General features: G+C 41.4%; 1 protein-coding gene across 1 annotated transcript; it reads left to right on the top strand.

The window, feature by feature from the left end:
* Nucleotides 1-23,448: 23,448 nt before the first annotated feature.
* Nucleotides 23,449-45,031, top strand: KLHL31 (kelch like family member 31). The gene is made up of 3 exons (XM_001499245.7): nucleotides 23,449-25,303; nucleotides 37,125-38,329; nucleotides 40,066-45,031. The coding sequence occupies exons 2-3, from the start codon at nucleotides 37,158-37,160 to the stop codon at nucleotides 40,796-40,798; spliced, it is 1,905 nt and encodes a 634-aa protein (XP_001499295.2). The 5' UTR covers nucleotides 23,449-25,303; nucleotides 37,125-37,157; the 3' UTR covers nucleotides 40,799-45,031.
* Nucleotides 45,032-72,089: the final 27,058 nt, after the last annotated feature.

Genomic DNA, 72,089 nt, shown 5'->3' with positions numbered 1-72,089 from the left:
ATTAGACTTGACTTGGGCTGGAATTCAAGTCCCATTATTCACTAGCCATGCAAGCTTGACTCAGTCTTGAAAATCAGTTTTTTATCCTGTGAAAATAGGGAAAATGCATCTTATCCTGCACTATTCTTGGGACTAAATGAAATGACAAATGAATAATGGTCTGTGGCAATGCTGGGACGTTATGGGCTCTCAGTGATCTTAGCCCTTTTTTTTTCTTTTCATAGCTGCCTGCATGATTTTCTAGACCAGAGGTCAGCAAACTATTTCTGTGACAGACCAGAGAATAAATATTTTAGGCTTTGGTGGCCTGTTCAGACTCTGTCGTAACTACTCACTCATGCCAGTAAAGCTATGTAAATTTGGGCCAGGGTTGTAGAAGAGTATTGCATTCCACAATCAAATTGCAGCCCAATACTGGAATTACTATAATTCAGTTATAAGAAGGTCTCTAACTCTTTATGTCTCTCCTGTAAGTCTTACGTACAAATGTAAATTAAACGGTTCCTTAGTACCTCATTCTGCTTTTCATTTAAAGGAAAATCTACAGTGGATCTGGGATGGCATCAACCTTCCTCAAATCTGTCCAGCTTCACAGTCTTAGTGAGTTGCTGACATATAATAGTTTTCTACTCCTCACAGGATGACTCCCATTTGTTGCAACAAGGAAAAAAGCTACTCTAGGTATATTTTAGCTATGAATTCAAACTGGCCAGGAAAATAATCAAAGAAAGGAAAGCCTCTCTAAATGCCTTATATAATATATACAAGCTTTTACAAAGAAAGCAATCACAAAGGTGTATAACTCGACTTTTTGTCTTTAAAAGCTTGCGCATATGAAATTCTGGTTGCACAATGCCTCCCCAAGGTTTAGCAAAACCCTAGATAATCTGAATTCAACAGCAACCAACGCAGTGTTTCTCTTTCTTCTTGGCTACACAGGTCATCGTGGCTGGTGAATGGTCCTGGAGCTATCACTATGGCAAAGAAAAAGGCGATGTCCTAGGTTTAAATAATGATAAATAAGAAACAGTGCTATCAATTTCTTATGGAAACTCTACGAAGCATCTGCTAAGTGCCATTTAACCTCTAAAGAATCCTCCAAGGTAGATTTTCCCCATTTTATGTTTAAAGTTATCAAGGCTCAGAGAATTTAGACACCTGCCAAGTTCATCTAAACAGCAGTTAATCAAGCTGGATCTAAAATCCTGGACTTCCCCAGCTCTGGATGACCATTCTGCTTGTACCACACCAAGATGTACCTTTCAAAGACTAGGAAAATAATTATACAACAAAGTACCTTGGAAAATCCAGCTCTCTCTTTACCTATTTGTTTTCTAATTAAAACTGCTTGTCCTTGACCACTACCCTTTGAGAAAATAAACTATGTCTTTCAGTTTGGTTGTGCCTAACAAACTTCTGTTTAAATAAATATTTCAGCTACAGTGTGGGTTATTCAGGCTTCCCTGAACTAGCCTGAAAATCTATCCACCCTTTCCATTTCTTTTCCCCATAATAAGTCTGCCAAATTCCTGAGGAAACTGACTTATACTTTTAGAATAATGTTCAATTACATATTATGGATGTCCAATGTCAATGAGTAAACACTGCCAGAGTGTTACATAAAGTATTAAAAGTTCTGCATTATATTTACCTGCGCTCATTTTATTAGATTGTTTGCTGTTCCGAATAGCTATAGTTTATGATTAGGAGAGATGGGACGGGGAATTAAGATCAATGTAAATCTCAACCTTGGATGTACCTTGGAATCATCTGGGGAACTTTAAAATACATGATGTCTAGGTCTCATGCCTAGAGATTCTGATATAAGGATTCTGATATAATTGGTTTGGTTTGAAACATTGGTATCAGGTATGCCAGGTCATGCCTAGGTAATTCTAAAGAGCAGCCAAGGTTGGGAAGGAATAAAAAAGAAACAACAAAAATAACCCATACAATGCACAACACCAAGAGTTAACTCTAAAGTAAACTATGGACTTTGGGCGATTATGATGTGGCAATATAGGTTCATCAATTGTAACAAATGTACCACTCGGATGGGGGATGTTGCTAATGGAAAAGGTATACACGTGTGGGGGCAAGGGGCATATGGCACATCTCTGTGCCTTCCTCTTAATTTTGCTGTGAACCTAAAACTGCTCTAAAAAAATAAAGTCTTTAGTACTAAAAAAAATGCACATAAAATAAATAAATAAATAAAAATCACGGGAAGAAAAGAATTTCTTCTTTAATTTGGTGATAAATAAATAAACATGGAAATATCACTAGGAAAATGTTCAGTCAAGATAAGACAATGTTACTTTAGGAAGCTTAATTTGAAAGACTTGTTATGTGATATGTGAAAGCACACTTTAAAAAGGGGGCGCCTGCTGTGCGCCAGGACTTTTCTAAGTGCTTCATGGTTGCCGTCTCATGTAGCCAAAATCCTGCTTGAAGTGCAACGTACAGCTTTAACTGTATATATCACAACTGGAAAATAAGGAAGACAAAATAAATGAATCCAGCACAAAACTCGGAAACTAAAAGATAACAACAAAGAAAATCAAAGAAAGAAAATAATGAAGGAAGGGAAAAAAAGGCATAAATCAACCAAATGGGAAATCTAAAGAAAAAATGAAGACCACTTAAAAATCAAATGTTGAAAAGAGAAATAAAATAGGCAAGTCTAATCTGGCAAACAAAACAAAAAAGAGAGAGAATGTGCAAGGAAGATTAGGGATAAAAGAGTCTATAGCGACAAATAGAGGGGGGAATAAAACAATTATAAGAGCATATTACAGTCAATAAACTTAAAGATCTGTATAATTTTTAAGACAGTTTTCTAGAAAAACATAAAGTAAGTTAGTTCAAAAAGACTTGGAATACCTGACTAGAGAAATGTAGTATTCAGCAGAGAAAACAAAGCCATAGCTCATTTACCTCCAGTACAGACATCCTCCTAAAAATGAAGGACGTGTTCTTTCCCTCTTCCCCTCCCAGGACGGGGAATTCCTGGAAATTCCACATCAAACTTCCCCTGCCAGCTCATTGGCCAGAGCTTAGTTGACTGCCCACATGACCAAGGATATTTGGAAAAGGTAAGCTTTCAGCTGGAAAGGGAAAAGGAAGGTAGAAAGGAAGAAACAGGAGGTGACTAGAAATATCTACTACAACCAGCAACAATCAACTGGATAGGGTAATGGAAGAAAGATATGACAGTTTTTTTAAAAGGCCACAAAAATAATACCCCTAGGAAATGTGTATCACTGTACCAAAAAGAAAAAATGTCAAGATCCTTTCCTGAAGGACAAAAAGGAGACCTAAATGAAGGCATTGGTTGACTCAGAATTCAAAGATGTCAGTACTTCCCAAATTAACCCATAAAGTAAATACAATGCCAATCAAACTTATGAGTTTGATAAAAATTCTTACAGAATTTTTCAAACTTGTTAAAAAACTCATATGGAAGATCAAATTTGCAAGAATAGACAAAGGAACTTGTAACAAAACAGTGAGGGAGCAATTGCCACCACAAATATGAAAACATGCTCTAAAGCCATTACGGTTAACAGTGTGATATTTGGCTTAGGAATAGATAAATAGATCAATAGAGTATTGTATTTATGAGAATCAATTTACATTCATTTAATATTTATTAATAAGGAAGCATTTCTAATATATGGGGAAAGCTTGGGCTTTTCAGCAAATGTATTGGAACAATTGGAAAATAATCAGACTAGACCTGTATGTTGTCTCATTTAGCTCTCACAACAACTTCACAGTTACATGTTACATAGAGACAGGACATTTAACTAAGGCTGACAGAGATGGGCAGCTAGGGGACAGTGCAGAGTCCCGTCTGCTGCTCTATGCAATTGTATTGTTCTCTGCCACCTCACAAAAAGAAGTAAATTTTCAGACATCATATGATTGATGTGTGAGCCCCTCCACTAATGCTGTGTATGTTATTCAAAATAGTTCAACCTTTATTCATTCGTTCTACGAATACTGATTAAGCACCTGCCTACTTTGGGGCACTTCTAGGTGCTGGAAATAAAGCAGAGAGCAAAAATTAAGTTCCTTCCTCATAGAGCTGACTATAATAAGAGAGATAAATAACTAAAAATATAAGCTATCAGAGAGGGATAAGTACAATGGAAAAATATTCCACAGAATAAGGGAGATAGGGAGTGCCAAGGGGCACAACGACCCTTAGGCTCAGCAAGAGACACCCATGGCCCCGACTTTAAAGGGCTCCCTGGCTTCCTTCAGCCACACCATTTCCCAAGAGGTTGGGAGTCTGGAGACCAAGGGGTCATGCCTACCTGGAGCCCACGGCACTCCCCCACCATGATACTCCAGGTTGCCCAGGATCCTGGAATTCCTTGCTGGAAGGCAGGGCCCACGTGGGCCTCAGTCTTCCATAAATGGAGCATGCCACCCATGTGTGTACCTCTAGGCCCAAGCAGAGGTCAAAGGTGGCTTTTGGGGAGGAGCAGGGAGGGAGCTGGGACAGGCTGACTGGGGTGTTCACGGTGTACGCATGAAGCCCTGCTAGGCCTTTAAAATCCTTGGACCTATTTAGGCAGGGGGATAAGGGTGGGGATTCCTATTTTATGTAAGTAGGCCAAAAAAATCCTCTTTGTTAAGGTGACTGAGTAGAAAGCTGAAGGAACGAAAGAGCAATCCACATAGGTGACCGAATGAACGAGTGAGGGAATCAGATTTAGAGTAACAGAAGAAAAAGCAAAAGCAAGTCCACCCATCCAAACCCAAACCATACACACCTTTCTATAAATGGGAGCCCTGTGAGAAATGGTTTTTGAAAACATTCTTTGGAAATCTCTGTTCTGTCATGAAGTAGTCAGCCTTTTCGATGGAGGTCTAACCCCTAGCAACCTCCACGTCACCTGCGCTGTCAGAGGAATGCCGCCAAGGCCTGAAACGGACCAGCTGAGTGTGCTGTGACTTCGGCAGCTATGTGTGGTACGAGGGGAGACGGCTTCGTTCCGCTGAACTATGATTGGGTGGTACGACGCCAGCGGCCAGGCTGGCAGCAGCACAAGGGACGGCACAGAAGTCAGGAATCTCAGCAACACAAGTTACATTAGCATCTCTGCCCGTTAGAGAGGAGCACATGGTTCCTTAAAAACAAATAAACCTCCAGCCAAACGGTTTTGCCATATTGAATGCATTTATTCTTTTAAAAAGTATACCCAGGTAATTACGCTGCGTGATTACAGTTATGTAGAAGAAGCGATGCAAATATAAAAAGAATGAAAAGGATACAAGTAAAATGATAATAATAGTTGTCCTTGGTTGTCGGGGTAAATTTTCCCTACATTTCTAATTTTCTCTATTGCATACTTATTAGTTTCATAGTTTAAAAGGGAAACTTTAATAAGTGAATTTTGTAAAAGTCAAAGCTCCATAGCTCCAAAGACAAACAATTAAATTTTTAGGCCTTATGAGTCTGGTAAGCTGGTTAAGTAGAAGATAAATATATTTAAATCATACATTTAATCATCTATTAAATATATGACCGTGGCTGTCATACTTTCATCAATAACCAATTAGAATGATTTGGAAAGACATGTCAAAATATATATATATATACACATATATAATAGATAATGTAATAAATTATATAAGGGAAAACGAATCAACTCATCCAAACCCAAACTAACCAGGAATAAACAAGAAATGTGCAAGCTTTATGTTTGTGAAGAAAATTTTTAAAATATATATATATGTGAGTAAATGGAGAGACATACTTTGTTTCTGCATGGAACACTAAATACTATAAAAATATCGATTCTCCCCACATTAGTGGACCATTAAAATAATTTCAGTAAAAATTCCATTGAGATTTTGCTTAAGAACCTGACATGGGAATTTTAATCCATCTGGAAAAGAGTAGAGAAGAAATGTGTTTAAAAAAGAAAGGAAAATGAAAGAATAATGAGGGAAGACTTTCTTTCCAAAAGTTCTATAACACTGCAGAAATTATAACAGCTTTGAAAAAAGTCACAGAAAAAAGAAAAGAGATGAAAGAGGACATCGGACTGTAGGTGCAGGACTGATTCGGTGATAAAGGAGGCATTCCCAATCCTGGAGTAACGCCTGCCTATCAGATGAATCATGCCGAGAATGGTATTGAAAGTAAAGAAAACAAAGTGAGAGCTGTACTTCAGGTCATAAGTAATATATAACTGTGCATGTGGATTAATGAATGACGAATCAATGCAAGTAGTAAATGGAAAAACCAGGGATAACCTTGGGATGAGGAAATCTTTCCTAAATGAGAAGTAAAACTCAGAAATCATAAAAGAAAATGACAGTCTTCACTATACAAACTGGAACACTCCTGTAAAACATTGTAAAACAACTTGAAAAATGAACAATAGGCTGGGAGGAGAATCTTAGTAGCATATATAATAGACAAAAGATTAATATAAAAAGGTAAGCAACCAAATAGCTAAAAGGGCAAAAGATATAGATGGGCAACCCAGAAAAGAAGAAACGCTTAAGTCTAATAGATATATTAGAAGACATTCAAACTCATGCATTCATCAAATTAAAACATTCACGCGAGCCATTTTTCATCTCTTGGGTTGGTTAATATCGAAAAGATTGATAATGGGGGCTGGCCCGTGGCCGAGTGGTTAAGTTCGCGCGCTCCGCTGCAGCTGGCCCAGTGTTTCGTTGGTTCGAATCCTGGCGCGGACATGGCACTGCTCATCAAACCACGCTGAGGCAGCGTCCCACATGCCACAACTAGAAGGACTCACAACGAAGAATATACAACTATGTATCTGGGGGCTTTGGGGAGAAAAAGGAAAAAAACAAAATCTTTAAAAAAAACCGTTTATAAAAAAAAGATTGAAAATGCTTAATAGTTACAAGGTGGTGAGGAAAGGAGGCATTTTTATATATGCTAGTAGGAGTCTCATTAATTTAGTGAGCCTTTGGAGGACGATTTGAGAGTAACTATTTAAATACGCCAGCAATTCCGCATTTGGAAGTCTAGTCTACAGACCAACTTGTACACATACCCATGGATATGTGCATCATCTGTAGAACTGAAAAATTAGCATCAACTGAGTGTCCACCCGTAAGGGATTGGCGAGATGAATTATGGTTTAACCGTGCTGTGGAATACAACGCAGTGTCAATAAGGACGAAATAGAGCTGCGTGTACTGACGACCAACGAAGTTCACGGCCCGTCACCGAGTTGGGAAATTGTTGCATATGTGTGCAGGGATAGCTTGATTTGATATTTTAAAACTTCTTCATACTATGTGAAGAATGAAGGATTTTTCTCTTCTATTGTATAAACTTTTATATTATTTCAAATTTTATTACTCTTTTCTTTTTAAAACGTTTGTTTTAGCTGAAGTATTCAAAACGAAGTATCTCTGTATCACTTCATCTCTCCAACTTTCCTGCCCTCGCTGGGGTCCAGGCTACCCATCATCTCCACTCTGTTTATAAAAGATCCCTAGAGCTTTTAGAAAGGAGCGATGCTGCCCTCCATCTCAGAACAGGCAAGTCGAATCTCAGGGGTGGAACTGAGTCCTTCCAAAGCATGGTCTGCACACCAGCAGCATCAGCAGCCTCTGAGAGCTTCTTAGAAATGCGGACTCTCAGGCCCCACCCCAGACCTGCTCCATGCAAATATGCATTAGATTATCCCCCCAGGGGATTCTTCTGCACATTAGGGATTGGGAAGCACTGACTATTCCTAGAGTAAATTACCTAATCTCTGTAAAATCCATTTTCTCAACTGTAAAATGGGGGAGAATAATATCTGTGAAAGTTAAGTGAGCTTATGTGCGTTAAGTGCCCAGTGTCCCGCCTGGCACATGGTAGGGGCTCAGTAAATGGTGGCTTTTTTATGCTGCCTACTTCAAACTTTGCACCTCAGAAGTGGAGGCTCACTCGGTCGGCCTCCGTTTACCAACTCACCAGAGAGCCCTGTGCTCTCCGTTCTCCCTGTGAGGTACACAGAGCGATGCTCAGGATGCTTGAAGGCTCCTGAGAGTGGCTACTCTCCAGTACACCCACTGCTTCTGCTCCCCCAAGTTCAACTGTGTGTCTACCAAGAGGCAGCAGGGTCGGTTCCCAAACCCGTTCATGCTAGCAGTACTTGTTGTTGAATTACATCACGGAGTTAAATATTAGGTAAACCAATGAAATATGAGTACAAAAAGAAAGTTGTTTTGATGAGATGCTAAATTGAATGCTTTCAAAGGAGTCAATACATGCAAGATTCTAAACATGGGTGTGGGTGAGACAACTGTAAAAGACAGGAGGAAAGAAATCACAGACATTTATAGCTACGTTCAGGTTGCTTTACAAGTTTCATAAAATTTTCAGTGCAATGTAAAGGAACCAAAGTCGGATCTCATGGTTGATATTTTGTGGGTGAGTTTTAAAAAAATTCGTTCACATAGAAGGCTTGGCTCTACATCAAAAGATTGGGGATGAGTATACATTTATATGTTTAAAGTTAAAATAAAAAGTTTCAGGTATGGATAGGCATCTTTGAAAGATTTACCGTGCGACCTGGTCACCAAAAGCTTCACGCTCAATAATGTACAAAGAGAAACTGTACTGTCCCCACCCCAGCCTCTCCTCCTTGCACCCACTGAGTGGGCTGACTCTTTCCTTGTCCTTATAGGAAGTCTCAGCAGCTCTCCCGATCACTCTGAGGTGTTAAAAGGCCTGAGGTCACCTTTGGTCTTAAGGAAGTCCTGTTTAATAATTAAAATGTTCACTTTAGTGTAATAATCAAATTCTAAACTTTTTCCTCTCCTTGAGCTGAAGCCTGATTTAGGCCAAGAAGCCTGGGGTGGGGTCTTGGGAGTCAGGGGCACAGGGCCATTAGGGCAAGTCGGCGTCTTTCCTCTTCCAACACCTTCCCTCACTGGCTGCCTTGCCAGCCCCTCCAGGGTTGGGCCCAGGGAGGGGCGTTAGGACAAAGGACAGGGTCCTCCATGGATGGTGCCTGTGTGATCTGGTGTTGCTGCTTATTGGACTTGGGTGTTCAGGGTTGAAAAGTCCCTCCTGAGGTACTTTTCCCCATCAAGAATCCCCACTGAAGACTCCATGATGAGGGTGATAACTCCTCTACCTGCCCACTTTCATCACCCCTGCTCAACCCTCTGGCTTAGAGGAACCCTCTAAAAGTCTTTTTTGGGCAGTCCTTCTTAAGAAGGCTCCAGCCAGCTCCCTCACATGAACCCATACAACCAACAGGAAAAACTCTCACCTCTATGTCTCACTGTTGGTGAAAATACATCTTGCTCCCAGTGCTATTACATAGCTGCAGCTCTGGCCACATTAGCTTGCTTGTTGGAGAGTCAGACACCCAGGGTCTCCAAGCTCGGTTGTACAGGTTGGAAGCATTTTTATCTATGTGAATGGCACCCTCGGGAGTTGCACAGTGTACAACCTGAACAGCCATTCTCAGAGTTCAGACACTAGTCCACTGAATTCCAGAGGACACAGATCAAACTCCTCAAGTGACCCCCTCAAAGCCTTTCTCACTTAGACTGAGAAGGGAGGAAGTATACCTCTCCCCCAACTTACAAAAAAGGGAGGAAATGCACAGCTCTCCCAGAACTTTCTCCATAAGAACCTCTCTCTTTGATCTCTTTAGGTTTCTTCTCAACCTCCTGCTCCATCTTAAATTACTTCTAAGGCTCACAAAAACAGCTTTTTGGCCACCTCATTTATGTAAGACACTTTGAAATATGAGTTTATTTTTTGTTCTTATACCTCCCTCCAAAGGGGGCAGAGACTGCTCTTGTTACACCTTTAAGTGACTTGTAAGATTCACTGACCAACTGTGGACCCGGTTGCTGCTGTGCACGGAAACGCTATATGCAGGAGGGGAGCCAACAGCAGAAAGTGAGGCATGCAGAGATCTTTGACAGAAATGCTGTCTTCCATGAACACGAGTTAGATTATCCTTGAGGCATCTGTCAGAACAAGTCCGATGGACGGGTAAGGGAGCCAGGGTGGGGGGTCCTGTTGGTGTAGAGACTGCCTTTGAATGTCCAGTTTCACTCAGATTATGTGGTTGTGTCTGTTAAAACTTGGTCTAGCAAACATTGAGGACAGAAGAATGGAATAGTCTTGGCTTCTCTTACTGCTCTAAATTTAGAACGATTGTTTAAGAGGTGTCAGGCCAAATATTTACTGACTTGTGTCATGCAATAGCTTTGAACTCTGTCAAAAGGTCATGGCCCTAAACCACCTAGAATTTGGCAAGAGCCATTCTCCAATCTCACGAATTCTGTCTGTTTTCTTGTTCTAGTCATCTCTTTGCTAATTGAAACCTTGTCTCTGTAACTTCTAAGCCTACCTCTTCAGGGGATTCTGTGCCATAATTTAGAAAATGCTTTTGATTAGGTATAAAACAAATAGTAACTTTCTTTGTTCAGAGAATGAGAAAAAGGAGGACATATTACCTGCTCAACTATTATTTGTGCAAATTCCATCTTGGAGGAGATTTTGCCTCTGTTGTTCAGCTGCTCTCGTTTGGGGATTACCTTGTTAATTTGCTTGGAGATTTTATGCTGATTGTTGATTTTTAAATATAAGTAGATAACAGTTATTGGCACCATTGAATGTTTTAAAAATTGGTTTTTCTCTGCCCTCTAATGACACTGAGTCACACAGCTCCACGTAGCTGCAAAAGAAGCGGGGAAATAGAGGCCTTATTCTAGGTGGCCGTGTGCCCAGCTAAGGGCTGGAGAGTGTTGATGCTGAGGGAAAGAGGGAAGACAGATGCTAATGGAGATGAGGGGCAGCCTCAGCCACAATCCAGTCTCTCCCTCTTTAGCCCTCTCTTCATCCGAACTCCCAAATTTTCCAGATCAAACAGGTTTCCTCACTCAAAAAAGCATGAGTCCTACAAGCTGGCAGAGAAAACTAGAAACTCCAAAGTCTCCATTACTATCGTTGCTTTGGCCATGGCACGTGTCATAGTTGAGCACATCCTGCCAACCCACTGCCCCAGAATGCCCTGGCTTGAGCGGTGAGGAGACTGCTCTCCAGGTGCACCCTCACGGGCTCAGCCATGTTTCCCAAGGCAGAGCGCCATGCTAGCATGGCCAGGTCCTGATGGGCATTACCCCCATTCCCACGCTGCTCCGGAGCCGGCCTCCTCTTGTGCGGGCCAGTGGCCAGACCTCCTCTTCCCTCCTGCTGGGTTCGTCTCTGGGCCCTTGTCCTGTTCAGTCAGCTTTACCTGTTACAAGTTTTCAAGGTCAGCATTGCAAGAAGCAAATTTCCATCAAGCCCTTCAAACTGCAGTGAAACCGTGTGGCCATTAGGTGGACAACGATGCCTTCTTAATGATCCCGCTGTCTAAAGACGCTCCAGAGTAGGAGTCGCAAACCTGGGGCCTGTGGTTTAGTTTTGTTACCATGGAGAGGCTAAAAAAACTTAGTTTTAAACATTTAGACAGTAGGATGTTTCACATGAAAAACGGAATTTTCTACTTGTCTTGCAATTAGCATCTGTACTGGGCCTGAATTTCTGGCATGGCAACAGATAATTAAAACAGTGTTTCTTAGGACCTGGGGATAATAAACACATTTGAAAATGCAGGCCCTGAAATTGTCGAGCAGTGTCCAGGGAGAGGTGGGTCACACATGTAATCCAGGTGTGCTCAACTAACTGTAAAAGATCATCCTAAAAGTAAAAGCCAAACTTAAAATTCTCCCTGAGGACTCATGGACTCCCCAGAATGCATTGCAATCTCCTCCCACCTCCCCCTGGAGAAACACACCCGACTGGAGTCCTGACCTGGTTCACCTGGCCGACTCCTCCCAATTCTTCAGGACCTTCCCAAACACGATCTCCTGGGCCGAAACATCACCAGCTGCCTCAGGCCACGTCCCTGTGTCTCTCTTACACTCGATATCAGTTAGTCTCTCTCTGATTAGGTGATCATCATTCATTGGTCTCCACAATTGGACTGAGAGCAATTTCAGGGGGAAAGATAATAATTTATAGTATATTCCTAGCATCTGAGCCATAATAGCTGATTAATGCTTATTTAATAGCATATCATCCTTCAGGTGTCATATTAGATACCCTTCCTATAAAGAAACCTTTCCAGACTCAACCAAGTTTACCAGAACCCCTGTTATGTCTCTCAAAATATGGTGGGCTTCTCACTCGCAGCACCCGTTACAGCGGTAGTGGGTTGTCTGGGGAGATTTATTCGTTTGCCATCGCCTTCCCCACCAGATCCATGTGGCTGGACCCAGATCATCCTGTTCCTCTATGACTTCACCCCTCTGCCTAGTACGGTGCCGGCAGCTCCTCTCATGTGGTTGGACGGCTCATTCAGAACTGTTGGGGTCACGCGTATCTAGCATAACGGCTCTGCAGCTGGCCCTGTGCTCCTGTTCACTGTCACCTATCTGTGTCTCTAAGTTCCATGAGGAAGTGCCCAGGCCTCCTTTGCCTACCATTGTGGGTCCAGTCCAGCGCCTCATTCAGTACCTGTGTGTATGGGATACTACCTGTGCCCCACTTGACACCCTCTCAGCCCACCTCCTACTCTGGCCACTACCACAGCAGCAGGTCTGTGCAAACTTCTCCCCATCTTATGCAGGTGTAATCTGTGGATACCTTACCTGGGCCCAAGCACAGACCTCTCCCTTCCTGCCCGGTGCTCCTCTGGCCCAGGGTGTGGATCCTGGGAATACCCACTTGACTCACAAGCGTGCATAAGCCAGAGAGCGGGGTTAATGCCTGCAGGGCCACCCTTGGCCAATGTGGACAGTCATGAGGTCCACTTCAGAAAGCTTCTCAGGAGGTCCAGGGGCTTGGGGCACAGTGGCCCATGGTGCTAAGCAACTCCTAATGCATCCTGTTCTGTCGTTCCCTCTTTCCTTTTTCAGTCCCCTGGTCTTTCATTCCTGCTCCCTGGGGTCACTTCCCAGACAAAACACCTATCCTAGACTTGGCCTTCAGGGAAATCCAGGCGAAGACATGATGCCACGAATTTTTGTTGAATGAATGAACAAGTGAATAAATAAAACTTTCATCATTTTAAATACATTAGCATAACCGAGTCTCCAAAAATTAATGATTATTTGTACTTGGTATGGCTCCTGAGAGCAGAACTACCTCCAACAGGTAAAAGACTTTATCCCAAAGAACATCTCTAAAGGAATTCACTTATTAAAGAGCAAGAAGGGAATGGTGATTGCCAGGGGCCGGGGGAGGGGGAGTGGGGGATTAATTTTTAATGGGTCAGAGTTTCAGTTTGGTAAGACGAAAAAGTTCTAGAGATGGATGGTAGGGATGGTTGCACAACAATGTGAAGATACTTAACGCCACTGAACTGTACATGTTAAAATGCTAAATTTTATTTTATGTATATTTTACCATAATAAAAAATTATAAGTATGATATGATTGTAATGATAAAAAACCACAATGGACATGAACAAATACTAGCAGGAAATAAATACAAATGTTGATAATGTCGTGATCTAAGGGTGGGATTTTGAAATATATACTTGCTAGCTTCCAAACTTTCTCTGCCATTGTTGCACCGCATTTCTAACCTAATAGTGGTGATGACTAATGCTCTTGTTCTGGAGATGACCCCAAAAGATTAATATACATATTTTAGCTGACATGAAATTCTGAGTACCAGAGGAGACTTATTAACTAGACTGCCAGTCTTTAATAATGCTGATTTAATGACGACCTTGGGGAATTTTGTTTTGTTCTGTTCAATTTCTCATTAGTCAGGACTTAATTTTGACAGGTGATAGAAATTAGACCATAACCATTGTATGGCTTGCTTTTATAATGGATATGCTGACAACATTTATTATCCTCTTATATAAAATGTGAACATTAAAGGTAGTTGTACTTTCACTTTTTATGAAAATAAGGCTAAACTATTAGTTATCTCCTTAAGCTCCTTATTGCCTCCCATTTTTATGATTATTATAGATTTTGTTCTGATGGATTCTACGTTCACATCGGTGCTCCTTGTTTAAGGTGACCACACTTTGCTCCTCCATGATTGCGGACTTAACTTAGTCTATTTATCCTTGAATATGGCCCAAAATTTAGTGATCAGTGCACGATACTCTATGAAACACTCCACATGCATCCAGCTACTTCTAGAACACAGAATTCTGGGATTCCAACCCAATTTCATCACAGCCACAATTTCTGTGTTCTTGGGCAAGTTACTTTGTTTATGAAGTTATGTTCATTATTTTGTTTACTTTATTTTGTTTATGACTGACTTTTTGAAATAATGAGTTAGAAATCCCTAAGAATTACTATATGCATTTTTCCAAAGTTATTCTGTAGAACACCTGTGCCACAGGATAGTCCCATGAAAACAAATTTTGGGGTCAAATACAGATGAGAAAACAACTACATATTTATCTTCCTCTTAGAGATCAACAATGCGCAATAGCGTTTTAAAAACTCTGAGAAGTCCTTCACTAAAAAAAGCAACAGTAATTTATCTTTGCTGATAAAAGTATATATAACTGACTACTGAAATTTTCTTTTATGTAACATCAGTTTTAACATCCCTTGGAACAAAGGTTGTACAGAACATAGTTTGGGAGATATTTGGTTTTACATAAATAAAAGTTGCTAATTCTAGAAAAAGGGAAAAAAGACAAGAGGATCTTGGTGCAGCAGAGAATCACCTGTCATTGCAAAACCAGAAGTGGTTAGGTGACTGCTTGCTGAGGATGTTCTAGTCTAATCTCCCACCCTAAGAAGTCACTTTTATAAAGTTGCTTCTAATTTCAAAATGGTACGACAAGAAAATGGACCCTGATGTAAAGCTCTTCATGGCAAACTCAGTTGCCTCCAGTGACTGGCAGAAATGAGCAAAACCATCGAGGGGTAGGTAAGCGTGTGACAAACCAGGTGGGAGCAGTGGGAACTGAAAAGTAGGGGACACAGGCCCTATCTAAAGGGTGCAGTCACCACTCAGCTCCAGCCGCTGTTCCCACATAGTCACACAAGCCCAGTATTGCTAGATTATGTGGTTATTCAGGAAAAGCCAAAAACATAGACTTCTTTGGAAACCCCCTTATTTTAAAATATTAGCTCAGTAAAATAAAAAATAAAAACCACAGAAAGACCAAAAAAAACCCATTGGCAGGCCACATTTGGGCCAGGACAATAGTTTTGGGTCCTCTGGTGTTCAGAAAGGAGCACTCCTCCCCTACCTGGTCTAAGACTGAGAGGACTTTGGAATTCCTGCACCACGTTTTCATCAGTTTGCCTGCATCCTGACTCATCGGGCCCCCTTGCTGTGCCTGTCTTCTTGACTGCTTAGGAGCCAGCTTCACTGGAGAGTGTGAAAATGCATCCATGGAGTGAGGCCAGGAAGGGACCACCTATGTAGAAAGAGCATGGAGTTCACGATAAGGAACCGATGATATCTTTTTTTGCTCATCATGTTCTTTCCAGCTCTTTTCCACATAGCAAGGAGTGTCACTGTCGCCTGAGAGAACTCGGAGACAGCCATCACGCTTTCAGAACATAATTTTAATAAATTCTTCTATTTAGAAGTAACTTTTGCAATTTAAAGCTATTTTAAGACAACATATAATTGATCCCAACTTGCCTAAACACAAGCCACTATGGTTTCAAGATTTGATGATTGCAGGCCTTCTTAAAAAGAAAAGAAAAAGGAGCAGGAGTAAAAAATGATTGCTAAACCTTTACCAAAAAGCACCATATCTTTCCTTTCAGCGTCTATAAATTCTCCATAATGATATAGCTCTTGACCACGGTGAGGCAAAGGAGAAATATTTTAACTGAGTCCAAGCTCAGACAAATAGCTGGATGGATGAAAAGCAGCCCAGCATAGCACAGAACCATCATTTATCTAAGGAAATGAGGGAAGGGGACTTTTTAGTCTTTTCATTACCTTTTTAAGGTGGTTTAACAATGCAACCAATGAGAACGATGAGAAATGAATCTTAAGGGCCTTGTTTCAATCTTAATTCCAGAGTTAGTGGGTCATTCATGCAGGCAAATGAGCCACCCCTAGAGTGACAAACTTTCTTGAGAGCTGACCACGTTCCAGGCACCATGCTGGAGACAGAGATAATTTTAAAAAATGGACATTACAAGCACCTTGTCCTCCAGGATCTCACAGGCCAGGAAGGAGAAAACCATATTATCATAATGTGGTAAGAGCCACTGAGGCCATGGCATTACAGGAACATGAGCCAAGACACCAAAACAGTGTGGGATGGGGCAGGGGAGGCGGAGACAGGCCGGCCAGGGAAGGAGCTGGTGAGAAGAAGGTAACTGAGGGAGAAGATAGACCATTCAAAACTTCTTCATAAAGTTATATGATTTTAACTCAATGTGGCCACAGGAACTTTGTGGCCAGGAAAGCAAGTTCTCTGAATCAGACGCTTCTACAATTCAGAAAGGTTGACTCTTCAGTGGTGCTCCCCCAAATGAGAGCTCGTCCTCAGCTTTCCTATGTAGACTGTTTTTATTATTTGATATCTGAAAGCAACCCTCAGTGACTATACACTTACAATCACTGGAGAACCATGCTCTGTGTTTTGAAAACTACATCATACTTTTAGAAATGCTTGCAGTGAATGTGGTTTCTCCTCGACAAGTGTGTCTTTATACCAAAACAGTACTGCCACCTTTAAAATGTCATAACAGAGCATGTGGCTTGCAAGTGTCCACTTACGTCAAGAACCTCTTAGCTATATTGAGCCCAGCCCAAGCACAACTGGCATTTCTAGATGCTATTGAGAGAGGCTGTATGAATTCACTGAATTAGCTGCAGTTTCACTGCACTGATTGACCCCACGTTTGTTTTCCAAAACGGTTTGGTGGGACCTATGACACATCTGTGCTGTTGGGCTGGACTTATTTTAGCCAGTGCTTCCCACTTAAGACCTAGGTGTTTGAAATAATAAAACATATCCCTCTGTTTCACCTTGAAAAGGCAATGCTTCATGTCTATTATCTGAAAATTCTTGGCAACCGGACTCTCCTCGCTCTGCCCGTCACATTTGTTTTGCCGAGTCACTAACAGCTCTTCTTACGGGCAAAGATTACTACTCCCACAATAAGATGAGGGACAGCATTTATTGTCCCCTGTGACCAATCCCTGAGCCAGTCCTTCTTGGAGAAGACAAATAGATTAATATTGGTGTGACCTGGTGTCAGCTGACGTCTCTAAGCCTTTTTGATATTTTAATAAAATTGGCTTGACCTTTCTAAGTCACAGCCATTGGGAAGTTCTGCACCCTCATCAGGATTTCTGGAAATTATCTAGGGCCTTAGGCTCCAGTCTGTCACCTCTGACTCCAACTTACTGCTCTGTTGAACTCTCTCTCACAGCGCAGCTCCATAGCTCACTTGTCTTCTCTAATCTGGGCCAACCTGGGTGACTTTTCATTGATTTCCGCTGAAAACACCCATCCAGGGCATTTATATATAGCAGACGTCACTGAGACTTTTGTGCCATGAAGAGTATTCACAGCACAGAAATGCAAACTGCTGACAATGGATCCTTCGGCACCCTTGCTATTATGGGTCCTGTGGCCACCTGGCCATCAGAAATTCCTCACTGGCTCCTTTTGTCCCACAGACTACAGCTTCTTGTAATGTAGCTCAGCCCTCTGTCTCCCTCAAGAATCCCAGTATTTTCATGCTTCCCTGTTTTCCAGACTGCCTGCTCTCAGCTTCTCTCCCTCAGTTCCCCTCATTGTACTATGCAGAGGAGCCGAGCTCCTGAGCTCGTCGACCAAGTAAGTAAAGGGGAAAGGAATCAACTGAGAGGTACAGGGCAGCTCACAGAAGCACTGCTGGGTGGTCAGAGAAACAGGCCAGGAAAAGGACGGGAGCAATGAAGGCCCTGCAGCCAGAGCCGGAGCCAAGAGCTCCAGACACTACAGCTGCCCCGTGGAACAGTGGAAGCCACAGCTTGATGACCAGCTCTGGACCCAGAGGCCACCACTGGCCCCACTGCTAGGGCTGCTCCTGCAAATGAGATGTGGCTGACACTGCTCAGCCAGTGCCACCCCCACGCCAGAGCGGCTGCCTCTCTGCCCCGCTTCTTTGCATCATTAGCTCCAGTTTGTAGTCTGGGGTGCAGGCATCTGATGAGCCAAGCCCATGTTTTGTGCCCGTCCATGCCACAGCTGCAAAGAAGCTTGACAAATCAAGCATCTGGCTTTTTGACTTCTATGGTGGGTGACAGACTCTGCTTCGCACCCAACTTCATAGGGTAGGAAAGTGCACAACCTTTGGAAAGGTGTTTAGATGTCCAGCAGCTGGAAGTAAAAACTGTTCACTTCACCTTTCAACTGCCTATTTGTCTCCTGGCCTTTCTGGCTCTGCACTGTCCATAGGCCTGCACTGTCCATGCACCTGCACAGTCCATAGACCTGCACTGTCCATGCACCTGCACTGTCCATAGACCTGCACTGTCCATGCACCTGCACTGTCCATAGGCCTGCACTGTCCATGCACCTGCACAGTCCATAGACATGCACTGTCCATGCACCTGCACAGTCCATAGACCTGCACTGTCCATGCACCTGCACAGTCCATAGACATGCACTGTCCATGCACCTGCACAGTCCATAGACATGCACTGTCCATGCACCTGCACTGTCCATAGACCTGCACTGTCCATGCACCTGCACAGTCCATAGACATGCACTGTCCATGCACCTGCACTGTCCATAGGCCTGCACTGTCCATGCACCTGCACAGTCCATAGACATGCACTATCCATGCACCTGCACAGTCCATAGGCCTGCACTGTCCATGCACCTGCACAGTCCATAGACATGCACTGTCCATGCACCTGCACAGTCCATAGACATGCACTGTCCATGCACCTGCACTGTCCATAGACCTGCACTGTCCATGCACCTGCACAGTCCATAGACATGCACTGTCCATGCACCTGCACTGTCCATAGACCTGCACTGTCCATGCACCTGCACTGTCCATAGACATGCACTGTCCATGCACCTGCACAGTCCATAGACATGCACTGTCCATGCACCTGCACTGTCCGTACACCTGCACTGTCCATGCACCTGTGCTGTCCATATACCTTCACTGTCTGTGCACCTGTACTGTCCATATGTCTGCACTGTCCGTATACCTGCAGTATCTAATACTAGCTATTGGGCACTTGAATTAGGGTTAATCCAAATTTCAGCACTTGAAATGTGCTGAAAGTATAAAAGGCCAGATTTTGAAGACTTATTATGTATTTAAAATGTAAAATATCTCATTAATAATTTTATGTTGATTACCAATATTATTGTTATATTGAGTTCAATATAATATATTAAAATTAATTTTCCCTGTTTTTACTTTTTTTAGTGCAACTCCTAGAAAATTTAAAGTTACATATGTGACTCATATAATGTTTATATTATGCTGCTCTGCAGACTGAGAGGCACCTATAATTTTCAGTCAATTACTACATAACCCATTCCACACCTAGAGATCCATACCACAAAATGAGAAGAAACCTTTGAGACCAAATAGGGACAGTTATACTTCTAAGAATACTCTTATAAAATTCCCTTGCATGAACAAAAAAAATCTATATTTAGCAATTTTCTGAATTAAGTAATCAATTAATTAGCCAATTATTGAGCACTACTATGTGCCAAACACTGTGTTGTTGACTGCGACTAGAGCTGTGAACAAATCAGACACAGCCACTGCTTTCATGCAAAGTGAAGTGGTCAGGAGCATGGACTCTGATGATGTGGGTACAAATTATGGCTCCATCCCTTACCAGCTGTGTGCTCTGGGATAAGTTAAAACTGCTTCAGTTTTCTTATCGGTAAAACAGAAATCCTTAGTGGATAAAGATGTTTTGAGGATTAAATTAGTTTATATAGGAAAAACACATAGAAGGGTATTGTATTAGTTACCTACTGCTGCATAATTTAGCAACTTAAAACAACATATATTTATTATCTCACAGTTTTTGTGGGTCAGGGATCCAGGCAGAGCTCAACTAGGTCCTCTGCTTTAGGGTCTTTCACAAGGCTGCAATTGATGTTAGCCAGGGCTGGGGTCTCATCTGAAGGCTCCACTGGGGAAGGATCCACTTCCAAGTTCACTCAACCTGGTAGTTGGCAGGATTCACCTCTTTTGGGGATGTTAGACTAAGGGTATCATTTCCTAACTGGTTCTTCCTTGCCTGGACATCTCAAACATGGCACTGGGCTTCATCAAAGCTAACAAGGGAGAAAGTCTGCTATTAAGACAGAAGTCAAAATCTCTTGTAATCATAGAAACCACATCCCCTCAACTTCGAGTTATTCTATTGTTTAAAAGCAAGTTACTCAAACTTAGGAGATTATATAAAGCTATGAATTCCAGGAGGCAGAGGTCATTTAGGGTCATCTTAGAAGCTACCTACCACAGGTACTTGGTCCAGAATAAATAATAATACACACACTAGCTTTTGTTATTTATGGCATTTATAGTCCAATGAGAAGTTGTTGAGCTGTAACATGGGAGAGGAATTAGAAGACACTGCAGGAGCACAGAACCTGGGCTGAAGTTTCAAGCAAAGACTTTTAGAGTAAGTGATATTTAAACTAAAATTCAAAGGATGAGTTAGGAATTCACTAGGCAAAAAAGAGGGAAAAGATCACTCAGGCAGTTGGAATAGCAAGTATAAGACCTTAAGGCAGGAGAGTGAGTGTAGTCTATTTGAAGCACTTAGAGAAGACTGGTTTTGCATGCAAAGATTTCAGAGGTAGACAGGGACCAGGTGGCTGAAATGCACTGGAAGCCAGAGAAGGATCTTGGACTTTATCCTGAGGAAATGGAAAGCTTTTGAATTTTCTGCAGAGGAGTTTCAGGATCAGATCTGAAAAGATCACTTTGGCTACACTGTGTGGAGGATGGATTGGAAGGGAGCAAGAGTGGACAGAGGAACACGATTTAGAATGATTTTGCAATGGTCCAGGTGAGAGGTGACGAGGGCTTGGACCGGAATGGTAGCAGTGGGAGAGAAATTACAGACATGTTATAACAGAGCATGGTGATTAGTCAGGCATGGAGATGAGAGGGCAGGGTGGCGAGGAAGAGGTAAATATGACCCCAGACTTACCCTTGAAGGAACTGGGCGAGGGGTGGCTTGTTTACTACCAAAGGGAATATTGTAAGAGGAACATATTTTGGGGGAATGGATGACTTTAGTCTTGGAAATAATAAGTGAAAGGGGCCTGTGAGATATCCAAAGATGTATGAGCTCATCTGCCAGATATCTTGAGGGTGGAAGAGCGTCTAGGACAGATCTGAAGCACTTTAATCTTCAAGAGTTCGGGAGAAGATCTTCCTCTAGGAAAGGAGAATAAGAAGAAACAACCAGAGCAACTGGAGAAAACCCAAAACCAACGGGAAACGGGCATTTTTAGTAGGAATGATGGGTCAACTGTGGGGAATACCTCTGAATGGTCAAGAACTGGCAGATGTCCAAAAAAACTAGTGACTCAGGGTTATTTATGACCTTGGCAAAAGCACCTCAGTAGAAGGGCAGACAGGGAAGCCTGGTTGGACTGAGTTGAGGGGAAAATGGAAAGCAATAAGACAGAGGCAGCAGGTGTAAAGATATACAATACATCCAAGAAGTTTGCCTGCAAAGTAGAGGGAAATATGGCATTAACTGGAAGGGAATATGGACTAAACTGAAAGTTTTGTTTGTTGTATTTGTTTTTTAAATAGGAAAGTTCGTGTACTCAAATGTTGGGGGCTGGCAGATATAGAGTGGCTGGTACAGGAAAGTGGGGAGAACTGATAGAGCAGGGTTCCTGAACAGGTGGTTTTGTCTGGAATCCAAAGCACTAGCGGAGGGGTTTAGAAGGAGGGCTGTTCCATTTTAACAAGGCAAAGAAGGAAAGGTTGGAGACATCTTCCCGGTAGCTTTGTGGATTTGGTCTTGGAACATTGAGTGCATTCTGATGGAATGGCTTCTATCACCTTTTTAACAAATCCTTTCCCTTCAAATGTTGAGTAGCCAAGCATTCTGAATCCTTGCTACTCAAACAGTGGTCCTTGGACCAGCAGCATCAGCACTGCCTGTGAGAAAGGCAGACTCTTGGACCCCACCACAGACCTACCTTACCAGAATCAATATTTAACAAGGTCCCCAGGTAATTCCTGTGTACACTGAAGTTTGAGAAGCAGTATTTACATAACTTCCTATTGGTGGTAGGAATTGAGAACCAGCTAAATTATCAGAGCTAGAATCTACAGCAGATAGCTATCCCTTGGGGACCATGAGTTATTGTGCAACTATTCTTTCAGCTATAAAAGCTTTTTAAAAACACACTTGTTTTTGCTAGAGAATCTCTGTGAATTGCCATGAGAAAATAAGTAAAGAGCAAAATATCACAATACTTTTCATCTTTGTATTTTACTGTATTGTCAGTATTTTTTTTTCATTCAACAAATATTTATTGAGTACCTACTATATGCTAGGCATTGTCTTAGTTCTGGGGTTATAGTAATAAACAAGAAAAATTCTCTGCCCTCAGGACCTCATTTTCCTCCTTACTCAGCACAGTTTTATGGTTTGCCATTATATTCATTCACTCACTCATTTACTTATTCAGTTAATAGACAATTATTCATCATCTACTATGTACCAGGCACTGTTGTAGGCATTTGGGATCCATTAGTGTCCAAAACAAGTACAGATCCCTGTCCTCATGGTGCTTACATTTGAGTTGGGTCTGTGGCATAGGGTAGGGAGAGGTTGGTGTAGGAGAGATACGGACCAACAGTGGAAACAAATAAATTACCCACCCTACAAAACCCTTTCTCCAGTTAAATCCGACTCTCTGGCTTCTCTGCAGCTGAACGTGGCATCAGAAAAACACACAAGCATACTGACAGATCTCAGATCGTCCACCAGTCATGGCTGTTGACCTCGAGTGGCGTCCTGCCATGCTATCCTGCCTGGCAATCCTAGCCCACATTCTCTCTCACTCCTCCAGACAATCTGATACCTTCTCCTCTGTCCTCAAACCGCCAACACCACACACTCTACCCCAGTCTTTCTGATAACTTACCTAATATTTTCAATCACTTTCTAAAATTCTAAATTCTGCTAAGGTTATATTCCCCAAGAGCCAGGGCATTCTTTCTAAAATGCCAATCTCATCATGGTACTCCTTTTTTAAAAACAAACTTCAATGAGTAGGCTCCCATTGCTTTAAGGATGAAGATCAAATTTCTTAATGTACACTACAATCTACTGTCCAGCCTCCTTTTCCACTCATGTTCGATGCCCCCTATTTTTCCAGCATTTCAACCATAGCTGGAGTCAAATGCTTACGTACAGTAGCTACTCTGTACATTTTTTTTAATTGAAGTGTCTCTTAGATTTTCCATTTTTGCCATTTAATCTTCCATTTGTGTTCATACGTCTCCCTCAAATGATATTCTATTGAAAGGAGTATCTCAGTGTTGTTCCGTAGAACTGAAATTAATAGTCTTGAACCCTTGAAGACGATGGTATTGGTTCCAACAGCTACTTCTTGAAGGACCTTTCCATAATCATACAATCATTACCATAAATATGATGCAAGACTGATTTTTATCATAGTAAGAATAGAGTCAAATGCTCTATTCAACGAGGTGGAAACAAGAGGCATCATTTGACAGAGGTCCTCTATTAGCTTTATGTAAACCATAGAATAAAGAATTTCTTTGATTTACTTCTGACATTGAGTTCTGGGCTGGAGATCTATGGATGAAAACAAAGAATTTTTTTAAAAAATCAAAATAGTTTCCCCTGCTAAAAAGCTGACCATAATTCAAGCAGAAGTGGTAAGTAAGATGCTACCCAATGAGTTGAGAGGTGTCAGGAGAACCAGAGGCCAATACATATAGAACCATTGAGTCTTAGAGTCGGAAAGACATCAGAGATGGTCCAGGGCAAGTGCCCAGCCACAGCGAGAGTCACGTCAACATCACATCCGTCCTGCAGCTTCTTTTACATCCATCCTTCTGATCATAGGGCACTGGCTCCTTTTCATCATTGGACCCTATTTTCATCATCAGAACCCAGTTGTTACCAGAGTTTTCCTTCCTTAGTTTTAACTTATTTTCCTGGAATTTCTATCCATTGGGCCTAATTTTTGACATCTTAGGCTACAAAAATTTTAACTGGGTCCCTTGCTGCACAACAGCCCCCAAAGCACTTGCAACCAGGGGCCTCACCCGTCCTGAGTCCTCTCTGGAAGGTACTTTTCTTCAGGCAATCCCAATATGCACAGCTTCTGACGTTCCCTTCACTGCAGCCGCCTCCTGCAGGATGCAGGCTTATTTCTCAGTGTTGCAAGGCGGCAACACGATGCTCAACACATCCTCTGACTAATGAAGAATAATTAGAACACTTATTTCCCATGAACCATTTTTCTATTATTGCATTCTAAAATCATGTTAACCTTTTTAGCAGCCATTTCACACCCTTGGCGTCTATTAAATGCTTGCAGTAGTTATAATCCTCTGAATTTGTTTTTCACATGAAGTGTTACCAAAGCAGACATTTCCTAGCCTGTGCGTGTGCTGGAGTGTGTGTGATTCTCAGACCTGCTGTGGATCACTGGTGGTGAACTCACTCTATGAAGCTCTGCGACGACAACTCTAATAACGCTGGTGCCACATGTGTGCTACCTTGTCCTCCTAAACATGTGCTCCTCTTCTGAAGAACAGTCTATTTATAAACTCGATCTTCTCAAAAGACCTGAGGTGACCAGGCTATTTACCTTTCTAAGAGCTAATTTTTATCCACAAACTCCCCTTCTTCTTACCAAGTGCATACACTTGAATCCCTGCTTCCAACAATTAAATACCCAGCTAATTAATTTTCTTTCCTCACCCCCAGGTTGACTGAGCTCTTGAGTTTTCTTTTTAAACAAATGGGCAGGTCAAGAAACCCAACCCCTCTCCACCAACCAGGGCCCCGCCCTCTGCCCTGGAGTGGCCTGGAGTTGAAGGCCAAAGAGGGAGAGAAGGGCTCACACTGCTGCTCTGGGCAGGCAAGAGAGCGCAGGCCTGGCCACCTTATCCAGTGTGACGGCAGAGGGTCACTCTAAAAACTGCTGCTGCTGGGACTTGTCAGGTGGCTTCTGGTGGCTCCCCACTGGCTTTTCCTTCTCCCTCTCTCTCGCCACAGATTGCTTCTCGAGAGGAGTCTGCTGCTGAAACTTCATCGTCACCAGTCGGGGACACCACTTCACACAGGAGGGTAAGGAGCGGAGGCCACTCTCCCAGTCCTTTCTGCTAGATTCTGGGGTGTGTGGGTGGGAGAAGTGGGGGTGTCTGAGTGTGAACGGTTGTGGAGCTGTTTCACTGACGGCAGTCTACAGTTGGGCCACACTGCTCGCATCCCTGATCTGAAATTGGAAGCCAGAAAATATTTTCTTGAAATCTAAGGAATGTGATAGAATAGGAGAATGTCATAGTCATAGAAATGCAGGAGAGGGATGCCTTCAAAAAAGTAAAATTACTTGTAACTTCTAATAATAATTTTAAGTCTCAAAGGCCCAATGTATGTTTTCTTCCTCTATTTTCTAGCAAAGGGAGGGAAAAATAAAATTCTTGGCTTTTGCTCACAAAGTTTCGAATTCCATCTTCATTTTTATCAGGAACCATGTAAACATTCGGTACCTGAGAAGTTCGGATAAAATATAATCAGTTGTAACTAAAATGGTAGCACAAAAATCAGACAACTCTTTGAATTCCCAGAAATATAAATAGAAATTCCCCCTGCGAAAAGAACAAATTTTTAATTTAAGTATAAAACAAGTTTTTGTTCGAAATGTGCACAGACGGCTACACAGACCTATGTTTTATATCAGAAATCATCTTGGAAATGAGACAGAAAATGGAACCCCCCTCTGTTGGACTTAACTTAAAATGGCAAGCAGGCGGAGCGGAGGGTTTCTATTCCCGGAGTCATGCTGACGAGCCGGGACAGATGCAGTGATTGGAATGTGGCAGGACAGGGGGATGGCGCAGCTGACTCGCCCCTTTGGCAAGAAGACCTTCTGGGATCCCAGCTCATTCTGGCATGAGAGTGACAGTGACACTTTAGCACACAGGGCTGTTCAGCTTGCCCTGTGTGGAGTCTGTCCCAGGAGGCAAGGGTGGAGGGCAGCAGGAAAGAGAATATGAAGTGACAATTCTTTTCTAGAATCAGTTCTAGGGGCTTTTCACCTGAGATCTGTTTCAGGCCAGGAGGAACTTGATTTAAGTGCGATGCTGTCACATGGACGCACCCACTCATAGAAGAGGATAGAATTATGTTACCATTTCTTGGCAGCATCATTCTCAGGCCAATGGTTCTGGTTTTATTTTGGGTTATGGACCTTTTTGAGAACCTCCTGAAAGCTCTAGGCCCACTCTACAGAAAAATACACATAAACACATATGCACAACATGTTTCATAATATTCTAGAAAATTTCATGGATTCACTTGAAACCCAACCCAGAGCAGAGCCGCCAGATAAAATATAGGACACCCGGCTACATCTGATTTTCAGATAAAACACAAACTAGTTTTCAGAATAAGTATATCCCAAATATTGCATGGGATATACTTATTCTAAAATATGATTCGTGGTTTATCTGAAATTCAAATTTAACTGGATATATTTTATTTCCTAAATCTGATAACCCAGACCATGACTCCCGGGTGAAGAATCCCCTGTGTCGTTGGTTTATCTATATCTGATAATGAGTTGATTCTAGAGCTCTAAAAGGCCATACTGACTGAGGGGAGGACCAGACTTTGACGATTCTGACAGCAAAAGCCAACTGTTTACTCTTAACATTCTGTAAAATTTTTAGAACTGAAAGGTACACATCTTCTCATTTGACAGATGATTAAACTGAAATCTTAAAAGGTTGGATGTTGACACAGGTCTGTCAGATAGTTAGAGTAAAAGGAACACCAAAACTAATTTTCAGTTCCATGACAACTAAGAGACTATTAGTCTGAAAAACTAGATTTCCAACCCCCCTCCTGCCATATCCCACCCCTAACACAGACACACACAAAAGACCAGGAAAGAGAAAGAGTTATTTTTCTAAAATTTTCAACAAAACCAAAACCAAAAATTTTAGCACTAGGTCCTTGCATGCTGTATCCAGTCTGGGAGACTAGAATTGTACTTAACTTTATGTACGGTTTCTGTATACTTTAGAGATAAAAGCCAGGCACAGGCCTCTGGCTAAGTTGAACCATATGAAATTGATATTTGTTTTTAAACAAAAATTGATAATTTCATATTCAATCTAACATGTAAAAGGAAGGGCTTGATTCTCTGATCAACAAATTCATGCAAGACCTCCTTGAACCTATTTCTATTTTTTTCTTACCAAACTTATTGGAGCTTTATATCCTTACAACCCCTAATAAGATAAAGAAATCCACAGACTCTCATTGTCCCTAAATTTATTTCTCATTCTTATTTCAGAGTTTGTATCTGTAAAGAACCATTTCATGTTCTCCATATCCAAAGTTTGATTTTTTAAACCTCAGCTCTGCCTCACTCAGTCTCTACCTTCTCCTGCTAGAAAGAGCTAGCTTTTTGACCTGCTGCAGATTTTAACCTCCCCTGGATGGGAAGGAGGCAGACTGGGGTTAAGGACTCAATCTGGGTTTGAATCTTTGCTCCCCTACATATTGCACACTGTGTGACCTTGGATAAGTTTTTTAAACTCTCTCTGGACCTTAATTTCTTCATTTGTAAAATGAACATAATATAATCTACCTTTTAGGATTTCAGTGATGCTTAAATTAAAAAAAAAATAAAATCATGCTAAGTACTTGCCCTGGGCCTCAGCACACAATAGATCCTCAATTAATAAATGCTAGCTATGTAATTATTATTTTAGGTAGCAATGGAGGTAATGATTTATATTTAATACATAATATAGATTCATACTTGATGATTTATAGGTAGTAATTATTAATGTACTTAAATTTGGCAAATACAAAAGATGATGAAAAATGTGATGGCTCACATAACTGCCCAGCTGGTTATCAGGTGTCGAATACATGACACTACTGCCATAGAAATGACACAAGAGCCGAGATGTGCAGTGGGCAGTGGGAGGGGAGTGTGGAATTGCATCTCTGTTACCCTTCTGCCCAATTTCTAATGGACAGCTCTTGCAGGGGACCCAAGAGGCTGCTCTGGGTGACGGCAGATAGAGTAGAGAGGGAAGGAGGCTGTGGTGTCCGTGACCAGAGAAGGAGAATTCTCTGAGTTCCCTCCACAGAATGAAGGGATCGCTCTGGTAGCATAGGGAGCCTTCCACAGCCCTCTGCACCTTGTGCAAAGTCTCTTCTTTCACCCAAAAAGGGAAGGGACAGGAAGGGACTGGCAGTGCCTCCAAATAGCTGCTCATCCCATTACACAACCTCAGCTGCTGTGGCTGGACCTGCTCTTTCCAGTGTGTCCTACTATGGTAGGTGCCATGTGAAAAGTGCCATCCACTATCAATCCCAGGGGGCCTGCAAAGCTCTTCCTCTCTTTGATCCCAAAGAGACAACTCACTAGAGCCCCCGCTCCCCCCGGGTAAGGAGGGAGAACCAAGCCTGTTGTTCTTTAAGAAAAATGAAGTAACAGTCTTGAACCTCTTCCAGCCAAGGGCAGCTCCGCAAGGCTGCGCTCCTCACCTCCATGCAGACCAGAACCCAATCCAAGCCCTCCCTCGGGGATGGTAAGCAAGCACTGCCCTGGCTACCAAGCTAGGGAGGCCCTGAGCAGCCGGCCACAAGGCACCCACTCAGTTAAAAAACAAAGAAAGAAAGAAAGAAAGAAAAAAGCTTTAAAAAACAACACAAAAAGTAAACCCTCATCCAACTCTGAGTTAATATATAATTGAATCAGTAAGAATGGTATGCTCTCAAAATTTATTACTCAACATCTTGGTTATACTGTAGATTACATATGAACGTATACATGCAACTCATTTTATAACCTCTTCCTCTTCCTCACAGCCAGATTTTCATTGTGACTGTGACCGTCACTTACAGTATGACCCAGAGGCGCATAGTGAACATGTGTATAATTGCAGAAAAAACAGTGAGAGTTCCTGTACAAATTGCTTTTGACTACATGTTCACACAGGACCTAGTGAATGAGCAGGACATTTTTGCAAATATTCAGTTCTTTTCTAATCACCCTCTATTAGCCCATACAATCAGCCTTGAAGCCCAGCACCATGACGAATGAGTAAAAGGAAGTGAATTAAATCATTCCACTTTTCTTTCACCCATCTCCTTCTTTAAAGGAACTTCTTTCCTTTAAAGCTGCCCTTGTTCTTCATTTAAATGTGACTGTGGAAAAATGCTGGCTGGTCAAGCAGCATGGTGAGAGTGTGTGTGTGTGAGTGTGTGTGTGTGTGTACCCAGTGCGACACGCCTTGTGTCTGTACTCCCCAGAAAGGCCCCAGTGTGAGGAGCCTGGAGAGCTTGTCAAAGGCTTCCCCACCTGCCCGGTGAGAAGAGAGCCTCTGGGGTTTTGATCCCCACAGTGAGGAAGCTCGTCTTCTCTGCAGTAGGGCCTGGAGCACAGGACGGAGCTGCCCCTACCCTTCTTACTGGCCCGCAGTTCTCCTTAAACTGAGAAAAGCAGTGGCTGGAGCCCCAAGCAGGGCTGGTAGGAGATGGAGGATCAGGGCCAGTGGAAGAGCATTTGTCAGGATATAGGAGCCAGGGAACATCTCTGCAGCCTAGAGGACAACATCAGAGTTTTGCCCAGCTTCAGAGGAGTGACCTGCATCCGGAGGCTACTCAAAGGGGTCTGCAGTGTCCTTATGGGAGGAACACGGCACAGATTGAGAACATCTGGGCAGGTGTGTGGACAGCCTCACCTCTGAGGTACAGACCTAGGGATAGGATGTAGTGGCAGCTCTAGTAAAGAAAGACTGAATTTATGAACACATCTGGGAAAATACAGCCACCAGGAAGTTGCCTGTAGGCTCTGATTGCAAGTTTCTTAAACAGTTCCCTACCTGTTTCTCTCCATTTCTCCTAGAGAGAGCTAAAGAAGCCAGTTGCCTCTACAAAGTGATTTTGAGGGCTGTAAAAGCCCTCTCTTATTTCAAATATACATATATTAAAAATACTAATCAATAATATTCTTGAAACCAATCAATATTATTTTAATATCAAAATCAAATATTTTATATTAAAATTAATATAATTTTAATATTTAAAAAATATTATTTAAAGAGTAAAAGTTTATTATATATATGTTCCACAGTAGCTACTCTTTTAGAAATTTTATGCGAGTCGTAGAAGTACATTAATAAAAAACAACACCCCATCAAAAAACCATGTATATCTGGGAGAAAGTGTAGATTTTGCCCATTAATGGAGTGGCTTGGATCACTTGTCAGATTAGCTAATGTATCACCCTGTAGGGCTCTGGAGAAAGGGGACAAGGGAAGAGAATTCAGACAAAGAGGTCATGGGGTTTCCATGGGAACGCTGGGGCAGGGTGAAGGCCAACCCACCCAGGAAAGAGAAGGTGGCAACAGGAATAAGGAAGGCCGGGGAAGAATTTTCACTGATTTCACTAAGGCCTGAGCGTGCCCTCTCCCTTCGTGGAGATTTCTTAATCCTTCTCGATTGATTATTAATTTATCAAGTTCAAACCCTTCCTGGCATCCAAGTCCTTTATGTATTGGCCTACTATTACCTGTCCCGCTGTCTCCCTCATGACGGCAGCCATCTTAGTCTGCACAGACTGTGCTGAGTCATGTCTTCCTGCTTCAGCGTGACGCATTTCCTCTCCTTCTGCCGACCTTCTCCCTGGTATCCCTGCTCCTCTTCAAAACCCTTCTGTGCCCGGACCAGCAGGATTCTTGTTATCTGCAAACCTTCCCATCTTAATACCAACCCAGCAGAATAGTCTCATTAGTTTGAATCCTTTAGTCCAGGCTCATAGATTCAATGCGTTCCATGTAATCTGTTGTTATGCTTACATAACCTAGAACCAAATACCCCAAGTTTTCTAAACTTTCAGGGGTACCCTTATTATTCATATCAAAGTAAAAATAATTGTGTTCCTCAGCCTGTGTAATTGCATGCACTCCATTTCTCTCCCTGGTATTTGCAAAAATCTCTGAGAAATGTTACATGTTCCAGAAATCTCTTGTGGCTGCTATTTGTCAGTTCTTATTCTGGGTCGCTGTGTATGCTTGTCCCATATAGCCTCTTGTCCCTTATGATTGCTTCTCCATGATGTGCCAGTTTGCTCTGGTTTGCTTCACCCCAAAGCTTAGACAGGTTACTTCCTTATTCCCAAAGACATAGCTAACAAGGGTGGTTGATTTTAATGAAAATGATTCAAGTTTTTGAACACTCACTTTTTGCCAGATACTCTACCAAGTGCTGTGCAGGCATTTCCTTCTAAGCTGTCACTGACAATCCTACAGACAGACACTGTTATTATCTTCACTTTAGAGATAAGTCAGTGGAGATTCTAAGGGTTTAGATAATCTATCACAAGTCACACTTTGGATAAGTCGTGGATCTGGTATTTATGTTATATTTTTGGTATTGTCCAGTTTGAAAATATTATCTAATTTCCTTTGTGATCTCTTCCTTGACTCATGGTGATTATTTAGAAGTGTATTTTTTAATTTCCAAATTTTGTTCATTTTCCTAGATCGTTTATTGTTATTAATTTGTGATTTAATTCTGCCATGATCAGAGAACATGCTCCGTATGACTTCAAGCCTTTTAAATTTATTGAGACATGTTTTGTGGCCCAACATAGGATCTGTCTTGGTGAATGTACCATGTACATTTGGGAAGAATTTGTGTTCTGTAGTTGTTGGGTGTAATGTTCTATAAATATTGGTTAAGTCAGAGTGATTAATAACATTGTTCAGATAATCTATACCTTTACTGACTTTTTGGCTAGTTGTTCTATTAATTGCTGAGAAAGTTACTAACATTTTCAAGTATAATTGAGGAATTGCTTATTCCTCCCTTTAATTCTGTCACTTATTTCACATATTTTGAAGCTCCATTATTTGCACATATACATTTAGGATTATGATATCTACATGATGAATTGACCTTTTGATCATTATGAAATTCCCTCGTTATCACTGGTAATTGTTTTTTTTTCCTTGAAGTCTGTTTTACTTGATATTAATATAGCCACTCCAGCCTTCTTATGTCTACTCTTTCCAAGGTAAATCTTTTTCCATCCGTTATTTTCTTCTTATCTGTGTCTTTATAGTGAGTCTCTTGCAGACAGCATATATTTGGGTCTTGATTTTTTTATCCATTCTGACAATCTGTGCCTTTTAATTAGAATGTTTCATCCATTAACATTTAATATAATTATTAATATAGTTTAATTTAGGTTTACCATTAAATCATTTGGTTTTTTGTGTGTCCCCTCTAATTTTTCTTCCTCTATTCCAAATTTCCTGCCCTCTTCTGAATTCCATTTAAATTTATCTATTGGTTTTTCAGCTATACCTTGCATTCTTTAGGTGTTTGCTCTAGGGCTCTGCTGTCCAATACCATAGTCATCAGCCACATATGGCTATTAAACACTTGAAATGTGGCTAGTCCAAAATGAGATGTGCTGTAAGGATAAAATACACTGGATTTCGAAGATAGTATGAAAAAAAGAATGTAAAATATCACATTAATAATTTTATAGCAATTATATGTTAAAATAATATTTTGTACATATTAGGCTGAATAAAATATCTTATTAACATTAATTTGCACCTGCTTTTTCTTTTTTATCTTTTTAATGTGGCTACTGGAATTTTTTAAATTGCATATGTGGCTCGCATTATGTTTCTAGAGGACAGCACCACGTTAGAGATTGCAATATGCAAAGTTAAATTTTCACAGGGTATATAAGTTAATATTGTACCACTCCACAGAAAATATAGAAAGCTTGCTACTGTATAGATTCATTTACCACCGCCACCCCACCCCTTATGCTGCAATTGTCATACGTACTACAATAAACCTCACAAGACAACGTAATCATTTTTGCTTTGAAGAGTCAAATGTATTTTGAAGAACTTTAGAGAAAAAAAATAGTCCTTTATATTTACCATCTTCATTCCTTCCTGAAGATTTAATCTTCTGTTGGGTTTCCCCCTTTTGGATCTCTCTTTTCCAGAATTCCCACTTCGTTTTCCAGTGGGTGTGGTTGCCACAAACTCTGTCCTCTGGTTCTTCAGTGCAGCAGTACTTTCCATCGCAGTTGCAGCTGCCCTGTGCAGTACCAATTGCAGCCTGCTCATAGGTGGAAAACCACCCGAACCAAAAAAACATGGAGGAAGGAACTCATCCTATGCTATTCCTTTTTTCAACTCTTGACTCCTCTATGAAATCATCCTGCTTTTTTACACTCTCTAGCATCTCTGGGTAGTTTTCCCTACTTCTCTCTCCCTGCTATCCTCCCATCCTCCCAGCTTATAGTTTCTATCTTTGGGACAATCTGTCAGATAGGAGCTTTACTTGGTTTTCCCACCAGTAGTGGAGTCTAGAGCTGCTACTCAAACCTAGGTGAATTCTTCAGAGCTGAGGTCTTCACGACTATAACTAAACAACATTCCTAAAGGCAAAGAGTGGACTAGTTGGCAACTTATCAAACTTCGCTAAGGATACTTGAGAATACCTTAATTAAGGATGATATATGAGAATAACAATGTCGAAAAGGAAGACTTAAAACTGGGAATCAGATATCATTACTCCTAGTGTCCACCAGTCACCCCTTCATTTGGAATTCCTTGCTGGTCTTTTGTCTCCTTAGCCTCAGCATCTCACAATGTTGTTGAGGATTCTCTCTTTTATCCAGAAATCTCCATATTCATCAGAAGAAACAAAAAAAGCTTAAAATCAAAATAATCTCCAAAGAATTACACCCTGTCCTGAGGACGAGAATATTTCAGTACAGTGTACTAGTTGTTAAAATACTGAGATCCCTCTGTGCTGAATTGGTAAATAGCCAAATATCTGCTTCCCTGACCCCCTCCCTGCCCCCTGAATCGCTCCCACCCATGTAGTCCCCTCCCAGGACCCCCTGGGCCTCACTCTGATCCAGCAACTGAAGACTTACACACGGGGACCCGAGGGAGCCTCTAGAATCCAGCTCCAGCACTGTGCCATGAACCCATGCTAGTTAGCAGGTGCCCTGTTTTATCAGTTGTTGAAATATCACCCATATATGCTACCAATGAAATAATCTTTTAATAGTAGATAAACAGAAGATTTAGCATTTTAGTCTGAAGACTACTCGGATTCAGGATTTCCTCCAAAACAATGAGTGGCTATAAGTTCTACATATACCTGAATAAAAAATTGGCCAAAAGGGTTCTTCCAGGAAAATGGCCAGGGCTTCCCCCAAAGACACATTTGTGCTTGCATCCTAGATGGAAATAACTGTTGTTTAAAAAGAAAAAAATTTCTCTGCTGTGCTTACCTAGTTCCTTGTTGTCTTTTTGTGCCTGTCATGTCTTGTCTCTCTAACATGAATTACATATTGTATTGCTCCATCACCAGTGCTGCCCACACAGCAGTAGGTGTCTGATAACTGCTTGCTGAACAAAAATTTTCCCCAGAAAAACCCAGCAAAGGGAGCCCTCACCACATAAGTCAGTGCATTTGAAGACTAAAATGATGGTGGGTTGGAAATCTATTTCACAAGGTAAGGATGCCTTGGGTGTTGTTTGCGAGAAAGAATGTGCTACAGCCTTGTAAATAAATAGAAATTGAAAGGTGAGCTTAATGAGAAAGACAAAAGCCCTAGCAAAGAGAGAGACATTCTTTATTTCCTACCTACTTGCTACTATCCTTCCACATGGAAAGGGACAGAGACAAACACAACCGAAGGGTTATGAAATTTTTAAACAAATATTTCAGTAATTAAATTGAAGACCTTTCAAGGGGAATCAAAGCCAAGCTTTACCCCCCCTCCCAATGATGAACTGAGCAGTGAGACTTAAAACACATGCACACCCCTAAATGAACATCAACAGGAGAATAATTGAACAAGTTTTATATATCCTTACTATAGGAGACTGTGCAGCTATTAGAGAGAATGCGGTAAATTTACATAAGTATCAATATGGAAAGATGTGCAGGAGTTACTGCTAAGCCAGAAGTGCAAACTGCTGAGTAATAGAACACAACCTGTTTTGATATAGGTTCTCCTATAGTGGTGTGCTGGAGCTGACTTGGACGAGCTCATGAGAGCCAATTGTTAAATTTTCAGGAATTTTTCACACTGGTTGTTGCACAGTAGATAGCTTAAAATCAGCCACGATGAGTGTATTTGCACCAAAGAAATCAGCACCTTACAAATAAGGGCTTTTCCCCCCTAGAAAGTTGGTTTACCAGCACATGACTGCTCAAAAATATGCATATATAAGTTTGTATAAGTATATACAATTATCAGGAATGATATATAACAAACTGAGTTGTCAAATTTCACATATTGATTTTGTAATTTTAAAAATGAAGGAAAAAAGCAACACTGCTAATCTCACCAAAAAAGTGAATGCTACCATACCGTAAATAAAATCCATTTAAAAGTCTGAGTATAGCATCTTCTGATGACTATGCTCAATTTTTTGAGAAAGGCTAAAACAATTTAACCTACGATATTTTAAGGACTATGTATGTAATTGGAAAACTTAATATATTTCAATTCTGTGTTTATACTAGAGCTTTTCAGAGCTATATCATAGAGCTAAATTCACAGTTCATACAGGTTTAAAAACTAGTTCAAATATTTATAACATTGATAATGGGAAAACGGTTATTATCCTTAATATGCGAGCATCCATGTAATATTTCTCTATGTGAATATATCTCTCATTCCTAGATTTAGAATTTTAGTGTCAAAGCATAAAAATATGACTTTTTGGATAGACTGCAAAATTACATCCAAAAGACTGTATCAATTATACTCCCATCATCAGTGTAGGGAGAGTACCACACCGATATCCGATGTTATGAATATTTAAAAATATTTAATCTCTGATAAGCAAAATTTGACCACAAAAAAGTTAAAAGGATCTCTGGATTTCAGTTGACACTTCCCTGATTGTTATTGGTTTAGCTTTAAAAAAAATATTTATTAACTATTTGTATTTTATTTTCTGTGAACTACCTGGTCATAGTCTGTGTCCATTTTTTAATTGGATTACCCTTCTGTTAATAATTGTAGGCACTCTTTAAATACTGTGTCAATTAACCTTTTATCTGTCAAAAATGTTACAAATATGTGTCACAGTCTGTTGTTTGTCTCTTAAACAGTTGGTGCTGTTTTACAGAAGTCTTCATTGTTTTCTATGTCAGATATTTTGGTCTTTTCCTTTACGGCTTCTGGATTTTTTTGCTGTGCTTAAGAGGGACTTTCCTACTCTTAAGATTTAAAAAAAACAAGCACCACCACTTTGTTCTAGTTCTTGCGCAAGTTGGTGTGTGTGTGTCATTTAGATATTTAACTCTGGAAGTTATTTTACTGAATATGCGGAGTAGAACTGAACTGAACTAATGTGTCATTACAAGTCCTTACCCTTTGATTTTTAAGTGCCTCATTTATTCTAGCATATATATGTTCTACATTTTACATGGATTCCTGAATTTTAGTATTTTATTGAGGAAAACTTCAGAGTAGTTATAATTCACTTTTTTGTAAGAGTAAACTGAGCCCTTCAAATGATGTTTAACTACGATTCCGTGATTACTGTACAGCTGGATGAGAGAATATTCGGTCTTTTCTGCAGTATAAAATTACCTGGCAATATAGCTATTGTCTCATTTGATAATATAAATCTTTCTAGAATTGTCTTCAATGCTTGATGCTGAAATAAACTGTCAATAAAATGTGCATCTAGTTTAATGTAACTCTTTAAATCTATTTTGGGGGTTCATCTACATTATGCCATTAAAAAACTATTATAAAAAAATTTCTCAACATAGCATTTCAAAGTCTAAAGCACAATTAAAATAAAACCATGCCTTTTTCTTTTTCTTTTTCTTTTTCTTTTTCTTTTAGCAAGCTCTTGCCTGTGACAGTGTGTTTGCCAACATGGCCCCCAAAAAGAAGACTGTCAGAAAGAACAAAGGGGATATCAATGAGATGACCATAATTGTAGAAGATAGCCCCCTAAACAAACTGAATGCTCTGAATGGGCTTCTAGAGGGAGGCAATGGCCTTAGCTGCATTTCTTCTGAATTGACAGATGCTTCTTATGGCCCCAACCTCTTGGAAGGTTTAAGTAAAATGCGGCAGGAGAGCTTCCTTTGCGACTTAGTCATTGGCACCAAAACCAAATCTTTTGACGTTCACAAGTCAGTGATGGCTTCATGCAGTGAGTACTTTTACAACATCCTTAAAAAAGACCCGACTACTCAGAGGGTGGATCTCAATGACATCTCACCGCTAGGCCTGGCCACTGTCATTGCATATGCCTACACAGGAAAGCTGACTCTCTCCTTGTACACAATAGGAAGCATTATTTCTGCTGCTGTTTATCTTCAGATCCATACCCTTGTAAAGATGTGCAGTGATTTTCTGATACGAGAGATGAGTGTTGAGAATTGCATGTACGTTGCTAACATTGCTGAAACATACTCCCTGAAAAACGCGAAAGCGGCAGCCCAAAAATTTATCCGGGATAACTTCCTGGAATTTGCAGAATCAGATCAGTTTATGAAACTTACATTTGAGCAAATTAACGAACTTCTCATAGATGATGACTTACAGTTGCCTTCTGAAATAGTAGCATTCCAGATTGCAATGAAATGGTTAGAATTTGACCAAAAGAGAGTGAAATATGCTGCAGATCTTTTGAGCAATATTCGCTTTGGTACCATCTCTGCGCAAGACCTGGTCAATTACGTTCAGTCCGTACCCAGAATGATGCAAGATGCTGATTGTCACAGACTTCTTGTAGATGCTATGAACTACCACTTACTCCCGTATCATCAAAACACGTTGCAGTCTAGGCGCACGAGAATCCGTGGGGGCTGTCGAGTCCTCGTCACTGTTGGGGGACGTCCAGGCCTTACTGAGAAGTCCCTTAGTAGAGACATCTTGTACAGAGACCCTGAAAATGGATGGAGCAAGCTTACAGAAATGCCAGCCAAGAGTTTCAATCAGTGTGTGGCTGTGATGGACGGATTTCTTTACGTGGCCGGTGGTGAAGACCAGAATGACGCAAGAAATCAAGCCAAGCATGCAGTCAGCAATTTCTGCAGGTACTTGACCCTTTATTAGGAACTGAAAGGGTTCAATATGGTGAGGAAATTGCCCTGATATAAAAGTAAATTAATCATGCTTATTATCTTGGTTCATTGGTTCAGTAAATCAATAATAATGCCACGTTACATATATACAGCACTTCACTTTATACAAAGTGCAATCACTCTAGAATTCCGAATAAGCCTGTGAAGTGAGTGGGGAAGATATGATTATTCTGATTTTATATGTGAGAAATCTGATACCCAGAGAAGTTATACCACTAGTAAGCGGCAGTTCACATTCTCTCATTTCTAGCCAGGCGCTCGTCACAATCCACTGCCTTTCTGAAAGACACTGGGTACAAATCTAGTTTTTAACACTAAGTCGTAAGAAAGATTAAAATAATACAAAGTTTCTTTTAAGTGACTGTTACTGATGACTGTCAGATTGATATTGGCAAATAGAATGAGATCAGTAAAAAGGTGGCACCTAATTAATTTTAAATATTTTTTGAAGACTGCATACCATAGAAAATGTCGATATTTTTTATGCAAGAAGAAAGAGGAAAAGCATAATAAATCCTTCAGAAAATGGAATTCAGATGACATGTTATTTTTGTATATTTATGATAAAAAATTAACCCTCCACATATATGAAATATTCAGAAAGTCGTTCTTATATCATGGTAGTATTCCAAGGTCAAAAATAACTAATGAGCAAGATCTGAAAATGTATCCAGTATACATGAAAAATATTCTATATTATTTCATTATATATATGTGTGTGTCATTTAAATGAATCCAAACAATTGATTGATTTTTAGCCTTTAGTTTATAACTATAACCAAGTTTTGATTTGGAGTTTAAATGGGACATAGATGAATGAACTTCAAACTGAGGGAATGGGTTCTGTGTTTACGAGACGTCAGACGATGTAAGCAGGAAAGCATCATCTACTCTGCCACTTTTTCTCCTGCTGATAACTCAACCATTAGTACTCAAGTCGCTCTTTTTGCAATATTGATTTCAGTGCTTATGGTATAATAACTGTAGTATTGAACACTGAAAAGAACATATCCCTAAACTAAAAAATCTTACCCACTCATACATGCTAGAAAATAGAAAAATATCATAAGTTAAGTCTTTGTTGATGCTTTTGGAGATGACTTCCACTGATCTCATTCTAAACAGATGGTAGAAGACTTGGTTGAGTGACTTGGCTTTACCGTTGCAATTTCCAGGAAAGGAGTATGAATAAGAAGGGGTTTGTGAGACAGGGAGAAATGCAATTGGTCAAGGCCTATCTTGATTAAGCAGTGAGAGAGAGCTAGGGATGGTGGGTGTCTGAAGGTATGCGGAACTGACTTTAATGCGGCAGTGTTCCCTTTTCTGATTGCCACAAATACCCAGCTTCCATCCCCTCCCCCACATGCACATCTCATACATCCTACTGGATGATGGATATTTGAATATTCAGGAAAGGGGACTGAAAGGTCGGTCTCTGTTGGGCCTGATAAAGGAAGTGATTTTATAAACAGGAGGAGGGGAAGTCACCAATGCTAGCCTTGCCTTTTCCAAGTGTTACACTTTTATACTGGTTGAAAGGAAAACACCAGCCTCCAGGTGGGGAGCTGCGCTAGGTCCCTGGCCTTCTCGCAGGGATAATGTCCAGAGTCCCACGTTATGGTTGCGGAGGAACCTGAGTTCCCTAGCTGCCTCCAACAAGGCTGTCACACTTCCTCTGCCATTTCCAGATACGATCCCCGCTTCAACACCTGGATACACCTGGCCAGCATGAACCAGAAGCGCACGCACTTCAGCCTGAGCGTGTTCAACGGGCTCCTTTACGCCGTGGGCGGCCGCAATACAGAAGGCAGCCTGGCCTCGCTGGAGTGCTACGTGCCCTCCACCAACCAGTGGCAGCCGAAGACACCCCTGGAGGTGGCGCGCTGCTGCCACGCCAGCGCGGTCACCGACGGCCGGGTGCTGGTGACTGGCGGCTACATCGGCACTGCGTACTCGCGCTCGGTGTGCGCCTACGACCCGGCCAGCGACGCGTGGCAGGAGCTGCCGGGCCTGAGCACGCCCCGAGGCTGGCACTGCGCCGTCACGCTGGGCGACAGGGTGTATGTGATGGGGGGCAGCCAGCTGGGGCCGCGCGGGGAGCGCGTGGACGTGCTGCCGGTGGAGTGCTACAGCCCCGCCTCGGGCCAGTGGAGCTTCGCGGCGCCGCTGCCGGTGGGCGTGAGCACGGCGGGCGCCTCGGCGCTGCACGGGCGCGCCTACCTGCTGGGCGGCTGGAACGAGGGCGAGAAGAAGTACAAGAAGTGCATCCAGTGCTTCAGCCCCGAGCTCAACGAGTGGACGGAGGACGACGAGCTGCCCGAGGCCACCGTGGGCGTGTCCTGCTGCACCCTCTCCATGCCCAACAGCGTGACCCGGGAATCCCGAGCCAGCTCGGTGTCCTCGGTGCCAGTCAGTATCTGAACCCCGGTAGACGCGGGGACGCAGGAAGACCCAATATTTATTCGTGGTTAACCTTTGACTTAGCGAAAAGGAAAATATATAACATTTACTACAATGATTGTATTTTAAAATGTATCGAGCCATATGTCTTGCTGGTTTTCAGTTTCTGGTGTGGCATAATCTACCTCTGTGTCAATTTTTTTTTTTTTTAAGCAAAATGCAGAGCCATCACCGACAAAGAAAAGAAAATAATTTATTTCAGCGGCCGCTGGGTGGCAGACAGAATTCCTGGTAGGCGCTCTCCCATCGTGGCTCGTTCCTGCGTGTAGAGCGGTTACACCCACATTTGAATTTTTTCTTCTACACTTTAGTACACATGAAGCTTACGTGAGTAAGCGACTTCACATACAAAAGTTTATTTTCCTCTGTTTTTTCTTTAGAAAATTGAAAATATTCATTTATGGATTTTGTTTTGAAATGGAAATCCGTCTCTATCCATCAAGACAAGATTTAATTCTGTATTTCAGTGCGGTTTCTTTTCCTATACGTGACTGAGTACAGGATTTTGAAAGGCAGCCCATGACAAAGTCATAAAGCGTAGAACAAAGTCGGACTGGAAAGGGCTGACGGGCTAACCCGGAGACCGGCACTTTTGCTTAGCGCTGACTCCCTCTTCCTCCATTCCCTGGGCCCCAGTGTATTTTTTATCATAAAATCCTGCTTTCAGAAAAGGAACTGATGTTAGTCATTTAACTTACAGTGTAAATTTAAATCATTTTGTTGTATCTCCCGAAAGTATTTGCACTTTCACCCTTGTCCCTTATTAATGGAGTTGCCAAGTCTCATGGGAGCCCCTCCCTCCTCCGAAAAACAACACGAAGATGGTTAAAGGCAACCTTGACCCTAATGTAATCCTGGGAAAAACACCAACTAAAACTGTGTCCATAAGGATCGTTAACTGAAAGCTTATATAGCCTAAAGGTTATACAACCAACAGGAGTAATTCGATTTCTTGCACTCTTTTATGTGGATGAGAATGAAGAAAACACTTGGAATTCTCGGATTTGACAATAACAGGCTGAATGGATTCTCCTGCTGGTAAATGCCATTGTGTTCCATTTCATAGCAGTCCTCCTGATTTCTTAATTAAAATTCTAACACATTCATTTCACATACAAATATTAAAATAAGATACGCCCGTTCTATTCTATCTTTTTAAATCTCACCTGTTCCAAATTAGCTTTGCAAAGTAAAGTTTATCCACTCAATATCATTTTTCTTACATGTTTTCCAAGTTTTGGAGCAAGAGAATGATTGTAGTAAATGATATTTATTTTCCTTTCTTATAATTTATCACTTTATTCTTTGATAGTTGATTTGTTTTGGAGAGGAAGTGGCCTATCAATTATGGGTTACGTGCAATTGGATTTTGAAAAATAAAACAAACTAAGCGGTTAAACATGAGCTATATGGAAATGTACCTGGGTTTTCATGAATCCCCTCCTCTCCCACCTTGTAGATAGGTTATTGCTAGAGTTACAATATTTATATTTAAAATATTCGAACTGTGAAAAGTGGTTCATAGAATACACTTTGTGGAACAATTTTATATCCTTGCCCCTTATGAACAGTTCAGTCTGTGGGTTTAATGGTAGCACTCAGATAAGGGCCATAAAGACTGTAAGGTAAAAACAAGACATTGTTCATATAAAAGCCCTGGGCTGTTTCCTCACCCCACACACAGCATGAGGAGCTTCTCCAAGTAGGAGCAGGTCTAAAAGCACCTGCTCCCTTGACTCCTGACCTGCCCAGGCTGGAAAATACAGCTGTGTGAGGAACCAATTGACAGAGCGAGTTAACATCATTGGGCTCTTCAGTTACCAATGTACAACCTATAGATAACCTTTGGTCCTTGTGGCATCATTGGTAAAATAAACTTTTCATGACTGCAACATCTTTTAGTTTGGTATAAATATAGGTTCTCATAGAGCTGAGAAGCCTATAGGATATTATTAATTTTGAGAGAAAAAAGGTGACTTATTATGTATGACAGATCATAAGTGGGCAAATAGCTGTAATTCCTTGATGCACACTAATAGATGTGTCTCCCATTGAGATCCTAGAAGTATTGTGAAGTGGGGGACTTAAGGCTTGGAATGAAATAAGAATCAATTGTTATAAGCCAATATAAGCTCAATCAAAAAAAATAAATCAATCATCACGTTTTATCATGGAAGAATGAGGAGAGATGCTGAAACTAGAGGATTTTTTCATCTGTCAGAGCTTGATAAGATAGGTTGTGCAAAAACTTGGCAGTGGCTTTCTAGAGATGAAACTAGAGACATGTTAGAGCTGGAGAAATCATTTGAAATTACCATTTAATGTATTTTCTACTTTGTTTATCTGAAGACTCAGAAAATACACCTATCTGGGCTTACACCCAATTTCCTGGCATTGCTGTTCTATCTTCTGCTTCAACAGCTGGGTCAATAAATAAAGAACATTGCGAAGTATACAGAATCAAAATAATGTGTTTCACCTTTCACGTGTGAGTGAAACAAACTCTTTAACCCAACTATGGAAGCAGCTCCTCCTAGAAAACTTGACAGTTTCTCCGTGTTTCCCAACTAGAAAATTACTTCATTTTTATTATGTTTTAAGCTTTACATTCAATTACACTCCCAAGTCTTAGGGTCCAACCCTATTTGTTGTTAGTGCTGTCAAGTCAATTCTGACTCCTGGCGACCCTGTGTACAGTAGAGCGGAACCCTGCCCGGTCTTTTTGCACCATCCTCTCACCCTCCGGCGCTCTCTCAGACAATGTTCTGCTGCTATTCATAGGGTTTTCATGACCAGTTTTGTGGAAGTGGGTGACCAGGTCCTTCTTCCTAGTCTGTCTTTGTCTGGAAACTTACTGAAACCTGTCCACCACTGGTCACCCTACTGGTGTTTGAAATACCCCCGCGGCACAGCTTTCAGCATCATGGCAACAGCAGCTGCCACAGTCTGACACCCTACAGATGGGTGGTGTGCTTCCCTGACCGGAAACCGAATCCAGGCTGTGGCAACGGGAGCGCCAAATTTTAACCACTACCCCACCAGGGCTGGCTCCAACCCTGTATCTCCTTTCATTTTTCTGAAAGAAAAGGATTTGTTATTTTTGTACTGCCAGACCCCTGTGATTAAATAAAAGCATCCGTTCAATGTATCAGAGAAGCAGCATGTTACCTAGCAGCTGAAGTAACAAAACTCAAGCTCTCTTTTTTTCTGAATGGGCCAGAGTCCTGATGTGAAATTCTCCAGGAAGCCAGACTTTCATGTGGTCTGTCCATTTCTTGTTAGGTTCTTGGAGCCCAGCTGTCATCCCTAACGCACTAGTTGCTTTCAGTGGCATTGAATGAGTTTTATTTTGACTTCCTTTGTTGTAAGAATGATTATGAATAGAAGGTCAGTAATAGCACAGATTGATACAATTCTAAACAATGATTAGATGGCAGTGGAACGTCATGAGCGGGGAGGTATAGTTGAGCTAAGAAGGAAGTGAGCCTGTACTGAATGGTTCTGTGATTTAAGGCAGAGCAGCAACTATGGGAATTGTATTTTACAAACGTGTGTAAATAGAGGTTTATCCGGAAATATGTGAATGTTTAAACGTCAATTTTTTGCTGGTTATTCTGGCCAAATATCTTCAGAATTCATCCAAGTTACTAGATGAAGGAAACAAAATCATTTCGTTTAATTAATTTTTTCCTTGAGTTACAAAGAAATGAATTCATGTAATCTCTGAATGGTTCTACTGAATTCTTCTCTGAAGGAGTCTTCTCTGAAGGAGTCTTCTCTGAAGGAGCTAGACCTCCTTCCAGCCGCTGATGCATAAGTTCTCGAGCACAAGGCAGCATTAAAAGGAATTATTTTTCAGTATTTCTTTTCATACCAAGAAAAGCTATAGCACAGTTTCCTAAACACTCCTCCGTGGTAATTATGAGAACTAAAGATTCTAAAATATTAAAGAATCCAGTATATTCAGAGGGTAAAGATCATTAAATTTCCCTTTCAGAGAATTTGAAATAAAATACTTCTCTTGGACACTTCTAAAAACTTTGTATTTATTCAGCAAATTTTGGCCAAAAATTTGTTTGTTTGCTTAAAACATTCTGGTACTATAAAAGGAACAACCAAGTGAAATGTCTGTAGTGTTTGTAACCTCATCACACTCAGTAAAGCTGCATTTGAAAAAACTTGTCGACCATCAAATGTGGGCGGTTCTGACGTGTTCCTTCTGTGATGCTTGGGGTGTTTGCTTTTTTCTCTGTTTAGTTTTCATAATGATTCACCTCAACAAAGACAACAACAACAAAAGAAATGACAAATAATTGAAAAGTTGTTCCAATAGCTTGAAGACTAAAGAAAGAAAACGGTCTAAAACATCACTAGTGACTTGCTTTGGAGCCTGAGTCTGGTCTATCTCAGCCTTGACCACTTAGAACTCATAGATTAAGTGCAGTTTCTAGTCTCATTTCCACCTTGCCCTAAGTCTTGCACAGATTCGGGTTCATCATTTGCAACAAAACTACTTTTTAGGAAATGAAATTGTATTGCTGTACAGACAAACCTTCACGGCCTTTCTCTTCCACCTCTCTTTCCAATGAGCAAATGAAATGTAACCCAGATGCCCAATCTTTGATCTGATTTAGCAGTTAAATAATAACACTGAGTTGAGGCCATCATAGTCATTTCTAGAAAATTCTAAATGGCAACTATACTTTTTCCTAAACTTCTCCAAGCCTTGTAACCATGTGAAGAGACTAGATTGGCCTCAAACAGAAATCAGCTGGTCCACATTCCCGGTTTTGAGCATCCCAGACAGGTGCCCTAGAGTTTCTTCGAGTTTTCTTTGAACTCCCACATAATTCCAAGTTCCCCTACAGGTTTGCACCCCCTCCCACATTCACACTTCAGTCCATGTATCCAATTCATGACAATAGTTATATCTAAGGAACTCTAGTATGTATCAAAGGAATAACCGGCAAGCTTGGTAGAAAGACTAGAGACTAAAAGATATTCAAACCCACCTCTAGGCTTTCCTCTCATCAGGGTGGTGTGGAAGTGCATTAGAAGGTCCATTTCGGGAGGAACAGACCTTGCAGGAGAGAGGATCTCCAACCCAGGGCTCCTAGAACCACCCTACCGGCCCCTTTGTTTTTCTTTCTAGCCCCATTCACAGGTTGGTTTATGACCCGAGGTGTAAGCTGTATTACTCCTTATGCCAATACCCATCTTCCACCCAGTTTCAGACCAGACATGCACCTTAGAGAGTGGTGAAGAAGGAAGGCTCTTTTCCCGAAACTTTGGAGGGTGTGGTAGCCTCTGATTAGCCTAAAAATCCTATATGGCTTCTTTCCTTATCCCTTTCAGGGAAGCACCTTTTAAGGTCAGGCTGATTCATCCTGGTAACTACCATTCAGACTTTGCCTTTATATTCAACCATAGCTATAGAAGCGATTGCAATCTTCAAAAAAGAAGGCCTTTTAAAATTACTGTTATTTAGCCCAGAAGGGGTGATATATCAAAATGGAAGAAGTAAGACCTCGGTTATAGTAACAAACATTTCTCTACACTCCATCCTGATCCCACCATTGCAACACATACCCAAAGAAGGGAAGCGTCCTGGGGTATGAATGGAGGACTTAAACCTCTGTATCTGGCTGTTTTTGCTTTGTGCTCACATCCAGGTTATCACCATAGGCTCCACATTCAGAAATTTTGTCTCTTTCCATCTTGGGGATATCTCTACCCTCAATTAGAGGGGGAAATTGAGCAGGATCTATTTTTGGTGGGCCAGGGATGGAAGTGGTCTACATCAATTCCATCCACATCACTTTGGCCAGAACTAGGCATATGGCCCTACCTAGATGGAAGGGAGCTAGAGGAAAAGTCATCAGGTGAGCCCGGAAGGAGAAAGAGAAGTTTTCCCATAGCATTGTCTCTGCACAATGGATGATTACATTTTGGAAACCACAGTTCTCGTCTTCCTCCCTGGTTGCCCACAGAGCAAGGAGCTTCCAAGTCAAACTGCCCCCGTCAGTTGCACCCTCTATATCTGCTTGCACCATCTCACTGCTTCCCCCTCACCCCATTTCCTGAGTCATAGAACTTGCCCTCAGCTCCTCTATTACGTCTTGCCTTTTCCCTTCTGAAGGACAAGCCCAGGCAACTCTTGCAGCCCTTACAGGACTACAGCATACATTAACTCTATTCTGTAAGACTTGAGCGTTTGCATAAGTCTGATTCCCACAAACTCAAGGAAACCCATCTAATATTATAATTGCCCCTCTCATCTCTCCCTCCCTGGGTCTCCCTCGCCCTCTACTTCTAGAATACTCTACACGGTTCTTGATTTTACCTCTTCTAAAACACTTTTGATTGTAAATTATACATTTGTGACTAAATTCTTCTCACTCCAGTTGTATGAGGAGGTTCCCCATCCATGATGGTTTGGAGAGAAGAGAATACATTATGGAGAGTCTAAAAGAGGAAGTATATGCATCTATTCTTAATCACCACAGGAGGAGAGGCTTCCTCGGGGAGAGAGGGAGAAGGAAGTTGAAATGGTTGGAATCTGCCCTACAAGTCTTCTTCCCTAACCTGTATGAAACCTTTCCATTTATAGCAGAGTTCCAAGTTGAGACGTATTTTATTCTACCACAATTCTGCATTAAAGGTAACAAAGTAAATTCTGTATACACAAAGAGTCCTTTCCTTCTTTAGCAAACGTTCATTGGACAGAGCCATGCACCAAGCATGCTACTGGAATACCATCATGAACAAGATGCTGTGTGTCCCCAGGGACAGTGAAGAACCGAATCCTCGTGGGAGACTCTGATGCCTGAAGCACACTCATGTAGATCAGACAGAGGGAGCCCCACAAAGTGCAATTAAACTAACAAGCACTCACTTCTTGCCAAGTGTTATGCTCCCTGGGTCTTGTGAGGAAGAGAAAGGTAAACCCAACTAAGAGCCTGCCCTCAAGGAGCTTAGAAGTGGTCAAGGTTTTCTAATGACTACCTTTGGAGATGATTCTCCTTTGATTTCCTACCCTCATACCCCTGACCCTGCTCTGTCTTTCTCTGCCCTGCCCTGAGCTCTGGGAGGCTGACCCCCAGGGACTGCATCATCCAGACTCAGACTCTTTGGCCGATAGGTTGTATTTATCCAATGGGAAGCATCAGAAGGAGAGCAGAGGACAGAAGAGAGTGGTTGGGGTATTTCTCGCCTGTCCTTTTGGGGCTTCAGCACTGTGCTTCTGGCCACAGCTGCAACTCTGGTAGTACAGCTCATGTTGGGGGGCGCTCCCACCCTGGCTCCCATTCTCGCTGGGCTCACACCACCACATCAGAGCTTACCACTTCTGAATACTTTCTTGCTGGTTTGTTTATGTTCCGCCATCCCTTTTAGAACCTGTTCCTTAAGAGTGAGGACCTTCTCGGCCTGTTCACTGTTGTGCCTCCAGTGTCTAGAACGATGCCTTCCGTAGAGCAGGGGATCAATATTTTTTGTTGAGTAAACAAATGAGTGAATGAATGAATGAAATAATAAAACCACCATGACGTACTGCTTGCTAGATTCCTATTTCAATATTATTCATTTATTTAATCAGTAAATATCTATGGCACATCTACTGTATTCAAAGCAGTTTCCCTTACCCCAAGAAGAGGTGAGCACCATAAAGTATGGAACCATGATGACCAAGGCTTCTCCAAACTGGCTGGAGGCCAAAAATCACATCACTAAGAAACATCACAAGTGGAAGGGATTATCCAACCAAACCTTTACTCCACATTTTTAAAAAATCTCTCAGAAGATTGATAATATTTTTATCGTTTTTTCTCCATTGAATTTTTTGAAGTGGCATGCTTTGTCTCTATAATTGTCAAATCTTCAAAAGTAAATTATGACTAGTTACAGCATTTAGCTGGAAAGTGTTTATTTAGTGCTTCATATAAATATATATTATATATTTATACATTATATAATGTATAAATTACATTATATGTTATTATAATTATATATAATAATATAACTAAAAGCTATAATTATATCATTTGATAGAATGTTTATGTGTATTCTATCAAATAATGTGTATATGTAAATACATATTTTATCAAATGATTTATACATAGAGAGAGAGAGAGAGCGCACTAAATAAACACCAGCTAAATGCTGACACTAGTCTGAGATACAGCTCTGTTGTTAGGGACTCAGTGTGCCCCCTCGAAATTCACATGCTGAAGCCCTAATGTGAAGGTATGCGGAAGCGAGGCCTTTGCGAGTTAATTAGGTCCTGAGGGTGGAGCCCTGTGATGGGATTAGTGTCCTTATAAGAAGAGGAAGAGTCAGCCCTCTCTCTCTCCACCACGTGAGGATACAAATGAGAAGATGGCCATCTGTAAACCAGAAGAGTGCCTTCACCCAGAATCTGACCTTACTGGCACCCTGATCTTGGACTTCTCAGCCTCCAGAACTGTTAGAAATAAAGGTTGTTTAAGCCACTTGGTTTACGGTATTTTGTTACAGCAGCCCCAGCTGCAGCAGACTAAGAGATAGAAATCATAGAGAGTGAGACAGAGGCATGGACTCGGCATCTCCGGGTCTCATCATGCTGCTGGGGTTCTGAGATCAGTGGCCATTCTGATTCCGTCGCCTTACCTTGCAGGAGAGCTGAAAACAGGTAATGTTCGTTTCTTTAAGTACTTCTTGAGGGCAGTTGTGTTCCCGGCCACATGGAGAAGCCTGAGAAGACTGGCGCTTACCCATCAACACCTAGAGGCCTTTTTCTGATTCAGGAATGAGAGACAGACAGAGGGACTCCTGGGGACAGGGCACCTGCAGCCTGAACCCTGGTGCCCTTCAACCCCCCTGACCAACCTCCATCTACGATGGTTCTGCTGTTTCCCTCGTGGGTAAAGACACTGAGGATAGGTCACTCGTGGCAGAGTCCTGGGAGATGCACAGTGAGGCTCTGGGCCTGAGTCTCACACTATGAGAGTGAGATGTTGGATAAAAAAATTAAAGGTGGCAAATTCAGCTGAAAGAAGGACCTGCCATCCCTAGAAACTCGCACCAAAAATATCCTAAAGGCATCTCAGAAGAATGGAGAATAACTTCAGAGGGAAATAACGGATGGTTTGGATGAAAATGTTCATCTTCAGGAAAGCCTAAAACTGCTTACCCAAGAAGTTATGAGGTGGAAGAAAGTGTGGGAATTGAAGAACAGAAAAAAAATACTTGAAAACTCAAACCATAAAGATGAAACAGGGGGCTGGCCTAGTGGCATAGTGCTTAAGTTTGTGTTCTCCGCTTTGGCGGCCCAGGGTTTGCAGGTACAAACCTACACACCGCTCATCCATGATGGAGAGGTGTCCTACATACAACACAGAGGAAGAGGGGCACAGATGTTAGCTCAGGGCCAATCTTCCTCACAAAAAAAAAAGGAAAGGAAACGAAAGGAAAAGAAAGAAAGAAACAGGTTGTTAATGACAAAGGGAGTAGTTAAAAATCTCTGACTGATGGGGTGAGGGTAAAAGGGGCACATACGTATGGCGACAGATAAAAACTAGTCTATTGGTGGTGAACATGATGCAGTCTATACAGAAACTGATATATAATAATGTACACCTGAAATGTACACAATGTTATAGGCCAGTATGACCTCAATAAAATAATTTTTTTAAGTTACACAAAACAAAACAAAACAAAAAAATCTCTGACTGAAACTCTGCTGAGATGATTAACTTTCCTGCTCTATTTAGAGAGGATCACATAGATGAGGACAATTTAGACAAAAAGAGGGAACAGAGATGGCTGCTTAAGCCATCACTCAGAAGGCAATTTGAAGAAACTCATTGATGCTTCTCGCTTAAATGTTTTCTTAAAAGGGTTTGAAAGAGAAAAACAAGGAATTTTTAAAAAGCATTTGGATAAAATCAAATGAATGAAGAGCTTAGGGCAAACGAAAAGTTTTCAAATGGAACAAGCACCTCTAACGTCTAAAAGTTCACCGTCTCACGGGTGAGACTGAAGAGCTTCAACCGAAATGTCAGATTCTGGTGAACTATGTCAAGAACACATAATGGAACTTTGCAGAAAACCAACCAAGGAGGCCGTTTCCCTCTTAGAAATAGAGAAAACACTTCCTAACATGTAGGAAAACATCAGCAGTGTAAATTGGAAGCACAACTCCCACAGGAAGATGGCTGAAGATCTGGAGAAAAAACTGCAAGGAACAACTTCCTTCTGCGAAAGCTGGATTGATTACCTCCCACGGGAAAAAAGCTCAAGAAAATTGGCTGGCAGCTTTGTCAACCGAGAGAAAGCTCCAAAAGCTAAGAAAAGAAAATGGACACAACAGGCAAAATTGGCTGAAGCAGAGTGTAATTCCGGTTTTCCCAAGCAGCCCTACCAGGGCTGACTAATGTCGACCTCATAATGTCGGACTCCTGTACATATGCTAATTATGTGGTGAAAGGGACCTCACAGATGTAATTAAGGTTACGGATCTTGAGGTGAGGAGACTATCCTGGAGTAACCAGGTGAACCCAGTCTAACCACGTGAGCCCTTGAAAGCAGAGAAATTTCTCCAGCTGGAGTCAGAGCGATGCAGAAGAAGAGGATGTCAATGAGCTTCCAAGTGTGAGAAGGGTTCCTTGCACTATTGCTGGCTCTGAGCTGCAAGTGTCCATGCACAGAGATTGAAGAAAGGCCTCTAGAAGCTACAGGCCACCGCCAGCTGACAGTGAGCAAGAAAATGAGGACCGTAGCCTTACAGCTGCAAGAAACTGGATTTTGCTAACAACGTGAATGAGCATGAAAGGACCGTGAGAGCCCATCCTGTCAACACTTTGATGACAGTCTCATGAAACCTGGAGAGAAACCAGCAGCTAACCCAGACTCCTAACCTCCAGCGCTAGACGATAATAAAGGGGTATTGTTTTAAGGTGCTAAGTGAGGGTGATTAGTCCAACAGCACCAGGAAACTAACGCCCCTGCTATTCAACAAGAAGCCCTAGGCATCGCCCCAATCATCAGGGCCCCAGGGCAACAGGAGGTTAGGCTGGCGGACTCTGGAGTCCAGGGCCACACGCAGGTTTGACTCAGCTTTCAAAGCACCTGACCCCTGCCCATCCATGGCCACAGGAGATTTGCCCGCATTCTCTCTCTTTCCAAGTCATTTTGATTGCTCTATTTTTAGTTTAACTACTATTATTTAATTGATGCTACATTTGCTCTTATTGAGGTCTGATAGAACTATAATTCCTAAGGTAGTGGTTTTTAAATATGGATGGTTGTTATATAATTCTTATGTGTACATTATTTCCACCTCAGTGGACCTTGTATAGATCATAGAAGTGTTATATTTTGCTTGAAATGAAAGGTCCATTATTACTTAAACTGTCATTGAACTTTAACATGACCAGGTAGAGACATTCGAAAGAATACAGACCATTTCTATATCCTAGGAGCTGTTATTAGAAATCTGTAAAGGTACGTTGATATTTACCTCAAAAAGTTTTAATTGGTTTTTAACACAACACACACATGTGCACATGCACACACAAACCCAAATGATGACACCACCCCCAGCTAAAGTTAGTAATATTTTTATTATCACTGATTCATAGATTGGAGAATTTGACATTTTGCAACCATTTGTTTCTTATTTTTCAATTTCTTTTTTATCTTTATTTTGTTTAGGATATTCTTTACTGTTCAAATGTTACTAAATTTTATGCAGTCAAAATAAGTTTTCTTTTTAGGAGCAAAATAAAGATACTTCTTGAGCTTTTGTTATGTCTAGCAACCGGCCAGGCGCTGGAGACCCAAGGTGACTGGAACTTGTCTCACTGTCCCCAGAGGTCGGGGGTGGGGGAGGGGAGGCTGGGGGGACAGACGTGTAAACAAATTATTGCTTGTGACGCAACCCACGCCAGCACGGGGCTGTGCAGAGCCTCACGGGATTGCTGCAGGTGTGGCAGATTCCGTCTGGAGGGTTCCAAGCAAAAGAGGCAAACTGAATTTTTAAAAAGAGCTGAATTTTTAAAAAGATTTAGAAATTGTGTTACTATGGACTATGTCCTATGTTCAAAGAGCATTATAAAGTCGATACTCTTGCCTCTCTGGAATTCTGTCAAGAAATCGAGCCAGGTTGTTGCCTGATGGCCTCCTCTATGGTGTTTGGGAAGTAGTGTACACCGGGGGCCGGAAGACTGGAATTTTATACCAGATCCAGCATTTGCTAAACAAATGGTTTGGGCCTCAGTTTCTGGAAAAGGGGCAATTCATCATAACCGCCCTGCTTCCTTCGTAGGACAACTGCAAAGATTAAATTAGATCACGTGTGTGAAAACACCTGAGCGCTCTACACGTTGATCTAGGTTGTGACATTTCTATACTGAGTTGCCCGCAACCAATATTAATTACTGCTATACATTAAAAGAGCAGATTAATCCGAGTTGTAAAAATATTTGATTCCTTAGAGTTCCATAGCATGTTTCTTCTGAAGCTTTGCACATCTCTTCCGTCTTAGGTCTCCTAATGTCTTTCTAGGACAAGCTGAGGCGTGCATCACTGCCCCTGCCTCGCAGAAGAGTGAGGAGGATGAAGCGACAAGCCTGAGATGCACGGGGAGGATGAGGACTCGCACTCTAGCTGTTGCCTTCAGACCATCGCTTCATACACATGGTACCCAGAGCGCCAAGCAGGAATGCCAGCGGTGCTTTCCAACAAATCATTTTAATAGCTGCCCGGAACAATAAAGATATATTTACTCTAATTACAAATGCTCAATGGTAAAGTTCATTCTCTTCAATATTCAACCAGAAAAAAAAAATCAGACCTCTAAAATTTAAAAGGAGAAGGCGCTGACTACCTCTCCTCCTGGTGTCCTGGGCTCCCAACTTCCTCCAAAGGTTGGCGCCCCTGCGGGGGCTTTCCCGCTGCTGTTCTGCTCCAGCCATTCCAGGCACAGAAGACCCCTCCCCATCTTCACCTGTGGGAGTTCCTCCCAGCCCTAAGCTCAGCTCAAATGCCACTCCTCCCTAATCCCAGCTGCCTGAAATATCTCAGCCCCTCGGCAGAGACCCGGGTTCAAGACCCAGGCCCCCCAGGCAGCCTGCCTTCCTCTGACTCTCAGTCCTCCTACTTGCCGCAGCCTCTCTGCCTCTGGTACCTCATCTTTGGGTGGGAGGTGTGGTGACAGTACCAATAATAGCATGGTCTTCAGAGGGTTATTAAAAGATTAATAAGATAACACATGCAAAGACGCTTGATGACACATGGCAATACGTGATAAATATTTCCATCAGATCCTCTTCCATTCCTGTGCAGGTTTCCATCCTCTACCAGATAGCCAGTTTTCTGAGGACACGAATTGCTTCCATAGCACCCCTTGCCTCATGTGTAAGAGCACATCCGCGCTCTGCCACTGACGAGCTCCGCAAGCTTGGCCTGTTGTTGAGTTTCTTGACCTCTCAGATCCCCACCTGTAGAATGGTGATAAGATAAAATTAAAGGCACTAATGTACATTAAAGCACATGGCACAGTGCCAGTCATATAGTGTAAGCAATATATCTTAGCCATTACTTGGTGCTTAAGAGTCTATATTAAGACTGTATTAAAGGGTTGAGGCTCTGATACCACAGTGTTCCACAGATAGTATTTTCTGACCTATACAGTTGAAACTACAGATCAAAATCTGGAGACTGAAAAAAAACCAAGCAGAGCGAATGAGTGAGCTCAGTGTCAGGAGGCTCAGGGCTGGGAAACAGCAGCAGGCAGTCTCATGAAATATATTCCCCACAAGAGACAAGAAGCCCTCAACTCGACTGGAAGAAGAGGACCATCACCTCCTCCCGGATGAAGGGGAGGGAGGAGGAGGGGGGGGGAAAGGAGAGCAGACAGAGAGAAGGTGAGTGAACAAGAGGATGAAGAAGAGTAGTGGCAGAGGGAATGAGAAGAAAGGAAAAGAGGAGGAAGAGAAGAGAGAGAGGGAGACAGAGGCAGAGAGGGGATGAGGGGACAGAGAGATCTGTGAATAAGGAAGCCTTCACCTAATGTTTGTCCGTTGTGATACTACAACTCATAACTGTGTTATGAAAGGTTAAGGGGGCAGCTGTTTGTCCCAACAATTGAAGGTTGGATATGATAGATATTGTGGAATGCATGGGCCAGTCCCACAACTCAAAGAATAGTCCCATATCCTGCCTAATTCAGGCAGGTGACAAATCCAGGCGTCAACTCTATTTTCCATATTAACACAAAGCTTTTTTGTTGCTTGAGGAAGATTAGCCCTGAGCTAACAGCCATGACAATATTCCTCCACTTTATACACGGGTCACCACCACAGCATGGCTGACGAGTGGTGTAGGCCTGCACCTAGGATCTGAACCCACGAACCCGGGTCCCAGAAGCAGATTGTGCCAAACCTAACGCATACACCACAGGGCCAGCCCCAACACAAAGTATTTCTTGCTTGGTTTGGATTTAGGCTGAATATCCCAGTAATGCCACTAAAACAGAGGGGAAATGGTATGTTGCATTGTTAACTTTTTTTTTCTTTAATGAGGGAAAGATTATACATTGTTTTGCTAATAACTTTACTTAGATTACTCACCACTGGGAAATTCTCATCTCCTGTGGTAAGGACGCTCAGGTAGGTGAGTCACACACACACCCTTGTATCAGTGCATACCTGCAGATGTCACATTGACCGAGATCCCACCCAAGTGTGCGAGCATTTGACAGCATCATTATGACTTTGCTAGTTGGCCCTGAGCAGTAAATATCATACTATTTAATTTCCACTTACTTTCCTTCTATGTTTTCCTTTATGTTTCAGTTGGGCCTTTATATTCACTTTTAATTATGTGTATACATACGTTATATTATCTATGAAAGTCATTTCAGGATAGTTAAAGGAGTTTTTTTGTTTTTTTGTTTTTTGAGGAAGATTAGCCCTGAGCTAACTACTGCCAATCCTCCTCTTTTTGCTGACGAAGACTGGCCCTGAGCTAAAATCCGTGCCCATCTTGCTCTACTTTATATGGGGACGCCTAACACAGCATGGCTTTTGCTAAGCGGTGCCACGTCTGCACCTGTGATCTGAACCGGCGAACCCCAGGCTGCCGAGAAGCAGAACGTGCAAACTTAACTGCTGGGCCACCGGACCGGCCCCTAAAGGAGTTTTTAAAAATTTTTTATAGAGAGGAGGAGCTACTCTGACCTGTTCTTTCCTTAATCCTTTTCCCTCTTGACCACGTCAACAGTAGGAGCTGCTGGTCTGCAGGAGCTCCCCCAGAAAAGGCCCTGGACTCTAGCCCTCTCTTTCCTGGGTCTTTGACACCCCCCAAATGTGTGTCTGTGAGGAAGTCAAAAGACCTGCAAAAAGTCACTATCACTAGTTTTATTATATAATAATATGGTTTAAAAAAATAAATAAAACATTTAATTTTGAGAAAGTTGTGATCTTTCCAGGGAGTTGGCCTAGTTGGAGAAAAAGTCGCTGCTTAAAAATGGTGCCCACAAAGCCTTGGTCACTAGAAGGTCAAGAGCCTTCTACAACATCATCCAATCTTGAGTTTCCCAAAGCTGGGCTCCAGGGGCCATCCAATTCAGTCCCCTTCCTGCAAAGATGATCCTGCCACCTTGGGCAAGCACTTAGATACAAATTTTGCATTAGCTTTAAAGGACATAACAACACTGATTTTCAGCAAGGAAAACATTACACCATTCAGATCCAGGATGGGAGTATTTCCTGGGTAGAAAGCCAACAGAGGAACAGTGAAAGATGAGACTTTGCAGCCAGACCACCTGGTTCACCATCTTAGCTCTAACCCTCACCAGCCTTGAGACCTTGGCAAGCTTGACTTCTCATCACTGTACTTCAAGTCCTTCAGCCGTAAAGTGAGGATGGCAAGAGAACCTGCCTTGTAGGGTTGTTGTGAGAATGAAGAGTTATCTGCTGTCAAGCACTTAGAGGAGTGTTTGACACATCGGAACCACTCAGGAAGTGTTAGCTATTGTAATTCTTCTTCCAAGAAATTTCCTTCCCTTGACTCTACAGCAGGCCCATCTGAGCAGCGGAACATTGAAGAATGACTTTAGCAGTACTGAAGTGCAATTTTGCTATACCAGGAACATGGTGGTCTTTATATCCATGTCATCAAATATGGATCAAACGATAGGGGAAAGTGCTAAAGGGAAACAGAGACACCAGAGAATTCCCCTTTGACAGGCACAGACTAAGACAAAAGGGGTTATGTAAACACTAGTCATATATTCACAAGAGTTTAGACAATACGGTGCTTTGTTATATCTCATGAGTTCATAGTACCCAGAGAAGCTAATACAGTAGAACAAGAGCTGACTTATCAGGTTTTTCAGTCATACTATCAGTGGCTGACAGTTTGCCAACCTGCCCTTGGCATTGGCTCTGAATTCACATAACAAAAAGAGGAAAAGTGTTAAAATGATCGCTTCCATTTGACTTTAAAAGTCCCAGATAATCGGAAAGATAAATCAAAATAAAACCAGATGGTAGTCTGTGCATCTGATGGCAGGATTATTAAGTTTATTCCATTACTGAGGTATCGCAACAGTAAGGAGGAGGATGCTTAACAAACAGGAGCAGAGGGGAGCACGCTGCAGAATTTGTTTGAGTTGTTATTTTATGTCAGCCTGTGGGTGGTATATGAGTTTTCTAGGGCTGCCAGCACAAATTACCACAAACTGGGTGTCTTAAAACAACAGAAATGTATTCTTTCATAGCTGTGGAGGCTGGAAGTCCAAAACCAAGGTGCCATCAAGGTTGTCTCCTTCTGGAGGCCTCTCTCTCTGAGAGAGAGTCTGTTCCATGCTTTTCCCCTAGCTTCCGGAAGTTACCAGCCATCCTCGGCATTTATTGGCTTGTAGCTACATCACTCCAATCGCTACTTCCATTGTCACACGGCCGTCTTCTCCCTGTGTTTCTCTGTGTCTTCACACAGCATTCTCCTCTGTGTGTGTGTCTGTGTCCAAATTTCCCTCTTCTGACAAAAACAGCAGACGTATTGGATTAGGGTCTACCTTAATGACTTTGACTTAACTTGATTATGTCTGCAAAGACCCTATTTCTAAATAAGGTGACATTCACAGGTACCAAGGGTTAAGATTTCAACATATCTTTTGGGAGGATACAATTCAACCAATAACAAGTTTAAGTTCAACTTAAGTTCAACCAATAACAATAGTCAATTTGCTAATTGCTGAAGAGCATTTAGAGTTAATTGAGCTCTGCCCATTGGTCTGAGCATCTTCATTCCTCAGATAAGGAAGGCAAACATGTTTAATCTTTGGACTTGATTTTGGCTGAGATAACTCTCTTCTAGTAGTTTTTCACTCAAGTTCTGCTTTCCTGTTTTTCTGGGTTTTAGAAGAAACGGCATTTGCCTTGTCTTTAAATCTGTTAACTCTCTACGTGGATAAGGCACTCCAAAGAAGGTAAAATTACAAGGGCTGTTTAGTTGGCAATTGCTGCCAATGAAGTGGGAGAAAACGAATAGAGGCCGTCTAAGGGAAGTTACCTGACTCTTACCAGAGGCAGTCTATGTGCAAAGAACTTCACTAGACGGGAGGGGGAAAATAGCAAATGGGGTCCCTCTCTTTAAAGAAAACCTGAAACAACAAATTCCAGCCCCTGTTGTATCTTAAAAGCAGGTAGGAAGTTTGGTTTATGGCTATTAGCTTCCAGAGTTACAAATGCAAAACAGAAAAGACAGTGACTCATAGTTCCACACAGGCAAAATGGTTCTTCTTTCCCCCATCCTTTAGGAAAAGACAATTAAAAACAAAAAGTTGCTCGTGGACAGTATGAAATTTATTTATCTCTGTGTTTGCCTGTTTATTTATTCATATCCTGGGTCAGCAATGGGGACCCACATGCCAAATCTGATTGCTGCTTGATTTGTGAATAAAGTTTCATTGGAACACAGCCACACCTGCTTGTTTCATTGTCTATCACTGCTTCTCACTACAATGGCAGAATTGAGGGGTACCAGCAAAACCTAAAATATTCACCGTTTGGCCCTTAACAGAAAAAGTTTGCCAACCCTTTATTTAGATTCAGGGAATGAGGAGTTCAAGAATACCACAAGACACCAACAACCTACACATGGATTACAAGTAGTAACTTGTGACGAATCTCTTGTCATTGCCATTTCTTTGACAAGCCTATGAGCTTAGTGGTAAGAGTTTGGCATTAGTGCCTATTGGTACAAACCAAGCAGGGTTTAAACAACCAAAGCCCCCTAGTAGTCATAAGAATAGGGACGCCAAAAGTGAGAACTATTAAGAATCAGACTCCCAGAACCGACAGAAAGGAAGACTGGCTCACAGTCTAGTAGAGCTCTCTAAGGCTTGAAGCAGGCATGCAATCTTTTTCTCATGCTTCTTTGCAACCACTTTCTGATGTTGGGATGAAATCCGACACAACTTCTCCCTGCTATTGTCATTCTTGTACTTTGTCCCCTCCTTCGCCTGGGTCACCAAACTATGGGAGGGTATACCCAAATAGTCTGGAGACCTCTTCCCCGGGTCCCCACAGAGCACCCCAGACACCAGGGCTCTATATGAAGCACCTGCTGCCTTCCCCGGGGGCTGGTGGTTTCCAGGCCTCTTGCTCTGACCTCGTGAGCCCATGTTCTCAACCCAAACTGTGCCTTCCTGGCCAGCCCCTATGGATGAGTGCCTCGGTTGAATTGTCTGCCTGGCTTCCCATCAGATCATCTTTGAATCCAGGCTCTGCGGCAAAAGGGCCAGACCTGATCTATGCCAGTCTGCTCTGACCTCATCATTTTTCCCCTAAGGGCACAATGTCCAGTCTCTACCACTAAGCCACAGACACTTCTACGTAATATGTTGGCTGTTCCCTTTTTGCTGAATCTGTCTTTCCATGACAGTTTCTGGGTTAACTCATCTGAGAACACACCAGAACCTGAAGGGTCTGCTAATCTTTTGTCTTAAGAGAATAAATAAATTAGGATACATACAGCACTAAGAAGTGTGTCTGACTATAGTAAGCATCTAATATATGTTATGGATTATTTTACCAAGATCTAAACCAGCAATTGTAGTTTCTTCAATGCTACATGGTATGCTCAGGTGCTGCACAATGACATTTCAGTCAATGATGGGCCACATATGTATCAGTGGTTCCGTAAGATTAATACCATGTAGCCCAGGTGTGCAGTAGGCTATACTATCTAGGTGTGTGTAAGGACACTCTATCATGCTCGAATAATGACAAAATCTCCTAATGACACATTTCTCAGAACATGTCCCTGTCATTAAGTGATGCATGACTATATTCAGAGTTTCTGGAAATGAGCATCCACTTCTAAGAACAGGATTCGTTGTCAGGTTGCTGAATCTCTGGTCTTATCTAGGATCTCTTTTGAATAGGTCTCCATTCCTGTTTTCAGGTGGAGAAGAAAAGCTTTGGAAATGTGCCTTTAAGTAGGATGAGAAGGCAAGTAAACCTGTATTTATTTTTCTTATTTTATTTTTAAGCCACGGAAACTAAGTTTGGCCAACAGATAGATGATCCTCAAACCTTCACAAGCTTTGTCTAAAACAGAAGCATTTTTTTTTCCATCCTCTTAACAGAATGTCTTTTATAGTTTCATGCAGCAAGAGTTATTTTTTCCCAAATACTAGCACAGAAAGAACTGCCAAGAGTGAGAGATAGCATATTTATCCAGCAAAACTGCAGTCCTTCGGAGCAGGGACCATCTCTTGTCACGTTATTTTCAGATCACCCATGATTCTGATGTGCTGAGTGTTTACTGCTCATTTCTTGAGCTTCAGGCATCTCCATTACTGGTTTCTTGCCCTTTGAGCTCTTCAATCAGCTGGCCCCGGGACACCGGGCTGCAGGAAGGAGTAAGATAAAAATCAGGAAGCAAAGGTGCCAGTTCCCCAGCAACAGCCAGACTGGGATCAGGCCTGTTTCAAAGATCATTTGGGATAAACACATGCTGTACTGTTCCTGACACTGCCTGTCCGGTGTCTGCTCCAGAAGCAGCAATGTGGGATGGAGAAGAATTAGTGGGCCTGTAGGGACCAGACCAATAACTTGGTAGCCACTGGGAAACTTCAGAAAGTAGGCATGGCTCCAGAGATGAGATAATCTGTGATCTTTAGACTCAGGTTTCACTTAGGATAGCTGAGCTGGAGATGGGCCCACACTGGCCTTCTGGGAAAGGGCCTCCTGGAGACATTTGGTCTAACACAATACTTCGTATTGCTTTATTGTTGCCCTTATCACACAATATCATAAAGATTTATCCATATTGCCCATTAAACTCTGAGCTCTTTAAGGGTTAAGACCATATAATTTTCATATTTAAATCTCCAGTGACCGTCAGTCAATCAATTTTAGGTTAAAAAGAGCACTGTACTTTACAACCTTCAATTAGACCAAATAGCCGAGACACTAATGGGGTTTTAGGGACCCTTCCAGGGTGGATTAAAAGTGGTATCTTCCTTGTTCCCTACCCCGTTCCCTGGGGTCATTCACAAATGGACCAGGAATGTTGGTCCCACTCTTGCCATAAAACTAAAAGGTTCTGGATGTGGGGCCCAGGAAGAACACTTATGACTAATGACACTTCTCCCACCCACCTGCCAGGTGGCGTGAACCCCCTCCAAGCCTAGATAGAGGGATTTACCCAAATGCTCGTCGTAATCTATCGCATCACCCTCTTCTAGGGAAGAAAATGATTGTTTCCATATCTCTGTGTCCTTGAATGTTCTTTATCTAATCCAACCAAGGGCATCCCTTGGCCTTCGGGGCTGAGAGCACTGAGGATCCTAGTACTTCCCAGAGTCACCCTGACCAAACACCGTGGACGGATGCATGACTCACCACTTCTCTTCTGTAAGTTACAGAGGTAGGTGAATACACACCATGAGTGTGCACAGTATAAGTACAGCAGAACAGAGTCACGCACCAGAGGTGACCAACCTGTCCTTTACCAGAGAATCAGTTGACCACTGCAAATTCTTTCCATTCTCTGTCCCCCTGAATACTCTACGTTTTTATTCGTTTTAAATGAATCAAATTTGCTTTCAGTTCTTTAACCTTAGTCTCTCACTCTAGACTTGTTTAGATTCAATGCCCTTCATGTAGCTATTTACAAGCCACCTGTCGACCATGTGAGTCTGACGTTCTGGACTCTGACCTCTGGTCAAATATTCAATACAAGATGAAGAGGAGACTTTAAAACTTTCAAAGGGTAAGAACCAGAACAGCACACTCAACCCTTACAAGCCATCATGTATCTCAGCAGTAACTATCTGGATGTTAAGAAGGGAAGCAGAAACACCTTAGACTCCACATTCCCCTGCTTAAACTGAGACATTATAAGAAGGGGGAAGGAAATAGGAAATGACCTATGAAGTATGCTGGCTGGAAGCCACATGACTTGTGGGGAAAAGAATTCTTTGACCACCCCCAACAATGACTCCCAACTTCTGGAATTCTGGAACCCTGTCATTATCTACTTGATTACCTACTCTTGATACGACAGCCTTCACTCCTGCACTTACATAAAAGAAGTTACACAACACAGAGTCATTTCATTTTTTCAAATGAATGTGAATTAACATGACTTTTATTGCAAGCATTTTACAGCATTCCTTGAAACAACTTGCAACGCCCTGGCTAAAAGGAATACCATTTTTTAAAAAATAAACTAGAGCAATTGTGTAGCTATTACAGCACTGTAGGCACCACGTGACCGTCACTGCAACAGTCCTAGGAAATAGCAGAGAGCAGTTGTAACTTCAATCTGGGACACAAAGCGAGAGAGGCAAAGTTCCCAGGAGGTCCAGACACACTTCCTGCAAAAGGGCTCGAGGACATCTCCTTAGATCTTTCCACTAAACCCCTCTTTACTTGAGCTTGTTTCAGTTTGTTTTCAATCCTTGCAAACCAATGATCCTTGTTTAGATCATGCTGAATGGGCACTGAGAAGAAGGATAAACGCAATCCAGTAAAAAAAGCCTTGACCGGCCCTTCACCTGCCTTCTCTCTTCTCACCATCAGAGCACGACACCTTGTGGGGAGCAGGAAAGTGAGAGAGAGGATAACTCGCTGTCTGAAGTCACTGGTGTGTGGCCTAGTTTCAGTATAACCAGATCTTACCTTCTCCCACCTAACAGAGCCATCTACTCATATCTGAACATTTTAACTCTGGATAAGAGGGGGCATTTTGCTTGGCTTCTTTGGATAGAGCAAAGGAAAAAGAGACTAAAAAACATGGAGGGGAAAAATGAAACAAAACATGGAGAACTGTGGCCAATATATCCCCACCCATATGTGCACACTCCATTCTACAGAGCACATACAAGAAAGACCTTAGATTTAGAAAAAAAGTCTGTTCCATGAGAGTAATACTTACTGGGCTTTTCAACAAAAACATCTCTGCCCAGAGATTGGTCCAGCAGCCTCATTTCTACTATAAACCAAGCTCCAATTTGGTCTGGCCATAAGGGAGAAATGGGAAGTTTGAAAAATATTATTTCCGTGGCTTCTTTCAGTGCCCCACCCCCCACTTTATTTTGATAACTTCCTTGACTTCTACCCCCAGGTGCCCATCGCTGCTTTATTTCCCTCATGCCCATGGTCTGGTCAACACATAGCAGTCAGTGGTCCGTTTCCTCAAGGCTCTGCTTTCTGCTACGTAACCATGGGTGGTACTAGCTCCTACAGGAAGTAGTAGTGTAGACAGAAGGGTTTAGATTAGACAGGCTGACAGCACACAGCTAGGGAGCCCAGGGCCTTCTGTAGGCCTCAATTTCCTAATGTAGAAAATGGATCTTTCTTCCCTTGTAGGGTTGTTGACAGGACCAAATGAGATAACAAATGCAAAACTCCAGACAAGGGGCAGGCACACACAAGGCTCTATTACACGTGCTATGAGGATCCTGGCCTTCTCTCCAGAGATGACAAGTATTTGCCTCCTTCGGGTTAATGTAAGTGGGTCCAAAAGTGCATGGAATTTAAGGACAAGTTCACTAGGCAGTGGGCAGAGGGGGGGGACTTCTGTGCTCTCACATGGACAGAACGTGCTTTCATACACCTACTATGGACTCAGAGGAGACCTCAGAGAAGGTTCAGGAAGCCATTCAGCAGAGAGGCTGAAGGAAAGTGAGCAGTAGAATTCAGCACACTGCTGTCTAAGGATCAAAATTGAAATTCTGAAGATAAAATTTTATTGTGAAAGAAAGACGAGTGAACTAACGGGAATTACAATTCGATGAAGTTAGAATTAACTACTATCTTAGCTGACTTTTAATATACTGAGTTGAAAGAAAGCTTAAAGTCATTCTTATTATTAAACACCCTGCCAATTATTCATGGTCCTTTGGGGGAACCAAAATGTCCTTTAACATGATAGGGAAATTAAATTACTTATTCAGAGCCTATAATAAATCTCTTTGACTCTTTGTTAGCAAAAACTTTAAATCCATCATTCACTGAAATTAATTTTGTTCATTAAATACCTTTTGATTCCAAGAAACAGGAAACTTCTCAAGCTTTAACCAGACAGGCTGAACAGCCCAATCCAGACAGTGAATCTGAATGAATTTAGCTGATGATGATTCTGAAATATCTTAGAAAATAAAATCTATGATTGTTACTGCAAGCATAGCAGTACATTATTGTGTCAATCTTTAGTTAGTTGGTTTTAGTTTTTAAATTTAACTAGTTGGTTAATTATTCTCACACCATTTTCCATAAAGAATAAAAGCCCACTTAGAAGGTTTTATAAAATATAGCTTGATAACATGTTACATATAGGTAGGAAAAAAGTGGAAAAAAAAAGATAAGTACCTGAAATAGGACTAGGAATGAATCCAACAAAAAATTAATTATTTACTATATGAAGCTATTTAGTTACTTTGGTACCAACTTTTTAACCGGCTGAGGAAAAAGTAGTTTGAATTTTTATAAATATAAAATGTTTAACTTTTTACTCTTGCCAATTTAAACTGTACGTGTTTGAAGACCATTCCAAAAATATTCCAGTGCACATCTTAGAATCTTCTAGTGAGTCTTCTTAGAATCCAAATCATGTCTTATTGTCAAATTAAATTACTATTTTTCTACCTGATAGCTTGAAAAGAAGGACTACCATATCACTAGAAAATCCCGAAGAAGCAAATTTCAGCCGCAGTATGAAATCCTGGGAAGTGATGGGATGTTTTAGGGACTGATATAGAGACACAGCTGCATCTCTATTTCTTTAAGACGTAAAGTTTCTGTAGGAATTGCTTGCAAGTTTCTGTTTACAAGCTTCGAAGGCTTCACATCCACCCCATCCCTCCACTTAAAACTATTCTTTTATTTAAAAGGTTTTTCCCAATAAAGTTTTAGTTTTCTTAGGTTTTGGTCCCAACAAAAGCAGTCACTTTGCAAATTTCAGAAACACATAGCCCTCCGGTGGATTCAGCACTCACAAGCTTAGATATTCTGAGTCCTACTTTCAAGTATTCTGTCCTATATTCTGCCCCACTGAGACACCAAAATATCCCCGAGATTCCAGAGTTTGGGCCAAAAAAAAATACATATATGTGTGTGTGTGTATCTATATATAAGCATTACAATAAAAACATACACAACTCAAAAATAATTTCAAGCCACAGAAGATTAATAATTACAAGTTGAAGAAACATTTCAATTAGTATTAGAGCTAGAAAGAAGTTTTTTAAACCTGACATTGTGCTAATTGATGAAACTACTTTTTTCCCTGATCTGAGTAAAATTCTTGGTAAGATTTCTGCTTATATCAGCTAAAAGTATTAACATCAACAATACTTGCCTTGGTGTCCCCAACCTAAGACACAACACATTTATTCAACAAATAACATTTTGAGTGCCTCTTGGCCTACTGTACAAGGCGGTATCAGACACTAAGACACAGTTATCAACAACCCCCAGGGAGTTTTCAGATCTTCTTTTTGGTATTTAATTAGGGAAAATTTCCGACATATACAACAGTAGACAGAATAGTATAATGAGCCCTCACATACCCACCACCCAGTTTTAATAATTATCAACTCATCACCAATCTTGTGTCATATGCCCAACCACAACTGCACCCCACATTATTTGAAATCAAATCTCAGATATTGTAACATTTTATCTGTAAATATTCATTATTTTCTCTTGATTTTAAACACCAGCATGACAGCATTATGCCACCTAAAAAATAAATTCTTAAGTAACATTAAATATTCAGTGTTTATATTTCCCTGATTGTCTCCTAAGTTCTTTAAACAATTTCTTTGATTCAGGATCTAACAAGGTCCATACTGCGCAATTGGTTGACATGCCTCTTAAGTCTCTTTTAAAATCTATGGTTCTCCCTCTGCCTGAGTTTGAGTTCCTTCCTCCAGAAGTAGACCCTAAGACAAGGATTCAATATATGTATTTATTTGGGAAGTGCAAGGGACACCATAGGGAGAAAGAAAATGATACAGGGAAGAGAAAGACCAGCCAAGGGAGCACTATTAAACCATTTACCAATGTGGGGCTGAAGCTTAATCCTGCGGGGAAATTTGTGGAAAAGGTATAAACACACACACACACCCCTCAAGATTATCCCCTGAGAGTTGAAGGGGTTGGCATGGTTCTTCATCCACTTTATTTAGTCATTGACTGAGGGCTGCTTCTGGGGTCAGTTCTTTCCAAAAGTGGGCAGAGCAGCCTTCCACGGTTCAGGGGGAAAAAGGTTTTTGGCACAGAGGCAGCTACTGATCACTGGAAGTCAGGTTGAGCACAGTGACAGACACAAAAGATACGAGTGGGCACCGACAGCATCAGCTGCACATCCTCCCTCTTTTCCCTCCTTGCCATCGATATGGTGAAGAAACTGAGTCACTTTGTCCGGTAGAATTTCCAACATTCTGCAGTTTGCTGATTGCATCCACGTGGTGTCTTTTAATAAGTCTGCTGTCCCCTGCTCTCCTGCTCTCTCCCTCTCTAATGGGCAGTACTGTGTAGACTTGATCACCTACAGATTAGATATTTCAGCAAGAAGATGTCAGTGGTGATAGACAGGACTTCCCATTAGCAGATATATAATGCCCACTTGCCTCTCTTTACATGATGTTAGAAACTTGCCTACGTCCATTATTGCAGTAGAATGTGCAAATATTCTAATTCTCACTCTTTCCCATTTATTAGCAGGAAGACTTCTATAATTGGGAAACTTCCCTTCAACTCTTTGGTTATGCTGTGGTACAGTTGGTACCAGAAAGGTGGGATAAATCTTTGTCCTTTCCTTTTATTGACCAGTTCTCAGAACCCTCTATAGGACACCAAGAGTTCTTTATTTTTTATGAACTTGTGGATGTAAACGTATCTGCCGTGTTTCAATTCATTTCTCAAATTTTCCCATTTTTGGCCAGTGAAAACCTACTCAAATCGGCTTCTGAATCCTTCTTGCTGCTGTTTTGGTGGTCACTGAAAACTTCTTGCTTTATTGTATGGTAGTACATCCCAGGACCTTCTTGAACTTTCCCTGCTCCAGTCTTGAAATTAGCTGTGTGTGAATGCAGCTTCCTTTTAGCGGGACATAGTATAAGAGACGACAGTCTGGTGCTACGAGAGTCATTGCTACCGGGCTGGGCAGCGTTTCTAGCCCTCATTGGTGGGCAGAGCTGGGAAAGGAAACAAGGTTTTTAATTTTGTTTTGTTTTGTTCTTATGAGAAATATATCATGAGCTCATACTGATGTTTTCTATTTAAGTTTAGGATTATAGGATTTGTATTTCTTTGGTTTTATGTCTTTTTCTCATACTAACATCTAGGTTCTTAATAATATAAGCATAATTACATATTGGCCATATACTATACTACATACCATAGTTTCAGAACAGTGGTGCTAATATTATTACAAGCAGCATGATAACTGAATGCAGCTTAAGGCATGTTTGCAGTTCTTTTTATTCTTAGGGTATATCCCACTAAGCTTATATGTTAAATTACTGTTTTTTAAAGTCACTTGAAATAATTCCTCTCTGTGTAGTCAAAAAGTGTAGTTTTATCAATGTTTCCTCCACCCTGTTCCCAATATAGGTGACCAATTTTTAAAATTTTTTCCATTTTTTTATTATGCTCTTGCTTTGTTGTCGTGATTTTAAATATAAGCAAATACATATTCATATCCCTGCCACCTCTTGTGGATAAATGGTAGCATATTATATACTTTCCTCCATCTTGTTTTTTTCAGGTAACAATGCATCCTGCGGAGTCTACAGAGAAAGCAGCAATAGACACATTTCTCATCACAGCTGCACAGTTCCCCATTGATGGATGTCCAAGGCCCCTATTGACAAATATTTGAGTTATTTCCAGCATTTTGTTCTTACAAACGGAGTTGCAATGAATATCCTCCTATAGATTATAAATGAACTTTGAAGCTTCAAAAACATAAATACTTTAGACCTTATTTTGGAAATTGTTAGAGAATTCATGGATTAAAGAGTTTTGTTTGTTTAAACTTTTCTTAGTGTTTGCTAGCTATGATCATAAAGATTTCTCATTTTTATTATACAGTAAAATTCCCTATGTGTCCCAGTATATGACCAACTGCTGCAGACAGTCTGTGGATGCATGAAAGGAGGAGCATCTGCTTGTAAGATACAAAGGTCAGTAACTATCTACTCATTCGATCTTACTTTCTTTTTCAGTTTCTACCGAATCTTGAGAAAGATATGTTAATGCTTCTTACAACAATTAGATTTCTGTCATTTCTCTCCTTGATTTTACAGAAATTTTTTTCTTTCTTTTTTTAAGGCTATATTACTATAAAGGCTCATGAATTTTACACCTTCATTGTGGATTACATCTTTTGTCAATATAAAATGATCTTTCTTTTCCTGACAAATTATTTTTGGTTTGAATAACTAGTATACTACCTTTGTCTTATTTTTTTCTTCCCTTCCTTCTTCTCTCTTCTTTTTTTTCCCCCTTATCTTGTTTATCTTTTTATTTTTAACCTTCACAGCGGAGGAATGGCCGCCCAGTCTTCTGACTGCCCACTGTCCTGAGTTCTTAACCAGAGAGCGAGCAGAAGCCTGTCAGCCTCCAGCAAGATCTTCCGTGTCGGGAGCAAAGCTTTGATCACTCCTGACAGGGATCCTCAGTCAGGCTCCGTAAGATTTTCACTTCATGCCGCTTCCTCTCAGATTCTGGCTGCCCCTCAAGCTTCTTTTCCAGTGTCAGAGTTATGCAAGTCACTTTTCAGTGTCGGGGTGGGACACTGGGTGTACAAGATTAGAAGACGCGGTACTGGAGCATATTCCATTTTAAACGGGAAGCCATCCTGTCATGGTTTAACCTTCCCTGCTGTTTGGGAATATGATCCTAAAGTTAACTTTGTATTAGAAAAGCGTATCTTAAAGAGAACTTAATACCTGCATATGACTCAGTAAAAGAAACTATGTATCAGAGATGATGAAATTTACTTATGGATTTCTATTCTGTGATTATGAATATTTCAGACCTAAAGAAAATATATGACTTGTCCTCTCCCTTTAGAGTATTTTTATATTAATAACTGACATTTTTTAAAGAATTTTTATATTTTTATATTAAGAACTTCAATGAATTGGAAGTTTCAACAATGATAACTCAATTCTATTATTCTGGTGTTTGCAAAGAACTTTTGGGAAAAAAATTAGTTGGTGAACAAGCTGACTTCTTCTAACAACGCAAGTGGATCAATAGACCGCTGACTTTAAAATAGCTAAGTGACAATTCAACTCTTCTATTTACTAATGAAAGTAGTTATTAATGGTTAATATCAATAATACTTAATACTAAAAGTGTTACTTTTTTTTTGCTGAGGAAGATTCACCCTGAGCTAACATCCCTTGCCAATCTTCCTCTTTTTGCTTGAGGAAGATTTGCCCTGAGCCAACATCTGTGCCAATCTTCCTCTGTTTTGTATGTGGGTCACCACCACAGCATGGCTGCCAACAAGCGGTGTAGATCCGTGCCCACGAACCGAACTCCTGCTGCCAAAGTGGAGTGTGCCGAACTTAACTACCAGGCAATGGGGCCGGCCCCAAAAGTATTACATTTTTATTTGTCTCATACATTTTTATTCTTTTCAACAGAAGTATATTCATTAGTGTGCCTTCCCTTGTCATCTTAGAAGGATTTTTATATTTAAAACATTTAAAGAGATTCCTCATACAAAATGTCCCAATTTTCAGCTCAGAAAATTTTATCATCATTCCTAAAGATCATAAATTAAAACTCATCCATCTTTCAAATCAGAAAACTGGGTCTCCAAATCATAGGGCTATTTTTTTTCCACTTTTTAGTCTGAAACAATTTCAAACGTATAGTAAGGCTGCAAAAATAGGAGAAAAAAGCCTGTATAACCCAGATTCATCAAATATTAACATTTTGCCACATTTATTTTCCCAATCTCTCCTTCTTCATCTGACTCTTTTCTCTCTCTTTGCATGTGTACACATGTCTATGTGTACATACATACACATAGACACACACACACAGACACACACATTACAAGAACAAGAATCTCCCCTTACATAATCACCTTACAGTTACCAAAATTATAACTATAACACTGAGACAATAATCATTATCTATCACTCAGTCTGTATTCAAATTCTTCCAATGTTCCCCATAACGTCCTTTATCTCAATCCAGGAGCCAACCAGGATCACGAACTGCCTGCCTCTTTAGCCTCCTCAAATCTGGAAGATTCCTCAGCCCTCCTTTGTCTTGACAGCACTAGTTGTGAAGAGTATAGAGCAGTTGTTAGAACAGACACTAGTTTTCACTCTTCTCAACTCTTCTGGAGTTGGCTTTGTCTTAGCAGATAAAAAGTGGTGTGTGCTAGTCTAACCTTAAGGATGAATAAACCTAACAACTCACTGCCATGAAGCTTTACGTGCAGTACCTGAATCCACATACACATGCAAAGATTCAAGGCAAACTTAGAAACAGTAGTAGTTGTGGCCGTGGTAGCTAGCACTCAGGTAGTGCTTACTCTGTCACATATATCTATTCATTTAATCCTCATAACAACCCTAGGAGATCAAAACAATTATCTTCACCCATCATTTTACAGCAGAGGAAACTGAGGCACAGAGAAGTTAATTGACTTGGCCAAAATCAGACAGTTAGACTATGGCAAAACCTAAACCTCAACCCCAGCAAGCTGGCACTAGAAGCTTCTATGGGTTCCTTCTCTCCCAAACAAACCTCATCACCTCTTTTACGAGCATTCAGCCTGGCGACTGAGTACCTGGTCTTTATGATAAGTTGGCTTGTGATATAGGTAACAAAATCCATAAAAACAATGTCCTGGTCTACTTCATAAGCCCCATACTCTACATCTGAGCCTAGTAGGAAAAGAAGACCCCGAGAAACAACAAGTTAGCAACAGACAACAGTTCCCTAAAAGCAGGAAATGGCAGTGTCTGGCAAATTGTCACAGAGTCATATCAAGTAAATTAAATATTTACTCAGCTGGCAGGATTATATATTCCATTTTTAATGTTATCCACTTTAACCAACACTGCGCATGGGAGACCATAGTAAGCATTTTGGAAAAAAACCAAATAGAAGAAAAGGTTTCAAGGAGCAATGTGCATTCATGAGAAAACAAAAGCTTAAGAATATTTACAAAGAAGTATGCATGCGTTGATAAATTAGTATTATACAAAGAAAAAATACTCTTCACACAAACCCTAGGGAGCTATTAGAGCAGGGAAAGTTTAAGAAGATAAGGTTTTCTTTGAAGGTGTAAGTTTTAAAATGAGTTTAAAAACCAAGGAGCTACATGGAGTGAGAGTGTCCTGACTGGGTAGAGATGCAGAGCTGGAAGGGGACCACATACACGGGGACCTACAGGAGGCGGAGCGTCATGGGCTTGTCTCGGATGGCAGAAGGAGGCTAACAGTAAGTGTGGCACTGAAACATCAGCGTTAACCAGCTCACCAGATGAGTTAAAAAATGCAAACAATCTCAGGGTCGTGGACGCCAGGGAGAAGCAGAGGAGGGGAGACTCCTGGTGTGGGGAGTTTTGTTTTTTAACAATGTTAAACGAACTAAGTAAGCATGAAAGAGGACTGTGAAAACAGCCCACTGGGTCAAGGTCGGAAGAAAAACACCAGGCTTTTAGAGAAAGAGATGTGTTCTGGTAAGTGGTGAGGCTGAAGTCAGGTGGC

Source organism: Equus caballus, chromosome 20 (assembly GCF_041296265.1).
Source record: "Equus caballus isolate H_3958 breed thoroughbred chromosome 20, TB-T2T, whole genome shotgun sequence".
Lineage (NCBI taxonomy): Eukaryota > Metazoa > Chordata > Mammalia > Perissodactyla > Equidae > Equus > Equus caballus.
This window is presented reverse-complemented; position numbering and strand designations above follow the sequence as displayed.

Excerpts from the sequence above, each read along its gene's own strand:
- KLHL31 (XM_001499245.7), top strand. The coding sequence starts at position 37,158 with ATGGCCCCCAAAAAGAAGACTGTCAGAAAGAACAAAGGGGATATCAAT. Across the intron at positions 38,330-40,065 it reads GCAGTCAGCAATTTCTGCAG|ATACGATCCCCGCTTCAACA; the intron begins GTACTTGACCCT and ends TGCCATTTCCAG.